Raw genomic sequence first — 72,089 nt, forward strand, 5'->3', positions numbered from 1 at the left:
GTTTTGTAGGTGGTCCCAGTATTGTCAGCAAAAATTATGTTAAAACAGGCGACAAGCAGGCATCACATCACCGCTACCCACCAACGGCCCACCTCTTAAGCTGCGATAGGCAGCTAATGGGGATGTTTACATTCCGTGACGATGAAGTTTCGCTCCCACAGCAATGTTCACCTGACATGTAACAATTGATGGGCGGTATGCCCGCTGAACGCTACACATTCAAATAAATAGGGAAATTACACGAACACCCCGCAAATATGTGCAAAGCTGTTCTTTTATTTTTTAAATACAGTTTGTCTCTTGTACAATATTTCAGTTGCAGAGACCAGAACTTCTCTTGTGATAACTGACAAAGAGAGAGAGAAAGAGAGGGAGAGAGGGGAAGGGAAAGAGAGAAGGGGAAAGAACAGGAGGAAAGAGAGGAAAAAAAGATGGAGAGAGAGAGAAAGCAAAGAGAGCGGTCCAACAGAGAGGGGGTAACCGAGAGAGTAATAAGAGTGGGGACAGGTGAGAGGAGACGGGGGAAAAATTATATGCGTGTGTATATATGTACCGCCGAGTACCCTGCAAATTCAGGTGTTCTATGAACTCCCGAATATGCGCTGTTCAGGGCTGAACTGATGCTTGGCCCTGACAGTTCGCCCATCTCTAGTGCTAAGCTTAAAAAGCTAAGTGTTTAATGCTACTTTAATGCAGCTGTTGTTATAGGCAGCAGCCTGTTGCTGGACCACTCTCCCTGGGAGAAGCCAAGGCAGCCAAGATCCAAATATTGATTTTTGGCTGCAAAAGGTCTCCCCTCAGAATACATTATTCATGGGAATGCTTGTATTGATGTGTGCCCTTATCGTCACCTGTGGCCTCAAACTGTCTACAATGACTAAAATGAGGAAGTCACAAGTGACAAAAGAGAAGTTTTTTTTTTTTTGCAGGATAGTTGAGCTTAATTACTGTGTTAGAGGCCCAGGGAAATACACTGAACATGCTAGGTACATTACATGTCCCAACTGCCAGAGGAATGCTTAGGAATTCCCCAGGAGCAACTTCCACGTATGGCCGGATAAAGAGAAGTTTGGGCTGGCCTGCTCAGGGTGCTACCCTTGTAAGCACACTGAGTGAGTGGTGGTAAAATACTGATATACACATAAAACGGTCTGTCTGCGCAAAGCCAACAATACCAGAGAGCTAAACTGCCTAGTGATTTTCTATATCTCCAGTGCAGTCCATTGGTTGAGGCAAATAAGTCTTCACACTTGCCATAACTTGCCTTTCAGTTGAGATTTACATTTTTCTAATAACACGGGGACTACAAGAATCAAAACACCAAGGTGGGCAGGAATAATAAAAGCCAGTGAGCCTTCAAGGCTGCCCCTTAAATTGAAGTATCACTTTTGGCTGGAGCGAACCTTAAGGCCTCTTAACTTGAAATATCACTTTTGGCTGGAGCGAGCCTTAAGGCCCCTTTTGACTTCAAAGTCGCTTGATTTTGCTGCGATTTTGCTGCCGCGATTTTGACAAAACAATCGTACGACTTTGGATCTGACTTTGCCCTGTGACTTGAATTCTGACTTCAATGAACAGGGATCCAACTTTGATTCCTGACAATGCCAGGCACTGTCTGGTATGAATCTTTAGGGGGAACTCCACGCACGATGTAAAAAAAAAACGGCATGGGTTCCCCCTCCAAGAACATACCAGGCCCTTCGGTCTGGCATGGATTTTAATGGGAACCCCCACGTCAAAAAAACGATCCATTCTGGACCCTTATCCGAGCACACAGCCCAGCAGGTCAGGAAAGGGGGTGGGGACGAGTAAGCTCCCCCCCCCTCCTGAACCGTACCAGACCGCATGCCCTCAATATGGGGGGGGGGTGAGTGCTTTGGAGCAGGGGGGGCTCTGTGCCCCCCAGCCCCAAAGCACGTTGTCCTCATGTTGATGAGGACAAGGGCCTCTTCCCGACAACCCTGGCCATTGGTTGTCGGGGTCTGCGGGCATGGGGCTTATCGGAATCTGGAAGCCCCCTTTTACAAGGGGGCCCCCAGATCTCGGCCCTCCACCCTATGTGAATGAGTATCGGGTACATTGTACCCCTACCCATTCACCTAAAAAAAGTGTCAAAAATAAAACACAGAACACATGTTTTTAAAGTAATTTATTAGGCAGCTCCAGGGTCTATTCTGACTTTTTCTCCAGCTCTTCTGGCGACGTCTTCTGCCTCCTCCACTGATGTCTTCTGCCTCTGCTGGTTATTCTCCCCTCTCCAGGTCTTCTCCTTCTACAGGGTGCTTTGGGGTGTCGTGCCCCAAAGCACCTACCCATAGCTCCCAACTGTCCCTGATTTCGAGGGACTGTCCCTCATTAGGAACAATGTCCCTCTGTCCCTCATTCCTCCTCATTTGTCCCTCATTTTGGTCTGATCTATATAGATGTATACAAAATGCACGTTTTATCTATCAAAAAGTGTTTTCCAGCGCTAAACCTTTCATCTGATTTCTAAATTGATGCATTTGTAAATTCCAAAAGCCAATATAAAGGAATAGTAGTGGTAAAAAAAGCACTTGTGGGTTTAACCAATCTTGTTTTTTTGTACAATTCTCCTTTAAGGGGGCGTGGCAAGGGGTGTGTCCTATCCCTGCAAACTTTTGCTGATAGGTGTCCCTCATTTCCATCTCAAAATGTTGGGAGGTATGCCCACCCCCCATGTTGAGGGCAAGCGTCCTGGTATGGTTCAGGGAGGGGCGGAATTTCTACAAGTTGTGGGTGGAATTAGATGGCCAGTGCAGCAAAAAAATAAAAACTTCATGATGGGCTGATTTTTACATTTCTTGTGGGCGGATCAGCTAATCATAAAGTTTTATTTTTTTGCTGCAATGGCCATCTAATTCTGCCCACAATCTACCCACAACGTGTAGAAATCTGGCCATCATGGACATGAACTCGCCACGGGTGTGCGGGGCACAATAAACATTCTGTCAACTATTGTGCGCCTCCGCCGTCTCGCCGTCACAACAGCCCAGGCACTATGCGATGGGGGGCACTTCTCGACAGAACACCGGGAAGGAGCTGTCATTCGGTCCCGCCACTATATTAAACAAAGGGCAGGGTCACCGGGTGATGTCACTGGGTGACCCCCACCCCTTCGTTTAACATAACTCCTTCCGGCGCTATGAAGTATAGAAGAAAAAGAGCAGACAATTACATTTAAAAGCTGACAGTGACAGTGTCAGCAAGGGAGGGAGCCTGTCTGTACAGACTGCTTCCTCACTGTGTATACTGCTCTTCACCTCTCCTGCCCCTTTCCTTGCACACACTGCCCCCCCCCCCCAAAGAGGATCTGTCACTTATCTGCTATCACATAGAGGACTATTGTGATAGCAATAAAATCATAAGTAAATCGCTTTTAAGGGGCTTTCGAAGGGCTGCCCATTCATTGCAATGAGCAGGACATTTTGGGAGCGCTAAATACAGGGCTCTCAACCCGCCCCAAAGATGCTGCTTGCAGGACTTTTGGCAACGTCCCGTAAGCGCACCGCCCGAGTGTGAAAAGTCACACTGCAGTGAATGGGAGGCGGTTTTCAGGCGCTTAGCAGAGGCTATTACTAGCGCTAAAGCGGCTGAAAACCGCCTCAGTGTGAAAGGGGTCTTAATGAGCTCAGTTTAACCACTTAAAGACTAAATCTTTTTCTGACACTTGCTGCTTCCAAGTTAAAATCTGTATTTTTTGCTAAAAAATTACTTAGAACCCACAAGTATATATATTTTCTTAGCAGAGACCCTAGAGAATAAAATGGTGATCGTTGCAATATTTTATGTCACACGGTATTTGCGCAGCGGTATTTCAAAATCAATTTTTTGGGAAAAAATACACTTCAATGAATTAAGAAAAACTAAACAGTAAAGTTAGCCCAATCTTTTTGTATAATGTGAAAGATGATGTTACACCGTGAGAATCGTGATTTTTATTCTAAGCAAAAAAGTTGTGATTCTCATTCTATTCAGAATCGTGCAGCTCTAATGTAAACCAAAAATTTGACTTAAGTGCAGTGGCGGCCCGTCCATTAGGGGCGCCCGGGCGCTGCCCCTTCTCTCCTCTCCACCCCCTGTATGCAGTGGATAGATTTATGCATAGCATGAATCTATCCACAGCTGCCTTGGCCACCCGCTATTCATGTGTCCGACCCCTTTCGGGTTACGGAGCACATGAATTACAGCGGCCAGATTTTTTTTAAGCACCTGATTAGAGCCATAGACTCTAATAGGCTTCAAAATAGGGTGGGCTCAGGTCGCAGAGCATACATCCTGAGCCCACCCAGGTGTGTTGAAAATTTGCATTTGCAACACTGATCCTCCTCCCGGCCAATCGGGAAGTGGGTCTGGTACCCGTCACCCAATTGGCTGACAGAACAGGTGATCCTATTGGACACCTTGCAAGGAGGAGAGAAGAGACACACGGCGTCTCTATGAGAGGAAACAGAGCCGCTCCCGGGACACATCTCGCTGGCCATGCGCGCGTGGGGGGGGGTTGGTTCATTGCCGCTGCCCCCTCCAAAAAAAGCCCATGGTCTGCCACTGCTTAACTGGTTAAGTGGATGTAAAAACTGACGAAAACCAATGTTAACTGAGCCGATTTTTCTATGAAAAAAGGTGACTTAACTAATGAAACAAACTGAGGGCATGTGTGAAGAAGGGGCCTTATTTCCACATTGCTGTTTCATATGTTTAGACCAAAACAGCATATTGCTTTGCATAACTTTTTAAAACCACAACAAACACAAAAAGAAAAAAAAAATAATAATCTAGTAGTACATCTGTTCAAGGTGTGGCTAAACAGACAGTTTAAACCTACAAACAGTAATTTTATGCTTTTCACAGTTGTAAACCTCTGGGTTCAGTTGTGAATAAAAAGATTGTCAGAAGACACCAGACATGATGCTAGCAAAGATTTCCATCTTTGATTTAGGTTAGTTTATTATAGGCAATCAGAGTGTTTAATTTGTAAGGAAAGCTGCACTTTCTAAATCTAAAATGGAGAGTCAAGTAATACAAAGGGTAATAATTGACGGATGAGCTGATGGAAAAAGTAAAAGTAGATAAAAGTGGAAAAAGAGTCAGAGATAGCTGGACAAATTGGGGTAGGGAGTTCCAGAGAATGGGAAAGGCTCTGGAGAAGTCCTGGAGTATGGAAGGAGGTGACAAGGGCGGTAGAGAGCCTGAGGACTTGGTAGGAGTGAAGACAATGGTTTGGGTGATATTTTCAGATGAAGTTTGTGGTGTAACTTGGGGCAGAGTTTCGGCTGTTTTAGTATTATGAATTGAATTTCATTCATTAGGCAAGCAGAAGCCAGTGGAGTTATTGCAGTGGACACACTGAACGGTTGATACGTTTGAGCAGGTGGCTGGTTTTCTTTTTTTGGGGGGGGGGTGGTGGCAGACAACCCCCCCGGTCGGCCGGCGGGGCACCCAGCCAACCCCCCCCAGGTCGGTCGGTCATCCAGCCTGGCGCTTACCCCATCTGGGTCGCGGACGGGCAGTGCTCTTACAGGCGGTGGGCAGCAGCTTCCATCACGTCTCCTCCTCCTCTGCATCACGGCGGCTTCCGCCGTGCATCTCCTCCCTCCTCCTCCTAGGCATCCAATAGGATCACCTGCAGTGGCGGCTGGTGATAAAAAATATTGGGGGGGTGCAAACAAACCTCTCCAGGTCCTTACCTGCAAACGGAGTCTCCAGCCTGGGCTGTCACTGCTCCCCTGTTACCCTGCTTTTTTGGGCACGTTTGTCGCATGATGTGTGATGATGTGATGGTGTGTCCCTGGAATGAAGTGGAGTGTCCCTGGAATGAAGTGGAGTGTCCCTGTGTGCCTGAAATGAAGTGGAGTGTCCCTGGAATGAAGTGGTGTGTCCCTGGAATGAAGTGGAGTGTCCCTGTGTCCCTGGAATGAAGTGGGGTGTCCCTGGAATGAAGTGGAGTGTCCCTGGAATGAAGTGGTGTGTCCCTGGAATGAAGTGGTGTGTCCCTTGGAATGAAGTGAAGTGTCCCTGGAATGAAGTGAAGTGTCCCTGGAATGAAGTGGAGTGTTCCTGGAATGAAGTGGAGTGTCCCTGGAATGAAGTGGTGCATCCCTGGCAGTGGCGACCTGTTCATAGGGGCTGCCCCCCCAAGCTATTCACAAAAGAAAAAAAAAGGGATTTGTTTTACCAAAAAACATGTAGCAGAATACATATTGGCCTAAATTTATGAAATTTTATTTTTTTTTCGATTTTTTTTATTGGATGTTTTATAGCAGAAAGTAAAAAATACAATTTTTTTTGTTTTTTTTTTTAAATTGTCGTTCTTTTTTCTTTATAGCGCATAAAATAAAAAACGCAAAGGTGATCAAATATTACCAAAAGAAAGCTCTATTTGTGCAAAAAAAAGGACATCAATTTTGTTTGGGTACAATGTTGCATGACTGTGCAATTGTCAGATAAAGCGGCACAGTGCTATATCGCAAAAAATGGCCTGGTCAGGAAGGGGGGGGGGGGTAAATCTTCTGAAGCTGAAGTGGTTAAACAGGGACGTGGACAATGCCATACACAGTAGTGGGTGAAGGAGAGGGACTGGTGTCCAGGTCAGGCACTGTGTACTGTGACATGCTGTGTATACAGTGGGGGAGGGGTCTCTCAGCATGCAGCCAGCGTTCTCCCATGTCTCAGTGTAGCACACACACAGGCAGTAGACATGTACAAACACACACACTGACTCTCATGGTCCCCTCACAACCAGGTGTGATTGTTCCAGCAAGGCCACAGCATTCCAAGCAGGCAGGTTAGGGAGAAGGGAAAGTGGAGAAAGTGAGTAAGAAAGTAAGAAGCTGCACACACACTACTGGCTTCATTATCTCACCTCTGTATAGACAGTGCACTTGTTCCCAGATGCCTCACCTGACAATCTTATCTGTCCTCTATGGAGAGGGCAGAGGCTGGCCATTCTCCCCTTCCAGACACTTACTGTGTGATCGATCGCTGCTGCCGGTGTCCTATCGATATGTGCCCTCCGTCGAAAAGTGCCCGCGCATGTGCAGGACGAAGCCGCACTCCAGCTGATTTGGCGATCAGCTGGAGTGACGTGACCATGGCGATCAGCTGGAGCGACATGACCATGGCGCATGCGCACATCATAGGAGGCATTTTTTGATGGGTGAGAGAATGTCACGGACACTATTAAAAGCTATTCACAGAGCGGAGGGACACCGTAGTTCTCATATTGTGCCTCGCTGTTGCGGGGCAGGGTCTCAGTCTGCTCAAGGTCGCCTATGTCAGTGTTGCACGGCGGCTTTAGTGTCTTGATCAGCGCCTGTTGCCTGTGTCTAAGGGTGGGTTGCAACACAGACAAAACCGGCCCTTCAACAAAGCCACAAGCCACCCTGCAACAGCAAGGCATAATGTAACAACTACGGTGTCTCCCTCCGCTCTGTGAATAGCTTTCAGTTGCGTCCGTGATATTCCATCTTCTATAGAAAAATGCCTCCTGTGATGTGCACATGCGTCATGGTCAGCTGATTGCAAGCTGGGAAGCTTCCCATCCATAGACTGCCGTGTGTCCGGCACCTGGTCACTCTTAAAGTGACTTTTATTTTTTTGTGAATAGCTTGGGGTGGGGGGTGGTGCCCGTGCGCCCCTTATGGACGGGTCGCCACTAACCACCTGTCCTTTCAGCCAATCGGGTGACGGGTCTCAAGACCCGCTTTCTGATTGGCCGGGAGGGGGATCAGTGTGACAATAGCGAATGTCACACAACTGGGTAGGCTCAGGGTGCAGTACTCTGCGCCCCGAGCCCACCCTTTTTTGAAGCCTATTAAAGCCTCTGGCTCTAATCATGTGCTTAAAAAAAAAAAACCCCATTGGAATCCAGAATTTCGGTGCCATGCATGTAGATTAGGGAGCTGGACTCATGGATGGGGTGGGCAGTGCCCGTGTGTCCCTAATGGATGGGCCACCACTGAGCGTGAGTCTGGCAGCAGCATTCATGATGGACTGAAGTTGGAATAGTCTATGTAAAGGTAGGCAAAGAGGAAGTGGTTTGAATAGGTTAGGCGAGATAGAAGGCCTGTTTCACACAGGCTTCAGCTTGTATAAGAGCAGTATGAGCAGCAAGCTTTGACAATGCATTTGCAGAGCATTCAGCAAACTTTGTTGAAGCTTTTAAAGGATGAGTTCACCTTTTTGCAACATGTTACAGATGCACTGGCCCCGATCCCCTATTCTGACAGCTAGCGAGGGATCCCCCCCTCTCTAGCTGTCACAATCTGCAACAAACGTTTAAATCTGTGAATGGGAAAACTACAAGGTTCGACAGCCTTTGCAGCTGTCGGTCTGTAGTTCTCAATGAACTACCACGGGCTATTGAGCGCTGTGGTAGATCATTAAGTATTACTGTCACAGTGTAACTGCCTGGCCTTATTGGAGGTTCGGGCAGATAGATACACAGACAGTCTGCAGGACTGTGGTATTACACCCACAATCTACTGATCATGGGTGCAATGCTTTACAGGTCCATTACCTGCAAAAAAATTGCATTTATTTTTTATTTTTTGTAAAGGTGAACTTATCCTTTAAAGCAGGGGTCTCAAACTGGCGGCCCTCCAGCTGTTGCGAGTCCCATTAAAGGGGTTGTAAAGGTAATTTTTTTTTTTTTTTTAAATAACAAACATATCATACTTACCTTCACTGTGCAGCTCGTTCTGCACAGAGTGGCCCCGAACCTGGTCTTCTGGGGTCCCTCGGCGGCTGTTTCAGCTCCTCCCCGCAAGCATTTACCACCTTAATGCGCGCTCCCTCGCATGGTGGTGAGTGCTTGCGGGCGCGCTCCCGTGATAAAGCCGGCGGCTATAGCCGCTCGCTGTATCACTCGGCCCCGCCCCCCGGCGCGCCGCGTCATCGGATGTGATTGACAGCAGCGCGAGCCAATGGCTGCGCTGCTTTCAATCCATCCACTGCAGCCAATCAGCGACCAGGCTGAGCTGCAATGAGGACGAGCAGCGAAGATTCGAGGCGTCAGGTAAGTAAAACGGGGGGGGGCTGGGGGCGGCGGTACTGTCAAAAGTTTTTTCACCTTAATGCATAGAATGCATTAAGGTGAAAAAATGTTTATCTTTACAACCCCTTTAAGTATTGCAAGTCTGACAGTTCCAAGCTTGACTCCCTCAGGCAGAACCATGATGGGACTTGAAGTTCCGCAACAGCTGGAGGGCCACCAGTTTGAGACCCCTGCTTTAAAGTACCATTCAACTCCAGTTTGTATATGTTGAGCACAGATCCTAATGGGAGTGCTGACAGTGGTGTATTTAGGTTTTGTGCTGCCCTAGGCCTGACTAAACTTGGGCACCCGCTAATTTAAATATGACCCACCCCTTTCCTGTCAAGGCCACACCCCTTCCTTTTTAAGACCCGCCCTGTCATCTTCATCTGAGGAAGACAGAGGGACGTCGGAGGAGGAAGACAGAGAGGGTTGTTGTGGTGGTCAATAAGGCCTAGAGAATAGCAGGTTAGGCACGGCTCAGTCCGTAGGAACAGTAATGGATAATGGCCAACAGGCCCTCTTACCAGACCCAGCGAAACCGCAACACTGATCCTGTGGCTCTCTTTCTGGTGGTGCGGGTACAACGTGGCTCTCTCTCTGGTGGTGCGGGTACAGCGTGGCTCCCTCTCTGGTGGTGCGGGTACAACGTGGCTCTCTCTCTGGTGGTGCGGGTACAACGTGGCTCCCTCTCTGGTGGTGCGGGTACAGCGTGTCTCTCTCTCTGGTGGTGCGGGTACAGCGTGGCTCTCTCTCTGGTGGTGCGGGTACAGTGTGGCTCCCTCTCTGGTGGTGTGGGTACAGTGTGGCTCTATCTGGTGGTGCGGGTACAGCATAGCTTTATCTGGTGGTGCGTGGCTCTATCTGGCCTCCCCCAGCACAGTTCTCTCTTTTTCTTCCTCTGTAGCACTCTGCTGTTTGCCGGGTTCCAGGTCCCCCCCAGTGCATGTATGTTGGGGGACTGTAGCCTGCTGTCTGTGGACATACTGGGGCCGTCAATCTTCTGGGACTATGTTTCCCATAATGCCCATCCCCCGTGTGTTCTGATTGGCTCTCTGCTATGACCAATGGGGAGGGAATCAGAGCGGGCAGAGAGGCGGGCGGCGCTTAGGGGAACACGATTAGAGCCGCTCTCTTCTCCTATTCAACTTCAGAAAGGAGGGGGCGAGCGGGGGAATTACACAGCCACTGTGAACACAGCTCTCCTCTTCCTGGCACAGCGCCGCTACCTAAGTGATCATCGCTTTGCCGATGGGGGCGACTGCACCCACTACAACTGCTTCCTGGTGTCACCCGGGTGCAGTCCGCCCCCCCCCCCGCACTCCAATAGCGATGTCATTCAGATGTACTCCTCGGATGGCGGCCCTGAATGCGTAAGTCGGGAGGAGGATGCAGGTGCTTCTTTTTTCGTGGTGGGGGGGTTGCCGCCCCCTGCAAAGTGCCACCCTAGGCCTAGGCCGACAAGGTACAAAATACAGCACTGAGAGCGGACAAGGACACAGTCCCGCTCTCCTCTATGGGGAAATTGGGTGGAAACGGATGCCTGGCTGTTTTCATACGTTCCAATCTGCCAGATGGATGGAAAATAGAACATTCATCCGTCTGGATCTTGCAGATAGGATCGGATTGTATAGCGGCAGGTGTTAGCGGACATGTGTCTGCTGACATCCGCCGCTCCATAGGGGAGACTGCAAGGTCCGATCAGGTCCACCTGAAAAAATGAAAAAAAGGGCCCTTACTGGTACGAAAGAAATGTGCTTGAGGCTGATACTTTGGAAACACACAAACTGTTTTTCTATGTAAAGCTGAGGAGGACCTGATTGGTTGCTATGAACCTTCCTTCAGATATTTTAAATCAAAATCAATTGTTTTTCAAAATTTAAAGAGACCCTGTACTCCATTTTGGAACTTACTACCTAAGAGCAGATACAACATAATGAGGGAAATCTACTAAAATGTGAGCAGACAAAATCTGGAGCAGCTGTGCACAGTAACCAATTAGCTTCTAGCCTCAGCATGTTCGTTTAAGACCCCTTTCACACGGGGCAGAATCCGTCCAAAGTGGATCGGCCTATTCAGCTGGGGATCTCTCCGCTGATCCCCGATGAGTAGGCGGATGATAGGTCCGTGTCTGCTCCGCTATGCAGAGCAGACAAAGCCCATTGTTCTCTATGGGGCGGTCAGATTGAAATGGACTGCCTATTTGTTTCCATCCAATTGTCAACCGATCCGCCTGATGGATTGCGAAAATATCCCCATCCGTCTGTTTTTAGCAGACTGGATCAGATCAGATGCCACAATGGCAGTAAGTTCATAGCTGGCAGGTAGGACTCTATAAGGTCTTCAGCCCCTTAGAGAACCCCGACTGGGCCCCCAGATGGGGGCACAGACCGACAGAGTAACAGCCTATATCTTGGCAGTGTTTCTCAGCAGCTCCCCTCAGGGCATTTCAGTGAGCCCCTTTTATGTGCATCTATTGAAAATTGGTGGGAAAATCTAGCCAATCAAAAACCAATAAATCTCTAGATTGGGACTTTCTTAAAGGCAACCAACATAACAGTTATATATTATAAAATATAATTTTATTGAAATGGAGCAAGTTTAAAAACAAAACTGTACATACAGAAATTGTTGCATAGAAAACATATGTAGAGTGGTGATACCCAAACTTGTGATTGGCTGAATGATTGTACTACAGCAATATCATAGAATGGGTAGTGTATCATCCAACAACGTTTCGATTATCTTCTTCGGGGATGTAAAACACCACTCTGAAATCAGAAAATTCTACTATAATACAAGTTCTTTTTATATATTAACAATGTATTGCCTTGCATCAATCTATATATATATATATATATATATATATATATATATATATACTCACAAACATTGGAAAATATGTCAGATTTCCTGCAGAGCTCCACTTCCCATTCAAGGGGGCGCATGAGAGGATTTTCAACAAGACCACACAAACCAGTATGTATCGGCAGGGGTGTAACTAGAAATCACGGGGCCCCATAGCAAAATGTTGTATGGGGTCCCCCCACACAAAAAAAATGAACTAATGCCATTGAACAACAGATTACCACACTCATGTGGCACAGTACCCAGGCAACAGCTTATATTAATTTTGAACAACAAAACAAAAATTTGCCAATAAAATCTACAGGTTACATTTAGTACATTATAGTGTAAAGTCAAAAAAGTTTTTTTCAAGTTTTGCACCCCCACACCTAATGCCCCAGGGCTTGTGGGGAAGAAGGCCCTTGTCCCCATCTGCACGGGGACAAGGTGCTTTTCCAGGCACTGTGCAAAACAGATGACAGTCTGTCTCCCACTCCCTTCCTACCTCCTGTCCAGACTCCAGAGCCTTCTCATGTGCCAAAAATGTCCCTTCACAGGCGCGCTCGAGCACTCTGCCCTGCCCAATTTGCTCTCTACTCCTGCCTCCTGCTGTATGTGGCTGCCTGTGTCGGGGCACGGCCGGACTTGCGGGCCCGGGAGGCTTAACAGTAAACTTACATTCCTCGGAGTGGAGTGCCTCCTTACATCTCAGGTGTCCCCAGCAGAGTGCCTCATTACATCTCAGGTGTCCCCAGCGGAGTGCCTCCTTACATCTCAGGTGTCCCCAGTGGAGTGCTTCCTTACATCTCAGGTGTTCCCAGCGGAGTGCTTCCTTACATCTCAGGTGTCCCCAGTAGAGTGCCTCCTTACATCTCAGGTGTCCCCACTGGAGTGCTTCCTTACATCTCAGGTGTCCCCAGCGGAGTGCCTCCTTACATCTCAGGTGTCCCCAGTGGAGTGCCCCCTTACATCTCAGGTGTCCCCAGTGGAGTGCCTCCTTACATCTCAGGTGTCCCCAGCGGAGTGTTTCCTTACATCTCAGGTGTCACTGTCCCCAGCCAGCGGAGTGCCTCCTTACATCTCAGGTGTCCCCAGCAGAGTGTTTCCTTACATCTCAGGTGTCACTGTCCTCAGCCAGCAGAGTGCTTCCTTACATCTCAGGTGTCCCCAGCGGAGTGTTTCCTTACATCTCAGGTGTCCCCAGCGGAGTATTTCCTTACATCTCAGGTGTCCCCACATTGGAGCCCTTCTATATCCCAGCAGCGGTGTCTCCGCCGCCATTACTGAAAGCCGAGGGGGAACAAAATAGAGATTGAGCTGCGGCACCGCCCACTCTCCTCCCCTTTCCACAACAGGTCGCTGATGACAGACATTAAAACAAATAAAACTGGCGCTTTAGAGGCTGTAAGGCAAATGAATGTAAGAGTTAATAAAATTAGAAAGTCTTTTGCTGGATCAATCACGGTGTGGTATGGATGGTGTTAGTGGTTTTAAACAGGAGCTGGGATGCAGTCTATAGTGCAGGAAAGGATCCCTGAGGGATGAGCCATATGTGAATAGCATCACTAGTGGATTTTTGTTATATGTAGACTCCTTCTTGCAACCCTTGGCTCAGGCCTTACAGTCCTACATACGTGACTCCACACACTTAATGGAACTTTTGTCTCCCCATACTTGGACTGATAACTATTCCTGGCTATCCCTTGACGTTAATTCGTTATATACGTCCATCCCACATGATGTGGGATTATTGGCTGTGCAGAATTTCCTACTAACAGACCCCATGCTCAACACTAGACAGGCCACCTTCATTCTGGATGCGACGTCATTCTGTCTCACTCACAATTATTTTCATTTCGAAGATCAGTTCTACCTACAGACCCATGCTACTGCCATGGGCACGAATTTTGCCCCATCTTATGTTAATTTGACCATGGGTCATTGGGAAAATGTATTCATTTGGAATAACAATTCTTTTGCCCAGCACATAGTCTTCTTTGGTCGTTACATTGACGACATCGTCATCATCTGGGATGGTTCTCCCTCCCGGATTGATGACTTTGTCGTCCATTGTAACACCAATGACCTGGGTCTTTCCTTCACAGCAGTCTGGAATAAGGACAGTTTAGCCTTCCTTGATTTAGAACTTAATCATGAGGGTGAAAAAATCTTTTCTCGCAATTACACCAAGGCCACTGCTAGAAACTATTACTTGCACTATGACAGCTGCCATCACCCACTATGGAAGAACAATATTCCAAAAGGACAGTTCTGCAGACTCAGACAAAACTTCACTAGAGCTTGCGATTATGTCACTCAGAGTACGCACCTCAAAAGCAAGTTTATAGATAAGGGTTATCACACACCATTGATAGAACATGCTTATAATCAGTATCTACCGTGCAAGAAACCCAAGACTACTAAACCCCTGGAAGAATCTGAGGTACGCTTTATTACGGGGTTTCATAGCCAATACAGCAAGATGGAACATATACTTCTCAAACATTGGAACATTCTAAAACAAGACCCCCACTTGAACACCGCCTTGTGCCAAAGACCTAAGGTCACCTACAGAAGGGCCCCTACATTGAAAAACAAAATAGCACCCAGTAAGCTAAAATGTAAAACTAAAGATAATCCCCTTTGCCTCATTCCTCTAGTAGGAATGTATAGGTGTAATAAACCACTGTGCTTGAACTATGGTTTTGTGAATCATGGCCAAAAGAGTTTTACCCATAAAGGCAGACTCTTTTCCTTTGACAAATTCCATAATTGCTCCAGTGATTATGTGGTGTATTGTCTCATATGCCCTTGTAAACTCTTGTATGTAGGCAGGACCATCTGCCCATTAAGACAGCGTTTTGGCAAGCACCGCCGTTTGGTTGACTTGGTTTGTGACAAACACAGCGTGCCACGCCATTTCTTAAAGCATCACGCTCGCTCCACTATGGGCCTTCGAGTTTGGGTCATTGAGTCCATACCAAAGGGTCTTTCTGAAGCTGAGCGTTTTTCGCGATTATGCGAACGTGAAACATTCTGGATTTATACCCTTGACACGCTTGTCCCTAATGGACTCAATGAGGAACTTGAAATTAACACTATCCTTTAAATATTCAGAATGGTTTCTGTTGTGCTTACCTTTGCTTATGTTGCCTGCTTATAATTGGCAATTTGGTATTAATTTTAACCACGTACCTTAGTCATACATCATCTGCATGCGATCATGGGTGCATCATAAGTCGCAATTCTCACACAATCAGCATATACCACATAATTTCTTTGCACCAATTTTTTTGCACCAATCATTTGTGATGCTGTTCAGGTGCGTGACATCCAGTATATTGTGCACATCTCGTATAGCAATATTCTTTTATATTTTACATTTTTTATTTATCATGTTTTTTATTTTTATTTGTATTATTATCGTTTTTTATTTATTATCCATTATTATTATTTTTCATTATTATCTTTATTATTATTTTTATTTTTACTTTTATTTTATTTTTCACTTTATTTATTTTTTACATTGTCATAAAATTTAATTTCATAACTTCCACACATAATAGGTTAATTATATATATATATATATATATATATATATATATATATATATTAACTATTCACTAATTTTATATGTACATTTCTTTAGTAGCCCCTCTCTCTCTTTTTTTCTTCATAGAAGTATTAGATATTTTAGCATAAATATATATGTATATATGTTTAGGTTTTTTAAAGAATTTAATTTTTGTATGCCATACACTGATATTTTTTATAGTCAGATTTCCGATTACATTTCATGATTTTAATCAGCTGCGAATGTCTCCCAATCGGCTGTGGCTTGCTACAAATAGCCTCTCACTTCTTCCTTACCTTACACTTGAAAAAGGAGCGCGCATGTGCCGTACAGACCTTGCGCATGCTCAGAAACGCGTTGTGTTTTCTTCCCACTGTTTACATCGCCAGCTGCTTCCTGGGCTGCCGCTCCGTTCCTCCGCAGAGACAGGCTTCGTCCCGTCCTGGCTTCCCCGTCAGATTGCGCTTGGTTTGGGGGCGTCCCTTAGGAATTGTTGATTGTCCTTCTCCCTCCCATTTTTGGATTATACCTTTCTGCTCAACATACTGCTCTTAAATGTAAGTTGATACTTTTATTGTTCATTGGTGAATAAATGATTTTACTTAGTGGCGCTCCTCTTCTTTTGTCTTTTACGCAGATGACAGACAGATCGGGGGCGGGCGGCGCCGCAGCTCTTTTTCTATTGTAGCCACTCGGCAGGCTACGCTTCTCATTTCTAACTCGTCTGGTCTTCTCGAAAATGGCGGCTGTCAGAGACATTATCTCCGCTGGCCGTGGACCTCTAGCAACTATGACCGGGCCCCACTTGGCTGCGGGCCCCATAGCGCCCGTGTGGGTCGCTATGGCGGTAGTTTCGCCACTGCGTATCGGGATTAAGCTGGTTTCCCCCATATATATATATATATATGTTGGGTTGTGTATTGGAACAAGCAAAAGGGGAAGGTAATTGCTCCAAAAAGACACTGTGAACTGAAGGCATGAGGAAAATCAATCAAAAATGCGAAAAAAATTCAAAAAGTTCAAGTTTCAAAAAAGTCAAATGGAGAAATGTTCAGGCCCAAGCCCTTTTTAAATTGAAATGCAAGGGGAGTTGTCTATTTGATTCAATGTGAATGTGGTTCCTTTTATGTAGGGAAGACCAAACAACATTGGTGGGAAAGAATGTCCAAACATGTGCAAAGTATGCAGGTAGGAAATCTACATTTGTTGGTAGGACGACACAAAGCATGGACACATAACTACAAAATGCCACAGGTGAAGTTTGTGGCGTTAGACAGAGTACACATACCACAAAGAGGAGGAGATTGGAACAAAAATTTGTTGCAGTTCGAAATGCGTTGGATTAATTGCTTAAAAGCAACCATTCCTCTTTCTGGAGAGCTTCAGCTTCAGCTAGATGAGGTCCTGGGATCTGTAGAGAATGACTGTAACTACAGGGGGATGTGGGCCATTTTTGCTTGTATATTCTCCCTCTACAATGACAGTCTTATATATCCTCCTCTGTTGGGATCAATTCCCCCTGATATAATATAGATGGGGTAGATTTGATCTAGATAAATGAGAGGTCAAACCTCCCTTTTTTGCTTTTTCTTGGTCAACAATCCTGTCTAAAATTGACTGATAACCTATGGGTGTCAGTCTTATGATGGGTAGGAATAATCAATAATACTTAGCCTTTCCTTTTTAAAGGTAGGGAAAATAATAGTTGACAAATTTGATTGGATTTACTATCATTTATCTGTATCAAAATAATGTATATTTTTTGACTGAATCTCACCTATTTGTAAGTCTTTTTTCCTGTGTGTAACCAGAATTTTCCACTAGCTGGTGCAGGGTGTTGTCAACCTCGGCACACAAAGCCCCACTCAGGTGGGGTTAATCCTTTTTAGGGTGGGCCCTAACTGGTTTACCTTTTCTGAATGGAGGATTTCCTCCAATGTCAGAGACATGGCATCCAATGGTTGTCGATCGGCAAATCCAGTGAGGCGTCTTTATAATCTTCCTATTGCTCTGTGCACTGAGGATTGTGAAGTACACTTCCGGGTGTATGTGTCCGGAGGTGACATCACTTCTGGGTGTACTGAGCGGAGGAAGTGACGTCAGCACGCAGTGCAGGCAGGTTTAGCGCATTCGCAATGAAAGGAGAACGCCTGGGACCACAGCCGGCTGAGACCATTGAAGTGCCTGCTACAGTGTGTTCGGGCGGCGCTAGCGGGTCTGGTGGAGGCGGTGCCTGAGTGTGTTGTGTGATGTCATGGTGCAAGGGAGCCGAGTAGAGCGGCCGGAGCCTCGTGCATGGGTCTGTGGGAAGGGAGCAAGGCAAGCCTGGAGCGGGACTGTCAGTGGTATTTGGACTGAAGGGACCACCTGGCATGGCGAGAGACTGTCACTGTGACTCAGAAGGGGACATGTCGTGTCAGTGATCTGTACTTCTGCACACTGCTATCACTGTGAGAGTCAACTTCATGTGTATGTGCTGCCCATTCTAATTTCTTGTCTTCCTGAGTCCTGTCCCTGAGCTACTTACTTACTATATCAAAAATAAAATAAGAAACATGTTTTTTGCCTTAATATCTACTTTAAATCACATTGCTAACTGCATAGTGTACTTGTTTGTAGCCTAAATACTGGAAATTGCACTTAAAACTGTCATTTTGTAACTTTTGGAAATGCCAGTAAAACCTTGGCTGTGCCAGTAAATTGTGGGTGTTGTGTCAGTAAATTTCAATCTGGTAGGTTGGCAACACTGGACAGGACACTAAGGAAGGATGGAAGGATAAGGCTTTAGAGTCCCCCCGAATATCCCCTTCTGGGTTGGGGTACTTTAGAGAGGGAAAGCTCTGCCATTCCCATTTCAAATGAGATTGCCTTTTTGCCTTTTTTGGCTACTGAGTCTTTTTCATCGGGCAGTGAAATCTCAGCCAGTGGGGCTTAGCTGTGATGTCAGTAAAATTTGGGCTCCAGTAACAAAGTGAAACTAAATAAGAAAGGGACGCAACCAAAGCTTTCTGGCTAATAAAGGCAATAGTAGGAATTTTGATGTATCTGCTCTGCAGGACTTTTAAACATGTAAAATGGAGTTCAGGTTTTAAAAGAATGCCCAGAGCAATAGCATTTTTTACATTTTCCTTACAATAAAAATAATTTAGCTTTTGTAGCAGTGACTGCAATTCCTACTGGTGTTAGCAAGTATTTTCAGATTCATTCAAAGCCCCCCACTGAGAGATTAAAGTGGAGCTCCACCCAAAAGAGAAAGCTCTGCTTGTTTGCCCCCCCCCCCCTTCCGCTGCTACATTTGGCACCTTTCTAGGGGGGGAGGGGGAGCGGGTACCTGTTTTTGACAGGTACCCGTCCCCACTCCTTGGGGACCTCGCCACGGTGAGGTCCCCTGAAATTTCGGAGTCCCTCCTCCTTCCCCTGCTGCCGGGCCAATCACAAAGCGCGCATGCGCAGTAGGGAACTGGCTTAACTGCCGGTCTCCCTTACAAGGAATGGTGGCGGCAGCACCCGGGAGCAGATTGAAAAAAATCGACTGGGGTACCGACACCGCGGGATCCCTGGACAGGTAATTGTCCTAATCTTAGAAGTCAGCAGCTACAGTATTTGTAAACTCATATTATTATCTTATCTTAATACCTTGTCATCCAGTCTTCCTCGGCTCTTTTCTACATTTAAGGGCTAATTCACAAAGTGTGCATTGACAAATGTTTTACTGCATTGTATAACGTCTGTCCCCACAAGGATAATTTACAAAGTGTGCATTGACAGATGTTTTACTGCATTGTATAACGTCTGTCCCCACAAGGATACAATTGTTTCCTGTGTGTCCCATTCACACTGCAATGCAGACATGCTGCATTTTATCGCAGCGCCCCGTGCCAAATCACATGCCAATGTACAGCAGCACAGCATATCCCGCTGCTGTACAGTGTCATGAATGAAGTGTACATTTTGTACAATTCAAATAAAGTTTGTACAAAAAAGGGAGCCGTGTAATGCGATGATTGTGCACCACATTGCCCCCTACCGCTAGGAACAGACAGCTGCTGGAGCAGTAAAGAGCTCTCCCTTGCTGTGTGAACCCAGCTTACCTCTCTGCTTTGTCCCCCATCCCCTCTACCCACTAAGAGCCCTTTCACACTGAGCCGCGGGCAGTGATAGCTGTAAAGCACGCTAGTGTTAGCGGCACTTTATCAATGTTTTAGCGGCGCTATTCGGACGCTAGTGGGGGGGCTTTTATTCCCCACTAGCGGGCGAAGAAAGGGTTAAATACGATCTTGTAGCGCCACTGCCGAAGCGCTTTGCAAGCGCTTCGGCAGCGGTGCCCATTCATTTCAATGGGCAGGGGCGATGGAGGAGCAGTGTATACACCGCTCCTCCACTCCCCCAAAGATGCTGCTGAACTTTTTTTAACGTCCTGCCAGCGCAGCGCCCTAGTGTGAAAGCACTCAGGCTTTCACATTGGGAAGGCAGGGGAGGTGTTTTTCAGGCGCTTTACAGGCGCTGTTTTTAGCCCTTTAGCGTCTGAAAAATGCCTCAGTGTGAAAGGGGTCTTACTCACTCGTTTTTGAAGAGATTGCCAATCGCTTCAAAAACAATCTTAATGCAATTCAGGAGGACACCTCTAATGTACAGATATCTTTCCCACTTAACATACGCTAATAGCACATTCAACACTTTCTTCTTTTGAACCAGCTACTACAAAAAAGGTTACCAAATTTTGCTCAGATGCCCACCTAACCAGTGTTGCCAACCGCCGTTAGATTTACGGGCAGCCCGTAAAAACAGCGCACTTTTTCAGTGCCCGTAAATGTCCGTAGGAGCCAAACAGTGCCAGTAAAAATGGCTACAATAGGCTCAGTTGAGAACTGCGCATGAGCAGCGTCAACTCCGGAAATCCCCGAGACAATCCGATCATGAGCCCGTCCCACGCCGTTTGGCTCGCCCCTGCGCCCGCTGATGATGTCATGCCGCAAGATGCCGCCAAACTAAAATGCTAGGAGCCGAGCAGGCAGGCGGAGTGGACATGGAAAGTGTAATAGAGCCGGAGGACTGGCGGTGGCACCAGCAGCACCGCGAGAGATGGACAGCACAGGGCGCTGCGGACCCGGCCAGGCTGACACCCTGGTTGGACACATAAGGCCCTTGACAAGTGCAACTGGCCAGCACTGAGCGCCACACCCTGCCCTGGCTGCAGCCCCCTGGTGAGTGAGTGGCGTGCAGCTGTGCATGCATAGTTACAAGCCAACTTCTCTTGAACTGAGTCCCACCATTGGACCCCTGATCTGGCTGCAACATCCATTGCTTGACTGGCTGCCACAGACAGGCACAGGCAGCAGTTTCCAGACAAAAATGGCAGTGGTGAGATTGTGCAAAATCATTGTATACAATCTCTGTCTGCTGTCTCTCTGATATCTCCTGTATCCTGTCTGCATGACCATCTCCTGTATCCTGTACGCATCACTGTATCCTGTTCGCATGACCATCTCCTGTATCCTGTCCGCATGACTGTATCCTGTCCGCATGACTATATCCTGTCCACATGACCATCTCCTGTATCCTGTCTGCAGCCTCTAACCATCTCCTGTATCCTGTCCACAGCCTCTAACCATCTCCTGTATCCTGTCCGCAGCCTCTAACCATCTCCTGTATCCTGCCGAAGCCTCTAACTACCTTCTGTATCCTGTCCATATCCTCTGACCATGTCCTGTGCCATGTCCATATCCTCTGACCATGTCCTGTGCCATGTCCGTATCCTCTGACCATGTACTGTGCCATGTCCATATCCCCTGACCATCTCCTGTACCATGTCCATATCCCCTGACCATCTCCTGTACCATGTCTGCAATCTCTGACCATCTCCTGTACCATGTCTGTGATCTCTGAGCATCTCTTGTCTTTTATCTTGTCTGCAATCTTTGGACAACTTTGATTTTATCATGTCTGCAGTCCCTGAGGGGCAGCCTGGGGAGGAGTCAAGAGTGGGAGCGCTGCCAGATTGGGGATCACAAGAGATGTCAGATGTGTGTGGACTGTGTAAAGGAGACTATAGGATAAAACCAGAGCCACCAAGCTGAGCCCTGCATGGTGCACCTGAGAGGAGGTCAGTCTGAGGAGGGGTCACTGATGTAAAGGGGAGGGGAGTGAAAACAATAATGTAAGGGGGCACTGAAATAAAGGCCCCCCCCCTTACCTTAGTGTATTCACTCTACGGAAGGTAATCTCTGGTCAGCAGAGTTAACCCTAATTGGGGGATGAAGGCCAATGCTGCAGCCCCTGATGTAAGTGGGGACTCTGATGTAAAGGGGAGCGCAGAGTGCCCCCCCTTACTTCAGAGTTCCCCCTTAGATCATGATCTGTGGCATTGTCATCAAGGTCTTTTGTTTAACTTAAACACATTGCTAATAGCACTAGTTACATACTTATAGTTTAAATACGAATAGTTGCACAGTTTAGCACCGAAAACAGACATTATAGTACTTTTTTGCAGTGGCAGTAAAAAATTGGTGCCGTTTGTAAATTTTTGGGGGTGGGGTGGGGGTGGGGGGTTGGCAACACTGCCCCTGGATCCTGTTCACTAGCAACTGCTACAGTCACCCTCTGCTCTCCTATGCTCTCACTCACATCTTCAATCCCACTCTATCTACCGGCATCTTTCCCTCCCCTCTAAAGCACAGATCACCTCATACTTAAAAAACCTTCATTGGACCCCACCAACCTGAACAACTTAAGACTGCTCTCCTTGCTCTCATTCACCTCTAAACTTTTAGAACACCTAGTCTACAACTTCTAAAAGAGGGGAGTCTGTGGGACTTTATATGAGGAGATGACGTTGTCTGTGTGAGCTCCTACCTCATTGAAAACAACCTTCTTGTCGTCTTCTTACAGTCTTTCTCAATAAACTCTACTCTCTTGGCCTCCAAGATTCTGCTTTTTTCCCTCACGCCAGGGTATTAGGTGTAATCCTAGACTCTGACCTGTCCTTTCAGTTCCAAATCCAATAGCTGTCAAAAGCTTGTAGACCTGTAGATAAAACGATAATTCTCCCACTCTACAAGGCTCTGGTCCGGCCGCACCTGGAGTATGCTGTCCAGTTCTGGGCACCAGTCCTCAGGAAGGATGTACTAGAAATGGAGCGAGTACAAAGAAGGGCAACAAAGCTAATGAAGGGTCTGGAGGATCTTAGTTATGAGGAAAGGTTGCAAGCACTGAACTTATTCTCTCTGGAGAAGAGACGCTTGAGAGGGGATATGATTTCAATTTACAAATACTGTACTGGTGACCCCACAATAGGGATAAAACTTTTTCGCAGAAGAGAGTTTAATAAGACTCGTGGCCACTCATTACAATTAGAAGAAAAGAGGTTTAACCTTAAACTACGTAGAGGGTTCTTTACTGTAAGAGCGGCAAGGATGTGGAATTCCCTTCCACAGGCGGTGGTCTCAGCGGGGAGCATTGATAGCTTCAAGAAACTATTAGATAATCACCTGAATGACCGCAACATACAGGGATATACAATGTAATACTGACACATAATCACACACATGGGTTGGACTTGATGGACTTGTGTCTTTTTTCAACCTCACCTACTATGTAACTATGTAACTATGTAACCTTCATAACATCTCAAAAACTCGTCCCTTTTTAACTGATACCACCAAGTTACTAATTCACTCCTTTGTTATCTCTCCTTTTTACTATTGCAACTCCTTTCTCATAGACCTATCTCTCCATAGTCTATCTCCTCTTCAGTCTATCATGAATGCTGCTGCCAGACTCATCTACTTTACCAACCACTCATTGTCTGCCACCCCCTCCCACTGGCTTCCGATTGCCCATCAAATTAGATTCAAAATACTAACAACAACATACAAAGCCATTCACAACTCTGCTTTGAGCTACATCACCAATCATGTCTCCAAATATCACTCAAACCATTCTCTCTACTTCTCCCAAGACCTCCTGCTCTCAAGCTCTCTTGTCTCCTCCTCTAATGCTCATCTCCAGGACTTCTCCAGAGCTTTCCGCAATCTGCCTGTCTATCTCCTACTCTGGCCACCTTTAGGGGATCCCTTAAAACTCATCTCTTCAGGGAAGCCTATTGGACCTCCAAATAACTGAACTTTTACCTATTTATCAGCTCATCCCCATACTAATCAATTTTTGTACCACTTGACCCACCCTATTGGAATGTGAGCTCTTATGAGCAGGACCTTCTTAATTATCTTGTATTTTATTATATTGTAACTGTACTGTCTCCGTTTGAATTGTAAAGTGCTGTGCAAACTGTTGGTGTTATATAAATCCTGTATAATAATTTGTAAATCAGACAAAGCAAGCCCCAAAACAAGGTTCTGAGTGATTTGGGAATCATTTGCCATCTATTAAATAGACTATAGTATAGAAATATTTTTTCTTTGCCATTTAACACTGCATGTTTTTACTCTTGAGTCCATTAGATCCCAACTGAGATCTTCCATTTGCTAGTAATCAATTAAAGACAGCGGCTAGTTTACCAGCCAGTGAAACACCAGTCAGGTGGTAACTCTACATATGAATGACAGACCCTGAATTTGTATAGTGGGTTCAGCTCATAAAACACTAAAAAAAAAAAATTTATTAATTTTTATTCAGAGGAAGAAAGGTATACACAAAGAATTCCTTTAGAACAGGGGAAAATTATCTACTCCACCCAGTCCTGTAACAAAACCAATTGGTATGCCTGTCACAACACCCTCTAGAAGTGTTGCCAATTTTCCTAGCTGGCTCTCTTCCTAGACGATATCGCCTGACTGAACAATGCTGGAAAGTGTTAATACTGGAAGACATCATTTACCGGTGCTCAGAACTCATAAAAATTGTCATAAAGGAATAAAGTCTCACCCATTTATCTGTTCATGGCCATTGTCTGTCTGGCTCTCAAATGTGCAATGCTGATCTCATAGTTTGTACTGCAAAAGGATATAATGCCAGAGCAGAAAGATTAGCTGCATAGCTTTTGAAGCGCTCTGGGTGAATTGAAATAATAATCCTGCTATCATGAGGATTAAACACACAGATAACATCTATTTTAAAAAGGCCTAGGGCAGTAACTCAAAGCAACCAATCAGCATCATACTTCATTGCCTTTTTCTAAACAACAGAAAGTGAAATCTGATTGCAACCATTATTCTGTAAAATCTTTTTAAAACTAAAACAAGCCTGTTTAACCATTTTTCAAGGGGGCAAATCCTTGGGCAACATTTTTTTGGGGGTCATTGGTGCTATCTATTTGATCCAAAAAAAAAAAAAAAAAACCACAGTGGTGAGATGTATCCCAACACCAAATGTCAGGCAGAGGTTAGCATGTGCACTGACCAATCCTTTTGAAAATGCTAACTATCTAGTTTTCATACTGATGTTTAGGCTCCTGAAATATTACAATCAGGCCACCAAGCAACTGACATTTTCTGAAGGACACCAACAGCTTCCTTTTTTTTTTTTTCAGGATCCCTACTTTAATAGTGTACCTCCACCCAAAATAGCTTTTCTGACTTTTTACTGCTCTCTCTGGCCCAGTTTCGAAGATTTCCCATCACTTTCTGTTCTGGAGACACTTCCAAAGTACACAATAATCTTTTATTATTGGATAAAGGTATTTTTAAAGGATTAAAGTGAAGGCAGACTGGCATAGTGTCACCGTCTAGCTTCTATTGAAGACTATATGTTGGTGGCTTTGGGAGGTTTTACAAACACTACAGCCGCTGGGTGTGTGTGTAAATCTGGCAACTCTCAAGCTTCCACCCACCCCCCTTGCTGCCCTCCTTGTGCTACACCACTGTTTCCCAGGCTCTGCACTACCATGGGCAGACCCAGGAGCATCATGGTGTGTGCCGTTAGGTAGAAGGGAGGGACATCAGTGAATGTCTATTTGCAGATTTCCTCTTCCTGTTAATTAACAGAAGCGACATGTAAAACTAAAATTAGACCCTAAAATTAACTTTAGTGTATTTTTTAGATTTTTACGCTTTGTAAACCATTGCGGTAATATTGTGTGACATTGCAATTGGAATTACTTCTATTTTATTTTCTAGGGTTTTCAGGCCTAAAATGTTTTTTTTTTAACCACTTGCCTACTGGGCACTTTCACCCCCTTCCTGCCCAGGTAATTTTCAGTTTCCGAATGAAATTTCTATCCATGTTTTTCAAGACAGAGCTTTCTTTTGGTAGTATTTAATTACCACTGTTTTTTTGGGGGTTTTTTTTATGAAAAAGACCACAAATTTTGAAAAACAAATATTTCTTATTTGCAAAATTGAAAAACAGAAACTGAGTAAATTTTTCTTCTTCACTGATGGGGCGGCACTGATGAGGCGGCACTGATGGGTGCTGATGAGGCGGCACTGGTGGACACTGATGAGGCGGCACTGATAATTGGGACAACTGATTATCAGTGTAAACTGTGTGCTGACAGGCTTGCTGGTTTTTAGGCACTTCTTTCCTCACACGTACACATCCCTTGAGGAAGGGACTGCTGATAACTGGCAAGTCTGTTTACATGTGATCAGCTGTAATTGGACACAGCTGATCACATGGTAAAGAGCCGCTGGGATTGACCCTTTACCCCGATCTGTGATCAGCTGTGTCCGAAGGACTGGCACCGTGCCTAAAATCAAGGCCACTAGAGGCTGATCTGCTGACAGCTTTAAGATTTAATATTGCTGAAGTGGGAAGAAAGCAACCAAAATGGCACAGACTGTGTTGAGGGAACACAGATTAGGGAGGGAGAAGAAAAGCAGGAGAGGTGTCAGGACAAACTCTGCTGCCAGGGAGACAGAAAAGCGTTAAAGCAATATGAAAGTCCTGTGTTTTTTTTGTTTTTCTTTTAAATAACAAACATCTTATACTTACCTGCTCTGTGCAGTGGTTTTGCATAGAGCAGAGCAGATCCTTCTCTTCTCGGGTCACCCGCCGGCGCTCCTGGCCCCCCGCCGGCGCTCCTGGCCCATCCCTCCTGCCGGGTGCCCGCACAGCAAACAGCTTGCTCTGGGGAAGCCGCTGGTCTGTGTGTCCATTCACACACGGAGCTGTAGCTCGGTGCCTGCCCCCTCCGTCTCCTGATTGCTCACTGGCTGTGATTGACATCAGCGGGAACCAATTGCTCAGCATGCCTCCCAACTGTCCCTGATTTGGAACAAAGTCCCTCTGTCCCTCTTTCCTTCTCATTTGTCCCTCATTTTGGTCTGATCTATATAGTTATAAAATGTACTTTTTATCTTTGAGAAAGTGTTTCCCAGTGTTAAATCTTTCATCCAAGTTCTAAATTGCTGCGTTTGTAAATTTCCAAAGCCAGTATAAAGGAATTGTAGTGGTAAAAAAAACACTTGGGGGTTTAAATAATAATTTTTTTGGTATAATTTTCCTTTAAGGGGGCAGGGCAGGGGTTGTGTCCAATTCTTATGTACGTTTGCTAATAAGTGTCCCTTGTTCTCATCTTAAAAAGTTGGGAGGTATGACTCAGGAGTGTGAGTCCCCGGAGAGGCAAGGCTCTCATTGACATTGCTGGATTGAGAGGGGGCTCAGGTAAGTATTGGGGGGGCTGCTGCACATAGAATGCATGAAGGTAAAAAACCTTGTGCCTTTACAACCACTTTAAACTTACAAGGATAGTGTCATATCTGCCTGATATTCTCTCCTTTTCCCCCTCACTGACAGCTGTGAACTTCACACTGTAAAGCTTCTGTCAGCCTTTTTATCTATCTGAGCCAAACATACAATCAAAGCTGGAAATATATACAGTACACGGATAGTGTCATACCTGCCTGATATTCTCTCCTTTTCCCCCTCACTGGCAGCCTGTGAACTTCACACTGTAAAGCTTATGTCAGCCTTCTTATCTATCTGAGCCACACATACAATCAAAGCTGGGATTAGATACAGTACATATTTTAATTAAAGAAAGTGACATAGTTTTTGAGACCAAGAAGAGGGGGAGGATTTCCAGTTATGATGTGACTGCTCTGGGCTTCAACAAAATGGCAGCATCCAGCAAGAAGGAGCAATGCTGAAGGCAATTTACAGCTTGCACTAATTTTGGTAGCATAATTATTAAAGTTGAATATTCTTTTGTTAAAGCGCGGGTCCACCTATCTATTGTTTTTTTTTTTTTTGAGTTCATTCACAAACTTTTCTTCTCAGCATTACATACTCACATATTGTGTGTAATATGTCCACCTGTGTCAGATTTCATCGGAAAGAATAACTTATATTATTCACTGAAGGCGGTTTCCATCTTCATTGTGGGCATTTGAAGCCCACAAGCATTTATTTCCTGGATGCGGTGAATGCTGTGCTCCCAGCATTCACCGCTCGTTCCCGCACATGCTCAGTGGTATCCTGGGAAGCCTGAGACTAGCTCCCAGCAGTCAGTGCGGAGTCTGGGAGAGGCTAGAAACACGCCTACTCCCACAGGAGGAGAACCAGGAAGTGCAAAGAAGAATAGAAAAATAAAAGGTAATTACGGCGATTTAAATTTTTTTAAACGGCATGTCAGCATCTAGGCAAGGAAGAGAATACATACAGATATTGTTCAAAATTTGGGTGGAACCCCGCTTTAAAGAACATTAACGGTTATCCAACTGTTATGGGTAACAACAGCTCCAGTTTGGGGTTGTTAAACACAAATCTGGAATTTCTTTTAAGGCCTCAAACAAAACTGATTCAAGTTTTCTGCATGCCTTACAAATGCTTGAGGGAAGCAATGGTCTTATGTAAGTTGAAGCCTGTGTGAACAAGGCAAAAAAAACAAGGAGTGGTTACAACTCTCATGTAAATTAAAGTTTGTCTGGAGTTGGGCTTCAACCACCTCTCCAAAAAAAGGACCTGTCACGGCCTATGCTATCACAAAGAATGTTGTTTATCCATTGTGATAGCAATAAAGTTGTTGCAAAAAAAATCAAAGCTACAGTGTAAAAGTAAATAAATAAAAATAATAAAATATAGATATATATTTTAGAGCACTCCAGTCCCCCCATGCTTGCGCACTAATGTAACAGACACACCTCTATCCCGTCATCTCCATCCTGCACACACACAATCACTTCCATACTGTCATCTCTATCCTGCACATACACATAGTCACCTCCATACTGTCATCTCTATCCTACACACACATAGTCACCTCCATACTGTCATCTCTATCCTACACACATACAATATCTCACAAAAGTAAGTACACCCCTCACATTTTTGTAAATATTTTATTATATCTTTTCATATGACAACACTGAAGAAATGACACTTTCCTACAATGTAAAGTAGTGAGTGTACAGCTTGTATAACAGTGTAAATTTGCTGTCCCCTCAAAATAACTCAACACACAGCCATTAATGTTTAAACCACTGGCCACAAAAGTGAGTACACCCCTAAGTTAAAATATCCAAATTGTGCCCAAAGTGTGAAAATTTTGTGTGGCCACCATTATATTCCAGCACTGCCTTAACCTTCTTGGGCATAGAGTTCTCCAGAGCTTCACAGGTTGCCACTGGAGTCTTCTAGCTAGTGGATGTTAGAGACCTTGCGCTCCTCCATCTTCCGTTTGAGGATGCCCCACAGATGCTCAATAGGGTTTAGGTCTGGAGACATGCTTGGCCAGTCCATCACCTTTACCCTCAGCTTCTTTAGCAATGCAGTGGTCATCTTGGAGGTGTGTTTGGGGTCATTATTATGCTGGAATACTGCCCTGCGGCGCAGTCTCCAAAGGGAAGGGATCATGCTCAGCTTCAGTACGTTACAGTATATGGTGGCATTCATGGTTCCCTCAATGGACTGTAGCTCCCCAGTGCCGGCAGCACTCATGTAGCCCCAGACCATGACACTCCCACCACCATGCTTGACTATAGGCAAGACACACTTGTCTTTGTACTCCTCACCTGGTTGCCACCACACACGCTTGACACCATTTGAACCAAATAAGTTTATCTTGGTCTCATCAGACCACAGGACATGGTTCCAGTAATCCATGTCCTTAGTCTGCTTGTCTTCAGCAAACTGCGGGCTTCTTGTGCATCATCTTTAGAAGAGGCTTCCTTCTGGGACGACAGCCTTGCAGACCAATTTGATGCAGCGTGTGGCGTATGGTCTGAGCACTGAGAGGCTGACCCCCCACCCCTTCAATCTCTGCAGCAATGCTGGCAGCACTCATACATCTATTGCTCAAAGACAACCTCTGGATGTGACGCTGAGCATGTGCACTCAACTTCTTTGGTCGACCACGGCGAGACCTGTTCTGAGTGGAACCTGTCCTGTTAAACCGCTGTATGGTCTTGGCCACCGTACTGCAGCTCAGTTTCAGGGTCTTGGCAATATTCATATAGCCTAGGCCATCTTTATGTAGAGTAACATTTTTTTTTTTTTTCAGATCCTCAGAGAGTTCTTTGCCATGAGGTGCCATGTTGAACCTCCAGTGACCAGTATGAGAGAGTGAGAGCGATAACACCAAATTTAACACACCTGCTCCCCATTCACACCTGAGACCTTGTAACACTAACGAGTCACATGACAACGGGGAGGGAAAATGGCTAATTGGGCCCAATTTGGACATTTTCACTTAAGGGTGTACTCACTTTTGTTGCCAGTGGTTTAGACATTAATGGCTGTGTGTTGAGTTATTTTGACATTGTAGCAAAGTGTAATTTCTTCAGTGTTATCACTGAATATATAATAAAATATAATAAAATATTTACAAAAATGTGAGGGATGTATTCACTTTTGTGAGATACTGTACATAGTCACCTCCAGCCTGCACACAGTCATCTCCATCCTTCCTCACTCTCTACTATACCTTTTCCTATTTAACATTCTACACTATGTGTCATCTCAGATGCTAATTGACCACACACCCTTTAAGGCACGCTCACTATTTAGTATTTGGTATCTTAAACCACACCCACTTTTTTTGCAGTGTTTTCTTATAGAGCCGCACTCACAAAAGATGATTGCCCTGCCCCTTGTAGCGCTGGTAGATTTGTGATCTACCATCTGATAGGTAAATTTAGTGAATTGCTCTTTATAGGAAGTTAGATTTGCCTCTGTTCCAGCTTGGCTGACGTTGCGTGTGGTTCCACATTGTGCCAGTGGGTGTCGTTGTCACCATCGGCGGGTGTTGGAAAAGCAACGTTTTAAAGCGGATGAGTGCTCCTCTGTCCCGGAGACAACTCGGTGGAGGTGGTCCTCCGAGTTGCATTCTGGGAGAGGGTATTTATGGGACAGACGCCATGTTTAGGGGTTCGTTTTCAGCCACCTGCTGGCCCTCCTGGCCGACAGGTATGTGTTAGAGTACCACCTCGTGGTCCTCCGTTCCGGAGGCCCACGTCGCTGCGGCACAAGGGTGGGCCCAGAAGCCTGTCTGGGGCCTACCACAGCAGCCGAGGAATGGTCCTGAGCTGTCTATCCAGAGTGTAGAAGCTGGACAACCGAGAAGATCCCAGGGGAGGACCCGTCATGGAAGGATCATGCAGAGTGCTGGTCTGGAGAAGGGCCTGGTGACTCGGTTGGAGGACGTATCCTAAAGTGATCCTACCGCATAGTACTGCCGGGTTGGCTTAAAGGTCCAAGTACTGTGTCTGACCTTCATCGTGAACCAATACATCCTGTGGCAGAGGATCGTACGGGTTTGTTTCAAGCAAGTCTGTGGCAGAGACTTTAGTTCGTGCTACGTACTGGCTGCTAGGCAAGTGAGAGAGGCCTATCCAGGCGATCAAAGATTGTGTCCCACAAAAAGGGTAATGCATTTAATTACAGTATTCCACTTTAAAGGATGTTCTAAAGAAACCTAAAGAAAGGTATTTGAGCTTCCCTGCAGTTTTCCTCCTGCCTCTTTCCTGCTACTTCCTCCGTTACTTGGTTCAATAAAGCATTGAAAAACGTACTCAAGTGTTGGTGCCTATATGGTCCAGAGGTAAATTCAACGGAACCCTAGACCCGGTGCTGGTGAAACAGAGGTATCGAGAGTGAAGGTAACAGCCCGCTTTAAACCAGCAGCTCCACCGAGAGTTAGTGCTACACCCTAATTACCGGTATGCTCCACACACATAGGCTTTCTCATCATGCAGAAATAGAAGTGCCCCTAAAAACGTTTTTCAAATGTTGGCAACTATGAGAGCCTGATTAACCAAGGGCCAAGATGATCGGGAGGGGGGGGGGGGGGGTTGGATGGAGACTTCCAATTTAGAAGTAATGCTTTTTTTTCTATAAAGAAACAATAATCGTAAAAGTATTTTCATCCCTGTAGGAAGAGTATTTTCTTCATTATACCCCAGTAAACATCATAAATGATTACAAATATTAGGGATTTTAAGAATTGATGCGGTCCTGTGCTGATGTTGCCTCCGGTCACTTGGTGGTGCTGCAGTGCATGGTGAAGTCTTCCTCCCATTGGGGGATGTTCATGGCACTCGGTCTCTCTCCTCGGCTGAGCTCACTGACATGATTGTCCTCTGGCCGACTGGGGGGGGGGCGGGAGCACCTGGTGTGTGTTCCAGTGTGTGGACAGACGGGCTGACCGGGTATGCGCACCAACGGCCAATCAGCATCTACATCCAGCATGATGTCAGACGCTTGGTGGGGTGGGAGAGCCATAAATGGTCTCTGGCTCCAGCAGCCATCTTGTCAGAGCCTAAGAGGTTGACACATGCATTATCAGCTCCAAACCAGTAAATGTATTCAAAAAACAGATGGAGATTTATTTGATTATTTGGTAGGGAATTTTGATCTCCTTTACAGTGCCTTGAAAAAGTATTCATACCGCTTGAAATGTTCTACATTTTGTCATGTTACAACCAAAAAAGTAAATCAATTTTATTGTGATTTTATGTGATAGACCAAACACGAAGTGACACATAATTGTGAAGTGGAAGTAAAATGATAAATGTTTTAAATTTTTTTTTTACAAATAAATATCTGAAAAGTGTGTTCATTTGTATTCAGCCCTCTTTGCTCTGATACCCCTAACTAAAATCTAGAGAAACCAATTGCCTTCAGAAGTCACCTAATTAGTAAATAGAATCCACCTGTGTGCAATTATAATCTCAGTATAAATACAGCTATTCTGTGAAGCCCTCGGAGGTTTGTTAAAGAACAAACAGCATCATGAAGGCCAAGGAACACACCAGACAAGTCAAGTATAAAGTTGTGGGGGAGTTTAAAGCAGGTTGTGGGGGAGTTTAAAGCAGGCTTTGAACATCTCACGGAGCACTGTTCAATCCATCATCCGAAAATGGAAAGAGTATGGCACAACTGCAAACCTACCAAGTAATGGCCATCCACCTAAACTGACAGACCGGGGAACAAGAGCATTAGTCAGAGAAGCAGCAAAGAGGCCCATGGTAACTCTGGAGGAGCTGCAGCAATCCACAGCTCAGAGGGAGAATCTGTCCACAGAAGAACTATTATTCGTGCACTCCTCAAATCTGGCCTTTATGGAGTGGCAAGAAGAAAGCTATTGTTGAAAGAAAGCCATAAGAAGTGCCATTTGCAGTTTGCGAGAAGCTATGTGGGGGACAAAGCAAACATGTGGAAGAAGGTGCCCTGGTCAGATGAGACCAAAATGTTACTTTTTGGCCTAAAAGCAAAATGCTATGTGTGGAGGAAAACTAACACTGCACATCACCCTGAACACACCATCCTCACTGCTGGGCCGAAACTAGGGGGGGACGCCTGCCCCAGGTGACGCATCTGGGGGGGCGCCGCCAGGGGTTCCACTCCCACTTGCACTGGGAACCGCTGCTCTCTGGGTGTGACTGCAGCTCGATCAAGTGTAATGGACAGGCAGGTCTCCCTAGAGACAGTGGAGGCTTCAAAGAAGGCCCTGGACTGGACGGGGGGTGTAGAGGAGGCCCTGGACTGGGGGGGGTGCAGATGAGGCCCTGGGCTGGGGGGGTGCAGATGAGGCCCTTGCCTGGGGCCCTTGCCTGGGGGGGGGTTAGAGGAGGCCCTGAACTGGAGGGTTCAGTGGAGGCCCTGGGCTGATGGGGGGGTGCGAAGGAGGCCTTGGGCTGGGGACTGCGGAGGAGGCCCTGGGCTGGGGGGTGCAGTAGAGACCCTGACCAGGGAGGGGATGCAGAGGAGGCCCTGGGCTGGGGGGGGGTGCTGAGGAGGCCCTGACCTGGGGGGGGGGGGGGCCGCAGAGGAAACCCTGGATTTGGGGGATGCAGAATAGGTCCTTGGCTGGGGGATGCAGAGGAGGCCTTAGACGGGGGGGGGGGGGGAGGGTGCAGAGGAGGCTCTGGACTAGGAGTAGACTGGGGGATGTAGAAGAGCCCCTGGCCTTGAAAAGTGGGGTTGATAAAGGACCTGGATTCGGAGAGCAGGGTGCCGAGGAGACTCTTAACTTTGGGTGGGCTGTAAAAGAGGGCTTAGACTAGGAGAGGAGTGCAAAGGTGACCCTGGACTAGGGGGGTGGGTACAGAGGAGGCCATTGACTAGGAAATGGTGGTTCATGTGGCAAAGGCCCCTGGATGGGGGAGGGGGGTACAAGGGAGATACTGGACTAGGTGATGGGTTGCCTGGAGGTCCCAGATTAAGAGAGGGGGTGTCTGGAGGCCCTGGACTAGGGCAGCAGGTGTTTGAAGGCCCTGGACTAGGGCAGCAGGTGTCTGAAGGTCCTGGACTATGAGAGGGAAATCGTGGAGGCCCTCTGGACTAGGAAAGAGGGTGTCTGAAGGACCTTCCAGCTTCAGGGAGACAGAGCCTGGATTTAAAGCCTGAGATGAGGAAGAGCCTGCCAGGGCCCTGGAGGGTGAGTTCACAACATAAACGGGGATATTTATCAATTGTCGCAAGTAATGCCAAACAAGAGCAGAGAGACTGTTTGTGTGATACATTTATTAAAGGAGAAGTACAGCCAAAGCCTGTTTGGTTGTACTTCTCCAGTTGATCACAGCAGTGCAGATTGTTTTGCACTCCTGTGACCCATTTTCAGCTGACAGCGGGCCGAAGCCTGCTGTTGGCTGATGTCATAGAGTCGGTCCAGGCTGGGAAAACATTGCAACCATATGGTTGGGATCCGCTCACATGCCTGGACCGGCACCTAGCTCAGGCTCTCAGCGAGCCGCTGAGAGCCTGAGCTGGCCACTCCTGTCCCTTAAACAGATCAATGTTTCAGTGAGCACCGGGGGGGGGAGCAGAGCAGAGACTGGCAGCCACCAGCTCTCTGCTCAAGGAGCACTGAGAACTGAGTGATCGGCTGAGTGATTACTCGTTTCTCAGCCTTAGAGCCAGCGGGGGATGCAGCATCTACCCAGGTAAATATGATTCATAAATAAAATTCTCATATTTCTCTTTTAATTACTCGACATCTTCTCTTTTCTGCTATTCGGTCCACATGACAATTAGGCCTCATTCACATGGAGCATATGCGTCCATGCCCAGTGTGATGGCCGTGTACTGCGTGAGGATGCATGGTGTTCTGTGCATCCCTGTGCAGGCAGTCTAGTCAAAGTCAATTGGGAAACAGAAGCTGCATGAATATAGTCAAATGTCAAAATTTGACATGCAGACAGGAAGGGATGCATGTATCCAAATGCACAGTGTTTGCATTCGGATCTTTGCACCCACTTCTATAGGTGAAGCTCTCTGGTGGATGCAGATGCAGCAAAAAGTGGCTCAGCATACAGGACCTGTCTCAGTGCCTGTCTGAATGAGCCCTGAGGGGAATTTATCAAAACTAGAATAGACAGAATTTGGAACAGCTGTGCATAGCAACCAATCAGCTCATAGTTTTCATTTTTAAAGCTGAACAAGCTGAAGATAGAAGCTGTTGGGTTGCCATGCACAGCTGTTCCAAATTCTGACTGCACCAGTTTTGATGAATTCCCCTCACTGTGTTTTACATTTCTTACTCCTGACTACTGCATTCTAAGTACAGCACATTCTTTGTTAAAGTGGTTGTAAAGGCACAAGCTTTTTAATCTTCATGCATTATATGCATGAAGGTAAAACTCCTTCTGTGTGCAGCAGCCCCACCTAAAACTTACCTGAGCCCCCCTCGATCCAGTGATGTCTACAAGAATCTTGGCTGTCTGGGGACTCACACTCCTGATTGGCTTTTGGCAGCAGCAGGAGCCATTGGCTCACACTGCTGTTAATCACAACCAGTGAGCCAATCAGAAGGGGGAGTGGAGTCGAGCCATGGCTACATGTGTGAATGGACACACAGAGCCGCAGCTCAGGAGCGTGCCTGCTTGGGTGCCCCCATAGCAAGCTGCTTGCTGTAGGGGCACCCAGAAAGAGGGAGGGGCCAGGAGTGCCGACGAGGGACCCAAGAAGAGGAGGATCCAAGCTGCTCTGTGCAAAACCATTACATACAGCAGGTAAGTATAACATGTTTATTATTTAGAAAAACAAAAACAAGACTTTAATATCACTTTAAGGTTAGCTGTATGTAGTAAAGGACATGCAATAGAACAGTTTTATTTTATTAAAATGAGTGTACTGAGGTTTGTACTGTCTGCTACATAGTGGCTTGTGGCAGTCATTAAAGCATATGGCCCTTTAAGCTCCTCCCACTGTTGATGCAATCTGACCACACCCACAGTGTGTTGGCATGGTGCCGCTATATTGCCACATACCATTTTTCTCGGGGGGGGGGGGGGGGGGGGGTGTGCAAAAGAATGTACAGCCCCGGGTGCCAGGTATGCTTGCTACGCTACTGCCCCACTGTGAAACATGGTAGTGGCAGCATCATGTTTTGGGGATGTTTTTCTTCAAAAGGGACAGGAAAGCTGGAGTTGAAGATGGATGGAGCCAAATACAGGGCAATCTTAGAAGAAAGCCTGTTATGCCATGTACGCACGACCAGACTTTTCGACCGGACTGGTCCGACGGAATGAATCACACGGACAATCTGGCCGTGTGTGGGCTTCATCGGACCTTCAGCGGACCTTTTCTGTGGAAAATCAGACGGACTTTAGATTGTAGTAAACTTGTAGTAAAGTAATAAGAGTTGTGTACAAGGAGTAACTGTGCATTTTTTCCCCCTTCATAAAACACACACATGCACCTGGTAAATTATTATCCAGCACAAAGATAATACTGTTTTATCATTTTCTGTGACTGAAGTCAATACACATTAGAAAAAAAATATTGTACATCTGCTTTACAGTGGCAGCTGGTGCTGTGGGGGGGGGGGCGGCAAACAACATTCCCCCCCCCCCCCCGTTCGTTCGGTCAAACCAGCAAAAAAAATGGTGAGGGGTTCCTCCTAATATCTCAAGCAGACCCTTATCTAAGCATTCTGCATAGGTGACCAGGAATAGGAGGAAAGTGAGCATGGGGACCCTCCCTTCCTGTACCATACTAGGCCAGATGTCTTAATTTTTGGGAGGTATCTTCAGGGAACGGCAGCACAGCCTACCTCCAGCCCCCCCCCCCCCCTCCAAAAAGGAGAATGGGGGGGCTGCGTGGGTTTCCTCCGGGTACTCCGGTTTCCTCCTACACTCCAAAGACATGCTGGTAGGTTAAATTGGCTTCTGTCCAAAATCGGCCCTAGTATATGAATGTGTGTTAGGGACCTTAGTTTGTAAGCTCCTTGAGGGTAGGGACTGATGTGAATGTACAATGTATATGTAAAGCGCTGCGTAAATTGACAGCGCTATATAAGTACCTTAATAATAATAATAATAATTATTGTGGAATCGGGAAGCTTCCTTTATAATGAGCTATCCACCCGCTTTTAGGGGAATGAGTAAAGTGTTACATCAGTTCCCCTTGCCCATTCCCATAAAGTGTTAAAAGTAAAAAAACGACTAACTCCAAATAAAATTCTTTATTAAAACATGCTTACTGGCTTTTAAAATAAAACATGTTATTTTTCCCAGAAGTAAATCCATTGGTCAGTCATGGTGTCCAGAGATGTATCTGTCAATGAAATAATCTAACAAAGAAAATCGATGTCACTCACAGTGACTGTCACCCAAATGCTGTTCTCTCATTGCTAAATGACAGATACCTGGCTGCAGTTATTTAGATTTACTGCTGGTAATTCTTTGTGACATTATTAAGCAAATTTGGTCAATGATGTCGCCTGGGATTCCCAGTGGTATTACTGCAGCCTGGAATCTGTACACACCACTGATTAAGTTAAACTAAAGACAAAACTTTTTTTATTTAGTTTTGGATAGGGTGGAGAGGTATTAGAACATTTGTCAGTTGTATTGCTATCTGTTTCCCTATTAGGGAGGTTCACCCTCCCTATTTGTCCTGTTTACCATTATCATTGAAAGTGAAAATGAAGAAAATCCTGAATTTTGGGTTGTCCCCAGAAAAGTAAGAGAGGGGACATCTTCAAATGGGGACACTAGTTCTGGAGACCTGGGGGTCCCCAAAGGAGTTCTCTTAATGTCCACTTCCTGTTTGGCTATGGGACAGGAAGTGAAGGGAAATCTCTGAAATGGGACTCAGATGGCAAAAAAAAACCTGACAGGGATTATAACCGTCCCTTATTCTAGCTAAAATTGAAAAAAAGCTGCAAATCTGTACATACTATGACAGATTCCTACCTGTGGTACTTTAAACTTTCTGTCGGGAATACTAGGTCAATTACATCACCCAGGTGTCTCTCAGCCCTTCCTTCTCTGAGCTGGCCGCTCAGCTGTCGGCTAATTGCAAGCTCCTATCTCTCCACAGGTACTCAGCTGTTGATGATATCCTGCTTGTCAGTCCTGCCTACTTAAGCAGTCCAGCCCAGAGAATCTCTGCCTTAGCCAACATCACAGAGATGCTCTCCTGCATTCCTGTTAAAAAACTTGCTTGGCTGACATCCCTTCTGGCTCCGGATCCTGCTTGCTGTTTTACTACGCTCATCTCTGGCTCCCTGACGTTTTGCCTTGTCTGACTATCCGTTGCGGTTCCTGAACTCTGGCTATGTTTTGACTATGTTTGTTCTATTTACTTTTTTTATTAAACAAGTGTGATTTAACTGTACTTCTTAACTAGCCTTGCAGGATAAATGTCATTTTTGTATGTGTGCGCTGTAATCTGTTTTGTACTGTTTTTGGTCTTATAGCAGCACCATCTTGAATGTAAAGCATTTTAGGGTGTGCCCCCAAGTATGTTTTTATATATTGTATGGACCCTGACCAGGTCTCTTGGGCTGGAACACCCCTCCCCCTCTTCATTACCTCTTATTAGTGGCCACCAGTGCATAGGAGGAATCCTTTCAGGTCTCCCACATAGAGGAGTTTATCTCCCATGGTTGAGACACAGGTTCTTTCATTCTGTTACTAGGGTAGGACCCACTAATTTGGGGTACTTTGTTGCAGTAAGTGGGCTTAGCACTAAATAACCATATAGTGTGACCAAATCCCTGTATTTTTTAATATGTTCAGGTGTTTTTAACTAGCTTTGCAGGATAAATGTCATTTTTGTATGTGTGCGCTGTAATCTGTTTTGTATTTTTAACTGTACTTCTGTCTCGGTCTGATTTCATGGTTTCTGACACCAGGATTCCCAGTGTTATTACTGCTGCTGGGAATTTATCATTTAGAGGCAGCAGTGCTTGCTGTCCTCCCTTTCTTGGCCACCAAGCAGGGGCGTCGGGAGGGGGGGCTAGGGGAGGCTGGAGCCCCAAATGGGTCCCTGAAAAGCCCAGTCTCAGGAAGGCATCTTCCAATTGTTAGCCCCGAGCACCACCGGCTGCCGCTGAGCGGGGACCAATCTGATCCACCGAGTGACATAGCAGGTCCTGCCTTCTGGAGCTATGATGGCTGTCCCACTGGCCCAATGCCGGGACCGCGGGACATGTGACGTCCATCATAAGTGCTGCAGGCTCCAGAAGGTGGGAATTGAAGTGAAGTGAAGAGCTCCAGATCTCGGTGTGTCCGATCATGGGCACTGGAGTGTGCAGCAGGAGGCAGAAGAGTCTTCTCCATACCGCCTTGTGCCTGCTGGCCGTGCTGGGACTGGGCGGCGGGCTCTACTTCGTATAACTACATGCAGGACAAAGCCCAGAGCTCCAAGGTCCAGGCGACAAAATTCAAGCAGTCTCCTCTCCTCCTCTGGCTGCCTGATGTGACACATGATGGGCGCGCTGCACACCGCACACTACAGCTGAGACTGAACTGCTGAACACCTGGACACATGAAGTCTGTCTCCTGGTCAGGTAGGTGAAGTCAGCGTATGTATGTTAGGTCAGTGTATGTATGTTAGGTAGGTGTATGTAGGTCAGTGTATGTAGGTCAGGTCAGTGTATGATGTAAGGGAGGTCAGTGTATGTATGTCAGGTAGGTGTATGTATGTCAGGTAGGTGTATGTATGTCAGGTAGGTCAGTGTTTGTAGGTCAGGTAGGTGAGGTCAGTGTATGTATGTCAGTGTAATGGTCAGTGTGTCAGGTAGCTGAGATTAGTGGTCAAAATTGATGTGCACTGATAAGCCCCTGGCAGCAACCAGCAGCCAAAAAACCCCGTGCCACGACCACCCTGAAGCCTCTGGTCTTTTTGCCACCTAGCAATGCCCCTCTCTACCACCAAGACTGCATGCCCTGGATAAGGGTCTGGTTGAAATGACTGCTCTGTTTTTTACTTTTTTACATTTATAAAAAAATAACAGGTTCAAGATCCTAAGCCTCCATCACCATCTATTGGACTTCCAATGTTATTGAAGCCCCCTGCTTAGCTCAATTCAAACCTTGGGCCTAGCTGCCATGATTAGAGTTTAGATAACCAATATAGTAGAAACGGGGCTGGTGACATTTTGGGACAGCAATGATCTCCGAATGTTGCATCCCAACATTAACTCAATTTAAAAAAAAAAAAAGAAAAAAAACAGGCACAAACACATGGTTGTTATGGCTCTCTGAACCCTCCATGAGCCAAATTTTCAAATGGGACGAAGGGGGCATAGACACCTGCACAGAATGATTTCCAATGCAGGTTGCCTAAAAGCTACTCTCCAATTGCAAGTAAAAAAGCTAAAACTGTTTTTCCAGGTCTATTCATGATTTCAAAGCCTTGCAAAATGATAGTTCCAACTTTCAATTAAAAATTCCTTTAAAGCACATGACACATTACAGATCTACAAGACAATACTGATAAATGTGCATCCCAGGACTATGCTTTGTTCATTGTGTGCTCTCACATCACTGCTGTGGATTTTGTATGCTGCACACACAGAAACCTATACATTTCATGCACTATTTCCCCTGTCATTTCTTTTTGCTTTGTATTATATTCCATGTGGTATGAAGTCTAGGGCTCTAGGCTGCTGTCCAAAGTTCTGTTAAGTTTCACTGACTTTTATTTGTATCTTCTGGCTTTAGAAGTGCAGTTAGTGGGCTGCATAATAAAAATATTCAGAGAACCCTTTGAAAAAAGCGTCCTTCCAGTCTGTGCATGAAGTTACGAGTGGTCTTATGATTCTGAGTTGTTATTTATAGTATGGTTTCTACTAACCAAGCTGCATTGTGTATGACCATAAAAGGAATATATACTCTTTTCATGGATTGTTTTAGATATATATGTAAAATACTGTATGCAACTTTAAAATAGTATTAAACCCTCAACGCCTTTACTTTAACACATTGGTAAACTATTTGTTAAAATTCTTACCCCAGTACTTAGTTTACAACTTTCAATGCTGATCACCTGATCTCTCAGTGCTGCTTCCCTGAATTTCTGGTCTTCACAGGAAATAGGTAAAGATTATGCAAGACAAAACCAGAGAAAATTCCCAGCTCTACCAACCAAATGAACCTGTCTAACAGTATGCATTAAAAACAGGGGTTTAGTTAGCACACATTTGCAATTGCATGCGTAAGCTGCAAGGCCCCTTCATGTTACCGTTTATTACCTGCAGTCCTAACCCTTGTAAATGTATAGGAGTCTCCAACAGTGGGAGCACATGCATTCTAATGGATAGATAAAGTACAGGTGGGCCTGGAGGTAGCCCAATCCTTCTTAAAGGCATAGGGGCACACTGGACACCCAGCACATAGTACAATGGCAGCAAAGGTGTCCAGTGCGTCCCCTCGTCAATATTGGACAGGTTAACGTTATTGGTAAGCAGACTGGTTGGTGAGCTGAGCTGGGAATTTTCCCTGGTTTTGTCTTTCTATGGGGACAAAACTACACAGAACAGCTGCCCTTAGGATAAAAGAAAGGTAAGGACTCCATCTTGTCTGCTGGGGGAATCAGAAGCCACGAGGCAAAGGAGAAGACCAGACCTGGGGAGAGGTGTTGCCTCCTGGGTTGGCGTACCGTTTCTGCCAGGCATCCATGGCCAGTCGGGGGACATCCTGCCTAAGAGGGGGATCCCAGGTGCAAATCCATGCACCAACAGCGTGAGGCATCCAGTTGTGAGGTAGCCAGTCGGGCTACCTGAAGAGCCTGCCTGTTCAAGGATGCTTTGTTTGGGCCTTGATCGCAGGATTGTTGAGTGGGCACTTGCCCGTTTGCAGGAAACAAAGACACTGCACACAGACAGCGTTGTTATTACCTTGCCCACACTTGCTACAACCTGGGTCACACAAATGCCCTGTTAAACAACCTCAGTGTCTGTCCTGTTATTCAGACACTGCCAACATACTGCTTTTAGACTCTGCTAATCGGGACACAAAGGGCACCAACGAAAGTGGCTAAAGGGACTGAAGTTATTGTGGCCATATGGACACACACACATACCCAGGGCTCAGTATACATTATGTGATGCATGACCGGGGTAGGCTGTCTTGGGAGTTAGGCCATTGACCACTAAACCAAGTGCAGTGTTTAGTTTGTGGGCCTATGGTGTCGGGGGACAGAAGGGAGAGGCCTGACATAAGAGAGGGTCATTCCTCTGCTCTCCTCCTGCCTGGACTCATAGAGACAAACCTAAGTGAAGAAGTGACCAATCCAGTATAAAGTTTGCCATTTGTGATATGTTGTTATTAAAAGGTTTTGCCTCTGCTCTCGAGGTTATTTACTATTGAGGAATCCCCTGAAAACAGCCCGACAGTACCACTGAGTATATTGCTCTTAATTCTCAGATATTGCTATACATTAATTTACTTGAGATATATTTGCCTATTGTTCAGATATACTGTCACAGTTTGTTACCATTTGAAGAAACTTCACAGTAAAGACAATTTCTGTGTTTTATCATAACGTGTGTCTTTCATTGGTGTTGTCGCACTAACATTCTTACTAGGTGTGCCAGAGGGGCTGGGACTGTTATTGGGGTTGAGAGGCAGAGTACAGAACCAGTTATACTTTGGTGGCTCCATCGGGGGTAGCGCTACATTTATACACAAATGTTTTACCTTCATTTCTATTTTAAACTGAATGGGTTGTTTTACAAGGCGATTGTTTTACAATCAGTTTAACAGTGTGTAAGCAGGTGCTTCCAAAGGGGTTCATGTTTTTTTTTCAATGCTGACACAAGGTCTGCAGTTGTCTGGGTCAAGTCTGTTGTTTTGCTGGTCAAGTTTTCTTTCCAAATACTTGAGATCCACTGCCCCCTGCAGGTCATTTCATATAAACTGGGGCTCTTTTGTTCCCCAGGGAGCTCTCTGCTGGGGTTCTGCTGCTGAAACACTGCCAAAATGTAGGCTGCTGCTGGACTGAGCCCCCAGCTGGGGGGCAGTCAGGGTTCCCTGAGGGGCTGAGAACCTGGGGACTTGCTGGACTCTTTGATACCTATTATGGACTTACCTCCTTTAAGGATTATTGCCAATCACGGACTCTATGGACTCTTTGCTACCTCCTGTGGATTATATGACTCTATGCACTCTTGGCTGTAATGGACTACTTCAAAGAATTTGCTGCTACTCAGGTATAATTACCCAGTGGGCACTAGAGCACCCTTGTACAATATTATGTGAGAAGTTACTTTGCCAGAACTGTATGATTGCATTACATCAATAAAGACTGCTTTTGTTCCTTTAAATGCCTGGTCTGATGTTTCTCTAAGTGGTGCATTGCATGATGTATCCAAAGAAGCAGGTTGTTTGCTGTCTAGAGCAGGCTATAATGCCATTGCTAGGGACACCCGTACATGTATCATTGCTTAACGCAGCCAGCCAGCCAGGAAATGGTTGACTTGGCATTGAGTGATGGTTACTCTGGTAGCAAAGGGGTGTTGTGCTTGTTCTCTTCACTAGTGGTTGGTTCCCCACATACTGGGACCAGACCCGGGGCACAGTATACCTAGGAACCTAGCCTGAGAGTTACTGGAGAGATGTAGCGGGGCCCCTGGGAGAGAGAGAGAAAGCAAGCATGTAGTTGGAGTGAGGTTCATTTCCTGTATCCTTTAGTAACAGTAGACATTTCACTAGGAGTAAGGTGACAGGAATTGCTGGATTGGTGGATGTTGATACAGGCTCTGCGGCAGGGGCGTTGCTGAGTCTACAAAAGATCTGGGGCTAGAGCCCATAGCAGCGAAGTAAAGAGAGTCATAGGCTTGGGCAGGCATACACATGTATATAATATACGTGTGTGTATATATAGAACATATTATATATTATTTCATAAGGTTCCCCAAAGCCCCCCTCATTACATCAGGGTCCCCAGAGAGCCCCCCCCACCTTACATCAGGGTCCCCTGAGAGCCTCCTCCCTACGTCAGAGTGCTCAGAGAGCCCCCCTTACATCAGGGTCCCCAGAGAGCCTCCCCCGTACCTCAGGGTCCCCAAAGAGCCTCCCCCATACCTCAGGGTCCCCAAAGAGCCTCCCGCTTACATCAGGGTCCCCAGAGAGCCTCCCGCTTACATCAGGGTCCCCAGAGAGCCCCCCCTTACATCAGAGTCCCCAGAGAGCCCCCCCTTACATAAGGGTCCCCAGAGAGCCCCCCACTTACATCAGAGTCCCCAGAGAGCCTCCCCCTTACATCAGGGGCCCCAGAGGGCCCCCCACTTACATCAGGGTCCCCAGAGAGCCCCCACTTACATCAGGGTCCCCAGAGAGCCCCTCCTTACCTCAAAGTCCCCAGAGAGCCACTGCTTACATCAGGGTCACCAGAGAGAGGGCGGCAGTGAGAGATGATGTAATCTCTCTGCTGCCTGTGGCTGCACAGTAAGGGTGGAGCAGCGGCGATGCAGGGCAGGTGGTGAGAGATGAAGTTGTCTCTCTGCTCTGTCACCCGCCCGGCTTTCCCTGCTGCCTGCCCTCTCTCCGGCTCTCCCGTGCTGCCCGCTGCATGGCTGCAGAGCCTGTGGTTGGGGACCCCTGGAGCTCTGGGCCCCAGATTCGGGGCTATAGCCCCAAAAGCCACCCCCTAGCGACGCCACTGCTCTGCGGTACTGGTTTCTAAATGCTGCACACCTGGAGTGGTGTCATCTACTGTAATAGTGTCTGGAGTGCTTAGTGTTAACAGTACAAGTTAGCCAAGGGTTGTTAGAGGGATAACTGTGTTCATTGTGGCTCACCTTTAAGTCTGGAGTTGTGCCTTTAGTGTAGTTCTTAGTGTCCCCTAATAGGGTGCTTAAGCCCAGCCCACGAGTGGACATTGCAGTCTTGAGTCAGTCTTTTCGGCTTGGAGAAAGACAGAGGCAGAGGAAGAGGGAGGAGCAGGGGTGTACCTTGCCATCCTCAGGCTGTGTATTTCTCTTGATGCACACAGTGCAATGAGACACAACTCTAGTCCCAGAATGTAAGGGAGGCTCCAGATGATTCTCCAAAAGAAAGGAGACACCCTGAAACGGGGAACCTGGGGCAGAGATCATAGCACCAACTTTAATTGGGACATAGACAAGGAATTAAAAGATGAAGCAGCATACTCTGGGGGTTATTTACTAAAGAAAAATCCACTTTGCAAGTGCACATGGAAGTAAAATCGCTGTAAATCCGAGGGGGACATGCAAGGAAAATAAAAAAACTGGATTTTAGCTTGCACATGATTGGATGATAAAATCAGCAGAGCTTCCACTCATTTTAGATCTACCCCTTAGATTGAGAGCGACTGCACTTCCAAGTGCACTTTCAGTGCACTTTCAAGTGCACTTGCAGTACAAAGTGGATTTGCCTTTCGTAAATAACCCCCTCTGTGTTTAAAGTGATTCTAAAGGTGTTTTTTTTTGTTATTTAATAACAAACCTGTTATACTTGCCTGCTCTGTGCAATGGGTTTGCACAGAGCAGTCCTGATCCTCTACTGTTTGGGTCCCCTGTTGGTGCTACTGGCTCCTGCCCCCCTGCTGAGTGCCCCCAAAAGCAGGTCTCTTGCTATGGGGGTCACTTTAGCAGGCACTCTCCTGAGCCACGCTCCTGTGAATGGACATTGTTCATTCACACACACAGTGTGGCTCAGCCCTGCCCCCCCCCCCTCCACATTGGTTCACTGGCTGTGATTGACAGCAGCAGGAGCCAATGGCTCCCACTGCTGTGTGAGCCAATGAGGAAAGAGACCAGAGATAGCTGCTGCTCTAATGTACATCACTGCATCAAGATGGGGCTCGGGATAGTATAAGAAGGGGGGCATAGCTACACCCAGAAGGTTTTTTTTACCTTATTGCAACAATGCCTCACTGTTAGTGCAGTTTAGCCACACTCACAATTTTATGCAGAGGCAATTATGTGCAGTAACCTCTAGCAACCAATCAGTGAACAGTAATGATCTGCTGTAATCTCTAGCAATCAATATGTGAGCAATAATGATGTGCAGTAACCTCTAGCAACCAATCAGCAATAATGATGTGCAGTAATCTCCAGAAGCCAATCAGTGAGTGGTAATGATGTGTAGTAACCTCTAGCAACCAGTCAGTTAGCTGCAATGATATGCTGCAACCTCTGGCAGCCAATCGCAATCGCTGCCTGATCTGCTGCAGTAAACTGATTTTGAGTCTAGTTGCTATTTAATGTATGTCTCAGATTTGGGAGGGGCCAAGAAAATGTTTGCCCAGGGTCCAATCAATATTAAAGACAGCCCTGGTCTGTGTATCAGCTTTAGGGACTGCACTCTCACACCTGTATTTTTAAGTAATCTTCTCTCAGCGTGGCTCCACCCTAGCCTCTAACTGGAAACACTATTTAACTCCGTGCACTCCAAGCCTGCCTTGCCTGAGCAATAGTGTGTTTAGGATCCCCAGTGTGTTTCTTGCCATGTGCTTTGTTTGTTTCCGTGTACCGACTTTGGCTTGTTTCCTGACTATCCCTGTCTGCTTGTAGCCCCGACCTTTGACGTGTTCTCCTGTCCATCCCTGTCTGCTTGTGACCCTGACCGCTGGCTTGTCCTTCTGACTATTCCTTGTTGCCCTGCACTGCTGCTTCCTCTCCATCCACCAGAGCCTGCCGTGAGCGTGAGCTATGAGACCCTGACAGCCGTGAACTGGAGTCAGCTGCAGCAAAGGTCATCCTCACCATCAGAGACCCTGGTGAAAACCTGCTGACTCTTAGACTCCACGCCCTGTGGAATCTTATGCTCGAGCTCCCTGTTTGATCCGTGTGGGTGCTCACGTGGAGCTGCTTTCCTGAACCACCCAGAGCTCCATCTGCAACACTCAGCCGAAGGGTCCACAAGCTTAGGGGTGCGCTCCTGACCCCAACGGTGTGCATCTGTCACCTGGACCCATGTGACCTGACAAGTAGACTGCAACTGCCTACAGGCTTTTCTTTAGACTGTATCTACTGTACCTAATAGAAAATCCCTGTTTTTATCTGTGCGGAGCTGTCAGAACAAGGAAAGATGATTTCTGAAGGATTACTAGGGACTGTGAAAAAGTTCTGCACTCCAGGTTAAGCTAGACCCAATACTGTATAGCTGTATAACTACATACTTAGTTCTCACTACTAAAATTCAAATCAGTCATTCAATTAGAACACACATACACTGTCTCCAGTTGTGACTTCTTACTTCTGTGCAAAATATTTTGTCATTCTTTTCAAATAACTAGCAAGCCATCTAACAGGGCTTTATTCGTTTCTTCGCCGCGTTCCAGTATATTTCCACATGTCACATTTGGCCTAAACATCGTTAAGCAAATAATATGCAAGGTCTTGCTAGTAGAGAGATGTGAGTCAGCATGGAAAGCTGTGCAATATTTGCCAGGAGCCCCACCAGAGTAATGACAAGCCCAAGCTGGCCTCACCTGTCAGGGGAAGGATGTGTCTTATCTCTAGGACATGTCTGCATGCTGAATCTCACTGGAAAGTATGACTCCTCATACTTCTGCTTACATTCCTTCCTGTTCTCTATTTCCCCAAAAAAATTAGACACGTGGGTGAAATAATTTATACTCCTACAACCGCATCTGTCCCTTGTAAAAACTAGCTTATTACCCTGAGAAGCAAAATACATGTAGCACCCTGATGTTTAGGCAGAGCTGCTGTCAACTTTAGTTGCCAGGCAATAGTTGCCTTGGCCAATTGTTAGGAGATTAATTGATTTCCCCCAATTCTGTAATTCCTGCACTTCTCTCTTCTGTCACTAGGTGGCATTATAGCTGGTGATATTGGATAAGTGAAGGGCATAGCAAGAACAGATTATGAATGAATGGGGTGTCTCAGCCAAGGGGCAGGGATTTTCTTTGGTCCCTTGGCCTGCTGGGAGCTCCTATTTATTTGGGTGGAGTCAGGTGATTGGGGTTCTGTGCCACCTGGACGGCTGTCTGGGTGGACGTGTGTTATATTGCCCGGGGCTACTAGGCCGGAAGCCTGAGGCCTATCCCTGGGACATCTGGCTGCTAGGCTGTCTGAGGCCTATCCAGAAGCAGGAGAGCAGGGTAGGGTTGGCACTGCAGGCTTGTTGTCCAACCAGAAGTAGCGGTTTCGCCGGCTGGGGAACCAGTTGTGTTCGGAGGTAGAGGGGAAACTGTCGCCACTAAGGGACCATTCACCTTGTTACCGGAGACCACTGTGAGTAAGTTGAGGACAGTACCAGAGCAGACTTCCTACCAGCTAGGGATGGTGAAGAAGTGGGAAAATCTCAGCGAGTTCCAAGTCAGGGACCCAGCGGGACAGCAGAGGTGACGTTTGTGGAGCATCAGTGAGTGCCAAGCCAGGGACCTAGTGTGTCCGCGGGGGTGACGCTTGAAGAGTATCTGTGAGTGCCAAGCCAGGGACCCAGCAGGGAAGCGGGGGTGATGCTTGAGGAAGATACTGAGTACTAAAAGTGGAAGAGCTCAAGGCATTCAGTGGCTAGTGGACCCAAAGTCTAGTGAAAGACTGGGAGTTCGTTGAGTAAAGATCCATAGTGAGTGACTGTGGAGTAAAGAAAACTGTTTGTGTTGCCAATAGTTACAACCACCGTTAGTAACTGCTACAAGATTATTGCCATAGGAGACAGCGGTCCTACCTATATAGAAGTGGTGTCCAGGTGGAGGCCTTCACCTGCATAGCTGTCTGCCTATATATGTCTCAGAGTCTGCCAATTAACATTGCATCTACCTGTGATGTCAGCTGTCCCTAACTCTGGAGTTCACCATTAGGCCTAAGGGGATCCGGGATTTTGCTACATACAGTATTTGAAAAAAACTTTACCGCAAGCCATTCTATCCTGCAGATTGTGCACAAATCGTTTTTTTCTGCTTGTGCCACACTGATAGGAATAATTGATCAACGGTCAACAACCTAATCTATCAATATGCCTCACACGCAGAAGTGGATTTTGATATTTGAAAGATTTGATAATAAGTTATCAATCATATATCTATTTCCACCATGCAAATTTATAATCTGATCAGTTGAAATACAATCAAGTTCATGGCCAAATAATCTCTGTGCTGCCAATGGATGCAAAATGATCAATACATTTCTGTCCTGGCTGGACCCAGTTTGACTGAATCAGACTGAACACAAGTCTAAATCAACTGAAAGGGAAATTCTGATTAACTGTTTGCCAATCCAACTGTTTTGAGTGAAGCACACATCAATCTGGTAATAAAATTGAATTGTGTATGGGCTACCTTAAAGCGGAACTAAAGTCACAAATACTCACCTAGGTGCCAATGGCCCAATGCCCACAAGGTCTTCCCCTGCTCTGGCATCTTCTCCGGGTGCTGGCAGGTTCTTCCACATGCCAGTCTTTGGCCAGTTTGATTGGCCAGAGCAGGATCTCACTTCCACGCATGCATGAGAGTACACATCATCTCTGCACACTGGTCAGTTCCAGTGCGTTCCAGAAAAAAAGTAGAACTTGCTGCATTTTTTCTGCACTGAACTGTACTGGAACACTATAAAACGCATCAAAAATGCACTGGAATGCACCGGAAACACACATGTCCCAATTTAGGTGGAGAAGAAAAGAGGGATGAAAGCATAGAAAGCATAAAAAAAAATTGCATGCAGAAATACATCCGGAACGCATCTGGACTGCGTTTCTATGGTGTGAACCAACCCTAAAGTGCCTATACTGTTTTAAATTCCATAATACACTGTCTCAACCTCCTCTGCACATGCTCAGTTTCTCTCTATTTTTAGGCACTGTGCCGAATTTGTAGAGGCCAATCTGCTGACAGCCTAAAGATTTACTGCTAGTCAGGGGCTCTGGGCTTCAGAAAAATGGCAGCCTCAAGCAAGAAGAAACAGTACCTATCCTGGAGGCCATTTTTCAGCACACAATCATTTGGTAGCATAATTATTAATGTGGAATGTATTTTCCTTGCTACAGAACATTATTTTTATCAAGTTGTTATGGGTAAAGTTCCACTTTAAGTTTTTTTTTGTTTTTAGCACTGAATACTGACTTCATTGTGCCCTTTTAACCACTTAAACCCTAGACCAGAGCACTTTTTGCGATTCGGCACTACGTCGCTTTAACTGACAATTGCGCGGTCGTGCGATGTTGCACCCAAACAAAATTGACGTCCTTTTTTTCCCACAAATAGAGCTTTCTTTTGGTGGTATTTCATCGCCTCTGCGGTTTTTATTTTTTGAGCTATAAACAAAAAAAGAGCGACAATTTTGAAAAAAACACAATATTTTTTACTTTTAATAAATATCCCAAAGAAAAAATATATTTTTAGTAAAAAAAAAACGCAATAAGCATATATTGATTGGTTTGCGCAAAAGTTATAGCGTCTACAAAATAGGGGATAGTTTCATGGCTTTTTTATTATTAATTTTTTTTTTTTACTAGTAATGGCGGCGATCTGCGATTTTTATCGGGACTGCGACATTATGGCGGACACGTTGGACAATTTTGACACTTTTTGGGACCATTGGCATTTTTACAGCGATCAATGCTATAAAATTACATTGATTACTATAAAAATTTCCCTGGCAGCGAAGGGGTTACCCACTAGGGGGCAGTGAAGGGGTTAGGTGTATCCTAGTACGTGTTCTAACTGAAGGGGGGAGGGGACTGTGCAGGGGAGATGACAGATCGTCTGTTCATACTCTGTATGAACAGACGATCTGTCTGTTCTCCCCTCAGAGAACCGGAAACTTTGTGTTTACACACACAGAGCCCGGTTCTCGGTGTGCCCCGAGCGACCGCGGGAGCCCGGCGGTGATCGCGCTGGGCACTCGCATAGGCTCCTTTGGCGAGCAGGGGGCGCGCAACATATCATGACAGCGATTCGCGCAGACGAGCCATGTTGCCGCAGTACAACTGCGTCGGCTGGTCGGCATGCGGTTAAATTGCGAGTAAACTCCCATGTACTGTATGATTTCTACCTATAGGTAAGCCTATAATAAGGCTTACCTATAGGTACTGTCAGGGGCGGACTGACAACTCATGGGGCCCCCGGGCAATAGGAGATTATGGGCCCACACAGTAAACACACACACACAGTATACAGACACACACAGTATACAATCACAGTATACACACACACACAGTATACACATACATATAGCCACAGTATACACACACACACACACACAGTATACTCATACATATACACACAGTATGTACATACATACAAACAGTACACACACACAGTATACACATATATATATACAGTATACACGTACAGTATACATAGGGTTGCCACCTTTTCTTCGAGCCAAACCCGAACACTTCAGCGGGGATTGGCATTTTTTTTGTAGCATACACTATGAGATTGTAAAATACCTGGGACACCTCTGTGTGACCATGTTGCATTTTTACTGGAGAGTCTTGAGTTTTGTTTGTTAAACAGTTACTTTTGGTTCAATGGGGAGTACTTTCTGCAGATACGTGGTGTAGCCATGGGAGCTCGTTTTGCTCCCAGTGTGGCCAATTTGTTCATGGCCTACTGGGAGGATGATGTCGTATTCCATGATCCTCCACCACAATTATCATGCTACAAGAGGTACATTGATGATCTGATTATGGTGTGGGAGGGTGATTTGACCAGTCTTCAAGTTTTTATGGACAAGCTGAATGATAATAATAAAAACATTCAGCTCACTTGGACGATCGATCAGCAACAGATCACTTTTCTAGATCTTGACATTTTCAAGAGTGAGGTTGGTTTTCAAACCAGGAATCATTTTAAGGCAACGGATAGGAATGCTTACATTCCATTGACTAGTTGTCATCACAAGTCATGGCTGCGTAACATTCCAAGAGGCTAATTCATCTGTTTGAGACGCAACTGTACGTCAGAAGGTGATTTCTTATCACAATCAGATTTTAGCAGCCAGGTTTAAGGAGAAAGGCTATACACAGTCTATGATTGACTCTGAGATTGCGAAAGTAATGTGTACAGACAGAAGTACTATTGTGGCTGATAAGGTTAAAACCACTGAAGTGGAAGACAATATGACTGGCTATCGAGTTATACTGGATTATAATATCCAGTATAAGAAATTTGAGCGAATTATAGCCAGACACTGGCCAATTCTAAAATGTGATCGGACTTTAGGATCGGTCCTCCCCCAGCACCCCCGGTTTATTTACCAGAAAGCCCCCTCTTTACGTGACCGTTTGGTACCTGGGGTCATTGACCCCCCTAAGATTGCGGACAATAGGCTTTTTAGCTTTTTGTCCGGGTTTTATGCGTGTGGCAAATGTGCCACCTGTAAGAAAGCCAGTAGAAACATTAAGAAGCGTAAAGAATTTGTTTCTAATGTTACCCACAAAAGTTACCAGATTGAAGGCCTTATTACATGTTCATCTGTGGGGGTGGTTTATATGCTGGAGTGTGATTGTGGCCTACAGTATGTAGGCCGCACCTCCAGAACATTTCACATACGAGTGGGAGAACACATCAGCAACATCAAATGGGGGGTTAAGACTCATAGTGTGTCTAGGCACTTCCGACTATGTCATCAAAGGGATCCCAAATGCCTTAAGTTTTGGGGGATAGAAAAGGTTCCCCGTCATTGGAGAGGAGGCCACTATATTAGACAGCTGAGTCGTAGAGAATCCTTCTGGATCTACGAAACCAAGGTTTTGTCACCAGAAGGAATGAATGTAGATTTTGATTTGAATTGTTTTATTTCTAATAGATAAATCCCCTTTTGTTTTGATTTTTTATATAATGATTTTTTATATAATGTATTTTATGGTAATTTTGTTGTGACATTTCTGTACATGATTGTGTCAGTAAGATTGCCGTGGCTTGACGTCTGCGATTTTTATGCGATTTAGTATTTTTAATAAGTTTTAATTTTCTTATTTCTATTCCCTAATTTGAAATGAGCAATATGCTGGCCAATTATGAATAAAGGAGATTAATTTGTCCTGGACACGTTATGGAGAGATCCTTGTCTCTCCAGTGTTTTGCCACTTTTGTCATTCTTATATTAGAGGAAAGACTTTTTTTGCCATTATTATTTAATTAATCTGCTCTGTGTCATTTCCATAAGCACGTCAATACTGCAGATGCATTCATTCTTTGCAGCCTATGGGGTTCTCAGAGATTAATCGGTCCTTCGACCGTTGTATTCAGCTCCCTGATTGGCACATTGCTGTTACCATGACAATCTGTTTAAGCAACGCGGGCCGTCTGTGTGTATCCAGCCCCACGCTCAGGAAGTCCCGCCTTTGGACGTAATGTGTACGGGGGTTAGGAACGCATGATGTCACCCGCGGTCAACTGTCTCTGATACGATCACACGCTGTTTCGCCGGCACTCGGATCTGAGTGCGGCTGCATGTAAGTGAGCTTATCTTCGTTTTTATGGCAATAAACTTTTATACAGAGAGCACTAGATTTGTCATTATCTCTTTGCATATGTGGCATCTTTTTACCCTAATGAGAGCTGAATCCGTGGAATCCACTACTAGGACTGCCTTACCTGCTATATGTTCTCTGCTTTGTGACCTGTTTCAGGTCGAATCGTTAAGGTGAGAGGCCATCCATTTGTGGTGGAGGGATCACAGTCACTGGATCAGAGATCCTTGTCTTCTTGAGTGTGTATACCACCGGTCTTGCCTTCACAGTTCTATTTGTTATTTCACACATATCCACTATTTATGGACATTTAGTAATTGCGCAGCACTTTTTTGATATTCACACCCTGTGTGCCCTAGGGGAGTAGTAATGCGGGACGCGCAGCGGTGAACAGTGGGTGTAGCCAATTGCATATAGTGCAGGTGTGTGTGGCGTACAATATAGTGTATATAGTGCAGATGTGTGTAATGTACAATATAGTGTATATAGTGCAGGCGTGTGTAATGTACAATATACTGTATATTTAGTGTGTAATGTACAATATAGTGTGTATAGTGCAGGCGTGTGTAATGTACAATATAGTGTATATAGTCCAGGCTTGTGTAATGTACAATATAGTGTATATTGTACACTATATTGTGTATAGTGCAGGCGTGTGTAATGTACAATATAGTATATATGTAGTGTATATTGTACAATATAGCGTATATAGTACAGGCGTGTGTAATGTACAATGTAGTGCAGGTGTGTGTAATGTACAATATAGTGCAGGCGTGTGTCATGTACAATACAGTGTATATTTAGTGTGTAATGTACAATATAGTGTATATAGTGCAGGCGTGTGTAACGTACAATATAGTGTATATGTAGTGTGTAATGTTTGGTGGGGAGCCTCCCAGTGTAATTTTAGGGGGTGGGGGGAGGTCTCCTGGTGTAGTATGGGGGGGGGGGACAAGGGAGAGGAGGGGGACTGATAAAGAGGAAGTGGGGCTGACAGAGAGGAGGGGGGAGCTGACAGAGAGGAGGGGGGGCTGACAGAGAGGAGGGGGGGGTCGACAGAGAGGAGGGGGGCTGACAGAGATGAAGGGGTCTGACAGAGAGGAGGGGGCTGACAGAGATGAGGGGGATGACAGAGAGGAAGGGGGGGCTGACAGAGAGAAGGGAGCTGACAGAGAGGAGAGGGGGCCTGACAGAGAGGCGGGGGGCCTGACAGAGAGGAGGGGGGCTGACAGAGAGGAAGGGGGGCTGACAGAGAGGAAGGGGAGGTTGACAGATCATACCTCGCTGTGACTATACTTTTGGGTTCCTGCTGTGCGGAGGAGGTCTCGGGCTCCCCGGGTCACCTCAATGTCTTGTCCCCCCAGCTGTGGTGGAGCAGAAAGAGGGCGAGGCTCCATGAGGTGAGGAGGCGCTCTTACACAGACAAGTGTAGGAGAGGAGCAGATAGGAGCACAGCCGCCGGTGCCACCTGTCACATAGTAAAACACAGAGTTACGGGGCGGAGGATGGGACAAACCGGGACACAGAGGAGCTGGATATATGTTGTGCGTTGCCAAAACCGTACTGTCCGGGTCAATCCTCTATGGGTGGCAACCCTAAGTATACACATACATAAACACACAGTACACATGCACAGTATACACACACACGCACAGTATACACGGACATGCACACAGTATATATACACACACAGTATACACACACACACAGTATACACACACACACCAGCACTTTCCATTTAGAAATCATCCTGATGGAACACACTGCTGCTGCCCCCATCTCCTGGCATGCTGGTACTTGTAGTGCCCCAGCAGCTCACAAACACATTAGGTGGTAATACAGGAGAGGAGGAGACTGTGCCTGTGTACTGGTGGGCAGGTAATCAGTAGAGAGATGTAGCAGAGATTGGGGGAGATATTCAGAAAGTCCTTCCTACAGGAGCAGTGCACCTATTACACAGAAAAACAATCTAATAGCCTCAGAGACAGGAGGAGCCATGGTAGAGGAAACACATCCTCCCCCCTGCTCACCAGGGTAAGCCACTGACAAGAATACATTTAGCTGGGGCCAGTTAGCTTACCTTCTATCAGGCAGCAGTGTCCCCTACTCCCCTCCAGCAGTCGGCATCTCCTCTGCTACAGACAAATAAGCCGCGCTGGAGAAGGGGGCATGTACAGCGTATTTTTATTGGCTGATGAGGTACTAGAGAGGCGGGGCAGCTATAATCTCTGCATTTTTGGACCAAAATGATTTCAGTAAGGGACATTTCAGGGGCAGATGTAAAAAACACTGATTTTTACATACTGTCCCTGGTTTTACTGAGACTGGCAACCCTGATGGGGCCCCCTAGTGGCCTGGGGGCCCTCGGGCAGTGCCCGAGTACCCGAATGGTCAGTCCACCCCTGGATACAAGTCAGGTGATTGGCTGGGCCATTCTAGCAGCTTTATTTTCTTTCTCCTTGGCTTTGTGGTTGGGATTATTGTCTTGCTGGGATGTCCGCCCTCATTTCATCTTCATCATCCTGGTAGATGGCAGCAGATTTTTATCACCATTCATCCTTCCTTCAATGATATGAAGTTTGCCAGTACCATATGCTGAAAAACAGCCCCTCCCACACCATGATGTTCCCACCTCCAAACCTTGGTATGGGGGTGAACCAAGCTTCACCATGCTTTTTCTTCAGCAATGGAGTGTTGTGTGGTGAGCGTGCATACAGGCCATGGCGGGTGAGTGCATTACTTATTGTGTACCTGCTAATTCCAGGTCTTTCTGAAGCTCTCCACAAGTGGTCCTTGGCTCTTGGACAACTCTTCTGATAATTCTGTTCACTCCTATGTCAGAAATCTTACGAGGAGCAACTGGTCGTGACCGGTTTATGGTGAAATGATGTTCTTTCCACTTCCGGATTTTGGCTTCAACAGTGTTCACTGGAACATTCAGAAGTTTAGAAATCCTTCTGTAACCAATGCCATCAGTATCTTTTGCAACAATAAGGTCGCCAAGGTCTTGAGAGAGCTCTTTGCTTTTACCCATAATGAGATGTTTGTTGTGTGACACCTTGGTAATGAGACACCTTTTTACAGGCCATCAGGTGAGACTGAACCAGCTGATATTAAAGGAGAAGTCCAGCCAAAGCTCGTTTGGCTGGATTTCTCCTATGGATCACAGGAGTGCAATTCGTTTTGCACTCCTGTGACCCGTTTTCAGCAGAGAGCGGCATTAAGTCACCGCATCATCCCGACAATGGAAGTCTGGATCTGCCAGTTGCCTGCACTGACACCTATCTCAGCCTTTAAGCGAGCCGTTGAGAGCCTGAGATGGCCCGCTCTGCCCCCTCCACAGCTCAGCGCTCCAATGAGAACGGAGGGAGATGAGCAGAGAGTTGTGGCTGACAGTCTGCAGCGCTCTGCTCACGAAGCTGTGAAAACCGAGTGATCTGCTATGTTTGATCACTTGGTTTTCAGTGTAGAGGCACTGGGGGACAGATACAGCATCCACCTAGGTAAGTATGATTCTGAAAAAAAAAAAAAAAAAAAAAAAAAAAGAACCTTTACTTCTCTTTTAATTTGCACAGACAAGGGGCAGGATTGCTTTCAAATTACTGATAGATTTCAGCTGGTGTCTTGGCTTTCCAAGCCTTTTTCCACCTCCCTTTCTTCATGTGTTCAATACTTTTTCTGTGTCCTTCCATTTTATTACACAGAACTTCATTTCTGAACGGATTTGTTTTGGTGTCTTTGTATGTATGGTTAGCATGGGTTGTTACCGACATGTGGGGAACATTTCATGTCAATATCACCTTTACCAATAGATTTACCTAGAAAAATGGTGACGCGTTCAATACTTATTTTACCCACTGTATATGCACTATATTACCAAAAGTATTAGGACACCTGCCTTTACACACACATGAACTTTAATGGCCTCCCAGTCTTAGTCCGTAGGGTTCAAGAATGCGTTGGCCCACCCTTTGTAGCTATAACAGCTTCAACTCTTCTGGGAAGGCTCAAACAGTCAAAACATTCCCATAGAAACACTCCTTAACCTTGCGGACAGCCTTCCCAGAAGAGTTAAAGCTGTTATAGCGGCAAAGGGTGGGCCAACACAATACTGAACCCTACGGACTTAGACTGGGATGCCATTAAAGTTTAAGTGTGTGTAAAGGCAGGAGTCCCAATACTTTTGGGAATATAGTGTGTATACTTTCCTATTTTCAGCCCACTCCAAACTGAAAAAAAGCCCAAATGATTGTTAATTTTCTGTGTGTAGCACTAACTCACGATGGAGCTGCTGGTTTAAGCGGGTTTGTTACCTTCACTCTGCTTCCCTCTGTTTCACCGGCACCGGGTCTAGGGTTCCGTTGAGTTTACTTCTGGACGACACAAGCACCAACACTGGAGTACGTTTACAATGCTTTATTAAACAAACGACTTAGGAAGTAGCAGGAGAGAGGTAGAAAGGAAACTCGCAGAAGAAACTCAAACATTCTCTGATAGGGTTCTCTTGACAAAAAGGTCCTGGTATAATTCAAACACTATTTGAAATGCGCTCCCCTCATGGGACACAATCCTTGCTCGTCTGGATAGGCCTCTCTCACCGGTCTAGCAGCCAGTACGCAGCACGAATCAAAGTCTTTGCCACAGACTTGTTTGGGTATAAAATCCATACGATCCTCTTGCGACATGGTTTCAAATAAGTCATCATCACCGGAAAGATCCGACATGGATTCTATTTCCGAGTCTCTCAATTCTTCAGCTGGCAAATATTTATTTACAGTCCCCAACAGTGGCTTACCCGTTCCGGACGTAGACTCTGGTAGCTCCGGTTCAGGCATCCTCTGGGGTAGGCCTCGGCCACGGCCGCGGGAAGCCTTTACATAGCCCACCTTCTTCTGAGTAGGCACCACAGGAGCAGGCGTAATGGACTCAGGAACCAAAGTAATTTCTCCAGGCGAGACAACAGCAACAATGTCTTTTTCTGGAACATTGTCTGTAGCAACAGGCAAAGTGGCAGCCCGTCGCTCCCTCTCTGTAGCAATAGCAGCTTCCACTGTAGCTATACCTGTCACCCAATCCATCCGATAGGCACGGGGCGACATGGTAGGCTGCTCCACCACAAACAGGTATTCTCCACACTGTGGACATCGGCCGAATGGACGAAGATGCACGGCCAATCCTTTGCATCGATGGCAGGTCATGCCCAGTCCCTCAACATCTCCCGAGGTATATAGGACAAACCTCCCCTGCGGCTTCAATCGAACTCCAGTATACGTGAGCAAAGTCCCAGATTGCACAGTATTCATCACGGTGCTTGCAGGGAACACTCTGGATCCCACAACCGATTGCAACGCCGAAAAAGACATGGCCACACTCTGATCTTCTCAACACGATCACGAGGCCTCTCTTTCCCTCTGGCGCCAAACACATACACGCGTCCCACGCGGTAGCAAGTAGGGTAGCTCCTCCCACTTGTTCTTCCAGTCACGTAACTCCCGGGCCTTTCTCTGGCGCCCAGCGTCTATGCACTTAGAAGCAAAGTCCTGCAGTGTAACCTTTCCTCTTCCTGAAAAGATTTTTCTTTCAAAGTCCAGCTCTCAGTAAAACACTCCACTGGGTTACAGTAACTGACGGTCAACAAATCCCGGACGAGCACAAATCCCGGACATGTAGCACTAACTCACGATGGAGCTGCTGGTTTAAGCAGGTCTGTTACCTTCACTCTGCTTCCCTCTGTTTCACCGGCACCGGGTCTAGGGTTCCGTTGAGTTTACTTCTGGACGACACGTGCACCAACACTGGAGTACGTTTTCAATGCTTTATTAAACAAACGACTTAGGAAGTAGCAGGAGAGAGGTAGAAAGGAAACTCGCAGAAGAAACTCAAACATTCTCTGATAGGGTTCTCTTGACAAAAAGGTCCTGGTATAATTCAAACACTATTTGAAATGCGCTCCCCTCATGGGACACACTCCTTGCTCGTCTGAATAGGCCTCTCTCACCGGTCTAGCAGCCAGTACGCAGCACGAATCAAAGTCTCTGCCACAGACTTGTTTGGGTATAAAATCCGTACGATCCTCTGCCACAGGATGTATAGATTTGCTGTAGTGAAAGTCAGTCACAGTGCTTGAACCTTTAAGCCGAGCCGGCAACACTATGCTGTATAGTTACTTTTGGATACGTCCTCCAACCGAGTCACCAGGCCCCTCTACAGACCAGCACGCTGTGTAATCTCTCCAAGACGGGTCCTCCCCTGGGATCTCCTCGGTTGTCCAGCTTCGTCACACAGGACCGACAGCTCAGGACCATTCCTCGGCCACAGTGGCAGGCTCCGGACAAGCCTCCGGACCCACCCCTGCGCCGCTGTATCGTGGGCCTCCCGAACAGAGGACCACGCGGTAGCTCCTTAACGCATACCTGTCGGCCAGGAGGGCCAGCAGGTGGCTGTAAAACAAACCCCAAAATATGGCGTCTGTCCCATAAATACCCAGAATGCAACTCGGAGGACCACCTCCACCAAGTGTGCCTCCGGGACAGAGGAGCATCCATACGCTTCAACACGTTGCCTTTCCAATCCTGACCAGTGGTAACAGTGACACCCACCAGTCAGCACGGAAACTTTTAACCTTCCTAACACACAATTTACTAAATTTACCTAACATGCGGTAGATTGCAAATCTACCAGCGCTACATGTGTCTCTTACCTGCTGCTCTGCACTCTGTGCATCTGGATTATTAGACTCCGGTGTTAGGACTATGGGCTCGGTGGACTGTTGCTCCAGCATGGGCTGAAGGACTTGAGCCAGATCTTGCACCTCGTACACCTCGGTATGCAGCGCCTCAGCTTCCACCTTCTCTCCACTCTGCACCACTATGGCCTACACAATGCTGCCATCCTCCGTCTGCATTGGAATGCTGTGCAGCGCCGTCACAGAGCTTGGCTCCTCCCCCTCCTGAGTTTAGGAACAGCGGCGTCTCGCCTGTGGTCGTACGATGTTCCAGGACATTCTGTCTTCAGTGGTGGGGATCGCGGTCTTCAGTGGTGGGGATCGCGGTCTTCAGTGGTGGGGATCTCCATCTTCAGTGGTGGTGATCTCTGCTTCCTTCTCCTCCAACTAAGAAGTCTGAAATGAAGCAAAATACATTCAAGTGATTCTAAATATATATATATATATATTATATAACAAACATTTTATACTTCCCTGTTCTGTGCAATGGGTTTGCACAGAGCAGCCCCATTCCTTCACTTCTCCTTCCCCCCGCTGACGCTCCTGGGGGCTCCCCCCCCCTTGCCCCCATAGCAAGTCGCTAGCTATGGAGCTGCATACTGAAGGTTTTGTACCTTCATGCAGGTAATACATTAGGTTAGCACACCTTCAGGATTTAGAACCACTTTAACATCTTGCGGACAGCCCATCCACAATGTACTGCAGACAGGCGGCCCATGCAGGCAAATCGACTTCCCGGTACATAGCTGAGTGCCTTCAGGTTTAGGGCGCGTGCACGCGCACCCCCTCACCGACACCTGCTGCGATTGTACACAGTGTAAGTCTGTTAGCAAGTCCCGACCGATGATTCGTGGCTGGGACCCGCTGATAAGCTGTGTCCAATCATATCCCTGAGCCCTGTGCTGACAAGCAACACAGGGCCCTGTACAGCAGAGAGGGAACAATCTCTCTCTTTCTCATTTCTGCAAAGCAAAAAACAGAGATCTGTTAGTAAAAGCATTTTAAAGCGGGGTTCCACCCAAATTTTGAACAATATCTGTATGTATTCTCTTCCTTGCCTAGATGCTGACATGCCGTTTAAAAAAATTTAAATCGCCGTAATTACCTTTTATTTTTCTATTCTTCTTTGCACTTCCTGGTTCTCCTCCCGTGGGAGTAGCCGTGTTTCTAGCCTCTCCCAGACTCCTGGGAGCTAGTCTCAGGCTTCCCAGGATGCCACTGAGCATGTGCGGGAACGAGCGGTGAATGCTGGGAGCACAGCATTCACCACATCCAGGAAATAAATGCTTGTGGGCTTCAAATGCCCACAATGAAGATGGAAACCGCCTGCAGTGAATAATATTTTATTCTTTCCGACAAAATCTGACACAGGCGGACATATTACACACAATATGTGAGTATGTAATGCTGAGAAGAAAAGTTTGTGAATGAACTCAAAAATAAAAAAAACGATAGATAGGTGGACCCCCGCTTTAAGTCACTGATAAGTCACATTATAAGTCACTGATCACAGCTATTACTAGTATAAAAATCAAAAGCTCCAACATATATCCCATGATATGTAGACGCTATAACTTTCACACACCAATCAATATACACTTACTGGGATTTGTTTTACCAAAGACATGGAGCAGAATATATTTTGGCCAAAATTTACGAGGAAACGTATTAATTGTTTATTGGATATTTTTTTATATCAGCCAGTTGTGATCAAATACCACCAAAAGAAATCTCTATTTGTGTGAAAGAAAATGACATTTGGGTACAGTGTTGTATGACCGCGCAATTACCAGTTAAAGTATCACAGCGCTGAATAGCTAGCTAAAAATGGCCTGATCATAAAGGGCGGTAAAACCTTCTGGAGGTGAAGTAGTTACACTCATTTATTCAAAGTGTATGTCCGGCCAAAACATTTTTATTGATTAGTGTGGGAAAGCGTAGGAAAAGTTTTTCCTGCTAACTGGGGCTCTGTTACTGAGATTTTCCCTAATTTCCTGTCCTGCTGACAACATTCTTTCAGACAGGGAGTGAGGGGAACCCTCCAACAGCAAGAAAATTACTTTTCTTAAGTAGAGAAGGGGAAGTCTGGAACCCCAGCCAGATTTGTATTTCTGTCTGTGTCCTTGTAGTGTATATGTTGTCACCAGGACAGGAAGTGAGGGAGTATATTACCAACAGAGACCCCACATAGCCGTCCAAACCAGAGGAATGTTTTACATTTCTGGGCCCTGCAAGACAGCAATACCTGTCACTATAATACCATTGTCTGGGGGGAAACAAGGCGCACACACATTCTAAAGACACGGGTGGGGGGGGGGGGGGTGTGGATTTACAGTGCCTTGAAAAAGTATTTATACCCCTTGAAATTTTCCAAATTTTTGAAGTATTGGCAGCTCTGCACATGCTCAGTTCTCAGTGAGTTTCTATGCTGAGCATTTCCTTCCTATCACATCTGAGCAGCCCACGTGAGTCACACATGTGGGCGTATACACAATGACAGCCCACTCCCTCCCTCCTCCTCCTTCACTCCCACTAACCAGCTAAACACAATGGGGGGGGATATTACATGTAGATTAATGGAGGCTTCACCTCCCTCTTATTCTAAGACAGGCTAGAGGGGTGTGACGCAACCTGTGACTGGCAGAAATCCACCCACACCATATTGTTGCCAAAAAACTAATAAAGATTTAATTTTAACTATACAGAATATTTGTATGATGATGTAAAACAGTTTATTGATATTATTTATTTTTACTACTAAAAAAAGGCTGTTTTTTTATGTTGAACATCTGACCAGCAGCAGAGGACTAGAAGCTTCTCCCACCTCTTTTTCCCTGCAGACAGTCATGTGACAGCTGGATATGGGAGAGAGCCGGGTCATGTGACAGCTGGATATGGGAGAGAGCCGGGTCATGTGACAGTTGGATATGGGAGAGAGTCAGGTCGTGTGACAGCTGGATATGGGAGAGAGCCGGGTCGTGTGACAGCTGGATATGGGAGAGAGCCGGGTCATGTGACAGCTGTATATGAGAGAGAGCTGGGTCGTGTGACAGCCGTATATGGGAGAGAGCCGGGTCGTGTGACAGCTGTATATGGGAGAGAGCCAGGTCATGTGACAGCTGGATATAGGAGAGAGCCGGGTCCTGTGACAGCTGTATATGGGAGAGAGCCGGGTCGTGTGACAGCTGTATATGGGAGAGAGCTGGGTCGTGTGACAGCTGTATATGGGAGAGAGCTGGGTCATGTGACAGCTGTATATGGGAGAGAGCCGGGTCGTGTGACAGCTGTATATGGGAGAGAGCCGGGTCATGTGACAGCTGTATATGGGAGAGAGCTGGGTCATGTGACAGCTGTATATGGGAGAGAGCCAGGTTGTGTGACAGCTGGATATGGCAGAGAGCCGGGTCATGTGACAACTGTATATGGGAGAGCCAGGTCATGTGACAGCTGGAGATAACGAGGAGCTTTTGTGCTAGAATTATTCTTCTCACTCTGAAGCGGCGATATGCCACATGCGTGTGGTGCGACTGCGGTGTACATGCGTGAGAACCCTGGGCTTGTGTTTGCACAGGAGTGCGGGGGTTACAGCAATTTCGTTTTTTTTATAAATAATAAATAAATAATAATAATTTTATTTTTTAAATGATTGCTATCACAAGGGGTTAATAAACCGCAGGTGACAGGGAACTCTTTATGGAGAAATTAGACCTCAATGTCTTCCCTGCCCTTCACCCCATCTAACCAATCACAGATTGGCTTGGTTAGATGTGTCTCCTGGCTGTACTGTCCAGGAAATGGTGGATCTGAACCCGGTAGTGACATCACTTCCGGGTTCATTGTTTGCATGTGAGGTGGAGGTGTGGATTTGCCTCGGTCTCACAGCGCTCTCCCATCCCTAACCAGCGGTTGTGTTCCCGGGCTCTGGTAAGAGCGAGAGAACCCGGGAACCACAAGAGGAGGAGGGAGGGGGCACCGCGCTGCCAGCTCTGTGGACTGATCGGCAGATATGGAGCCAACCCATCAACCTAACTTTGAAGTCGGTCGCCGACTAAACAAAATCTACTACTGCAGCCATCAGCTTAGGATTAAAGGGGGACTCTTTGGACTGGTCATACAGAAGTGACAATCAACATCTCTCCTGCAAAGAAGGATCCTTCCTCTGCAAACTTCTTAAAGGAGAATTTCACCTTTTCATAGTGTTCCATCCATATTCAGGGTGTAAGATGTTACAGATGCAGTGGCTCCCACACCCCTCCCATCCCCTGTTGTGACAGTGGCCCTCGCACCCCTCCCATCCCCTGTTGTGACAGTGCGGAGATCCCCCTTCACTTTCTGTCCCATAACCAAACAGGAAGTGAGAGGAAATCCCTGCAAATTAAGAGAAGCCCCTGGGGGCCCCCAGGTCACCACAACTAGTGCCCCCATTGTAAGATTTCCCCTCTATTACTTTTCTGAAGACAACTAGGAATGGGCGAACGGTTCGGCCCGAGCATAAGTTCTGGCCGAACTTTCGTTGTTCGGACGTTCGGCTGTTTGCCGAACAAGCGGGTCATTCGACCGTTTGTTTGGCCCCCCAAACCGACCACACTGCATTGTGGCGTTGAACAGTACATTGCAAGCCCTGATTGGCTGAAGCAGTGAAAGCTTCAGCCAATCAGGGCACAGAGCACTGTCAGAGTCATGATTGGACACTGTCATCATGACTTTATCCAATCATGGCTCATTCCCGCCCCACAGTATAAAAGTATTCTTTTCAATACTCACCAGTGTGATTTTGGTGTGGAGAGAGATAGAACAGGGCTCTGTTCAGTGCTATTAGTTAGTGTGCTATACTGTGCTATTTTGCATCAAATGTCAGTGTAGAATATTAGTTTAGTGTTAGTCTAGGGATAGTGTGAGTGTAGTGAGGAGGACCATCATTCAGCTTTTCATAGTGTGCAGCTAGAGTAGGGACAGCTCAGATAGTTTCAGATAGTGTAGTGTAGTGAGACCGTGTCAGTAATCTTTACATTAGTATATAGCTAGAGTAGGGACAGTTCAGATAGCTTCAGTGTAGTGACGGTTGAACACCGTCTATTTGATTGCGTTACTGCTAGGGGTGTGGAATTTAATCGCTGCATCAATGCATCGCGATTCGGGGGTCCCCGATGCGGCATCGATGCAAGAGACCCCAAAAATCAATGTCTGGTGACGTCATCCCGACTTGCCCCGCCCCTCCCGGAAGAGTGCTCCGCACGTTATTTTTGTCAAAATGGCTTTTGTTAATAAATTGCAATTGCAATCCATTAAATGGCCACCGCTGTATGTGTTTTTTTAAATATATGCAGCTTCATACCTCGTTTTGTAGTCTGTGTACATAACTGTATATCCCGCTCATGTGACTACTTGGTTCGACCTACCTCTCTCCTCTCACGTACCTCCTGACGTCAGCCCCGCCCGCCTCTCTTCTGATCTGATAGCTACAGTCGGTGGGCGGGGCTGAGAATTCCCACTGACGTTAGGAGAGACGAGAGACGTGAGACTGAGAGGAGAGAGGTGGGCCGGACCGAGCAGTCACATGAGCGGCTTATACAGTTATATACACACACTAAGAAATGAGGTATGAAGCTGCGCTGCATATATTTTAAAATGCACATACAGCGGTGGGCACTTAATGGATTATAACTGCATTTTTTACCACACAGGTATTTTAACAGCAGTATGTAGAGTACAAATGTGTTTGTACTCTACTTACACTGGCTCCTACACGTGCTCTGTGCTTCCCAGCTATTTCGGTGTATTGTTAAGGCCCCTTTCACACGGGACAGATCCGTGATGATCCACCCTGTGAACATCCGCTTGCTCAGCGGGGATTGCTCCGTTGATCCCCGCTGAGCCGGTGGATGACATGGCGGTCCCTGCACACTGTGCACTTGTGCAGGGACTGCCCTGTCAGATCTCCGCTCTCCCCTATGGGGGGAAAGAATGAACACAGACCATCTGTCCATTTTCATCCCATCCGCAGACGGATAGAAAAATAGGATTTTCGTCCGTCTGCAGAATCGGGCCATAGCGGGGACAGATGATATCGGGTGTCAGTGGATGTTCATCCGCCGACACCCGCTATCCCATAGGGATGCATGTATGTCCATATTTCATCCGGAAAGAATGGATGAGATACGGACATACGGTCCGCACGTGTGAAAGGGGCCTAACTCCTAGAGTGCTGGAAGGTGCAAACGGGGGGGCCCCAGGGCTGTTTGTCAGATTTGGATTCTAATCCTTCCTGACCTCCCAGCAGCCGTGTGTGTGAATTCCTGTACCCTGTAGTGCACCAGATTAGTGCACTTTTTAAAGTGGAGTTCCACCTGTTTTTTAGTTTATTAAAAGTCGGCAGCTACAAAAAGTGTAGCTGCTGACTTTTAATATTCAGACATTCACCTGTCCTACGGTCCATCGATGTGGCCGCACGGAGCCTCGCTCCTCTCCTCGGCGCCGTCATATCTACTGTGGGCAGTGACACCCGCCTGTGACAACTTATGGCTTCACAGCTGGGCACGCACTGCGCTCTGCCATTAGCCAGCCAATCTTCTGGGACCTGTGTTGTGTCCCAGAAGATCGCTGGCAGGGAGGGGCCGCCTAGTATATTTTTTGTTTATTAAAAGTCAGCAGCTACAAAAAAAGTGTATCTTCTGACTTTTAATAAAAAGATACTCACCTGTCCCACAATCCAGCGACGTGGCCACCCAAACCCTCCATTCTCCCATATTCGTGCAAAGTATTAAAGATAAAAACAATGTGTCTGCGCTAGAAGAAATCGCTACACTCAAAGTGCAGTATTAATAAACATAAACAACATAGGTGTTGATATAAATGTGCATGCGTGAAAATACCCCTAGGTGCTAAAGTATAAAGTGCACAGTGCTATGTAAAACACAGAATGTGAGTGATCAAACAAAACAACATATCAATTAAAATATCAAATAAAATGCAAGAGGATATAACAAATAGTGAATAAATGAAGTCCAAAACCGTGTATATCCAATGATATAAAAGTGCCCAAATAAATTAGTCCAAAGATTTGGTGAATTTCACATATCCTATCTTCCAAAGTGTGCCACCAAGAAACATGCTGTGGTGTCTTCCAGCCGCCCCCACAGGTGTATATGCTCACCTTCCTGTGTGTGACACAGCGATTAAACTATGTCAAACAAAGCCTTGGAGCCACTCCTGTGCTCATTAGGAACCAGCTGTGCAAACTTCCAATGTTCTCAAATGGAGATGGTTTATGCAAGAGAAAAAAACTCCATAGCGCAATATGTAGGTATAAAGGATTTTAATCAAATAATTAACTCCCCTAGCTGGGGTACTCACATATTGTGGGTGCGTGAGTGCACCATCCTTAACAAGCATAAAACGGTCAATCTCTCGGTGTGGCGTGCGGTGTGGCGTATGTAACGAAAATCTCCTTCTCTCTCTCTGCTGACAGCTCCGTCCAGGCCCCTCCCCACTCTCCACTGTTCACTTATCATTCTGTAGGCATTTATCCGTAAGTGGCTCGCAGGGTTTTGCATATAATTTTGCCTCCATTCTCCCACCTGCCTGTCCACGGCGCTGGCAATACTACTGTGGGCATCTGGCTGTGACAGCTTGCAGCTTCACAGCCTGGTGCGCATGTCTCACTGCGCTGTCCTGCATATCTTGTGATGTGTCCCAGAAAATTGCAGGGAGGAAGGGCCGCATAGGCGGCCCAAGCGGAAGTGGGAGCGTGTCAGTAATCGTGATTCATCGTGATACATTGCGGAATCGAATCAAATCGTTGACCAGATAATCGTAATCGAATTGAATCGTGAGACCAGTGAAGATGCGCACCCATAGTTACTGCCAGTTTAAAGCCATATCGTATTGCGTGCATTACTGTCAGTTTAACGCCATATCGTTTTGCGTGCATTACTGCCAGTTTAACCACTTCCCGACCGGCGCACGAGGATGTACGTGGGCAGAATGGTACGGACAGGCAAATGGGTGTACAGGTACGTCCCTTTAAATTTGCCGGCATGCCATCACGTGTGCGCCAGCCGGGACCTCCGTGAATCGGATCGCGGGTTCCGCAGACTCGATCACCGCAGGGATACCCGCGATCGTCTCACGGAGAGGAAGAACGGGGAGATGCTAATGTAAACAAGCATCTCCCCATTCTGCCTAGTGACAGTGTCACTGATCTCAGCCATATAGTTCTGTGTGCGTTACTACAAGTTTAACGCCATATAGTTTTGTGCGTTACTGCCAGTTTAACGCCATTTACTTCTGTGTGTGTTACTGCCAGTTTAACGCAATATAGTTCTGTGCATTACTGTACGTTTCGCGCATTATATTGCAGTATATTATATTGTATCCATGGAATGTGTCTGTGTAGTGTGAGTACTCAAATTAAAGGGCACCAAACACCTCTTTACATTAATTAAAGTGCATCTACGTACAGATTTCAACTTCTCCTTTACATTTGCTTATAAGCACCGCCCCCTCCCTCCCAATAATGTCTGGGAGAACAACAAGGAGAGGCAGACATTCCCTTGGCACTGTAAGGGGGCCAGCAACAAATGTGTCCACAGGCAAAGGTGGACATGGTGGTCAGTCCTCAGACATGGCATCATTTCCTCTGTTTAGTGAGTTTGCCTGTGCTATCCAGCCACAGCAGGCAGAGGAGGTGGTGGACTGGCTTACTAAACATTCCTCATCCTCCTCATCCTCTGTCACACAAGCAGAGACAAGTGTGCAGTCCCCTGCAGTTGCCAGAGTGGATAAACCTGCTTCCTTGTCCACATCTATTCCTGCCATAGCCCTAACATCAGCCATTGAGGAGTCAGCTGAGTTATTTGACCACAGAGTCAGCCACTTGCTCCTTGATGATGCCCAGCCATTACTGGATTCAGATGCTGGTTCTGAGGTTGAGGATGACAGGAACATAAGCCTAGAGAGGGGGAGGAACACTGGTAGACAAATTGGCATTCATGTTCCCCAAGCCGCAGCGTATTGCCAAGTTGTCTCCAGTGGTAATGATGAAGATGGAGGAGATGGAGATGATGATGATGATGAGGTCACTGATGTGACTTGGGTGCCAGATAGAGTAGAGGAGGAAACTGAACGTGAGGCGGCACAACCCCAAGGAGGTCGGCATCAAGAAAGAGTAGAGAGCAGCCACCCTATTCCATCACATTCTGCAGCTGTTATCTCCCAGCCCACTCCCCACAGCTCAGCTGTCTGGGCCTTTTTCAGCACATCTGCAGCAGCTCGCACTGTTGCTATCTGCAAACCGTGTCACAGGCACATCAAATGTGGCAAAAACACCAACCATTTGGGTACCACATGCCTAACAAGGCATTTAACGTCCAACCACTCAGCCTGTTGGCAAGAGCACCTAAAAGCCACACAAAAGGGGCAAAAATCTGTCCCTCCTCCTCCTCCTCCTTACACACTTCAGTCTGCCCCTGCGATACCGAGTCATTACCTTTCAGCAGCCTCCACTGACAGGGATGATGGTATAGCACAGGGTGTCCAAGGTCCTAGCAGCTCATCTACCAGCAGCAGACCACCAGCTGTAGACTGTAGACCAATTTTTCTGTACCTGTTTGACCATAGTTGCCAACATTGCAAAAAAAATATGTGGGACACTTTTTTGACTGTAGGCGGAGCCTTATAATAATTAGGGGGTGAGCATTCGATTGTAGGCGTGGCTTCACAAAAAAAATTGCGTTGTGGTGAAAAATGGGCGTGGCTTACGTGAGGTAGTGGCCGTGGCTTAAATGGGCATGGCTTGGGAGGGTGTGGTTAGAGTCTGAGATGAATGAGGGGGGGGGGAAGGGGGAGAGGGGAATGACGGGACAGCAGCCCCAGATCCTGCACAATAAAAATATGTGAATTCTAGAAAGTTTAACAATCAGCAGATAAAGATACTCCAAACACCTGGTGTTAACGCTTCAATCATCCCGGCACCATGGTTGTTATGGTGTCAGGATGATTGAAGCGCATTATTTCTATTATTACATTGTAATATAAAATTAAATCATTCAACTCACCATAATGCTGAATCAGTGGGATCCCTGAGCGTGTTACTAGCCACGTCGCCTGCCACCAGCAGAGTCTGTCCTTGCATCAGGTGCCCCCGGCAGAGTCTGTCCTTGCATCAGGTGTCCCCAGCAGAGTCAGTATAGACCCCCTCAGTGCCGACCCCCCTCCATCAGTGCAGACCCCCTCCATCAGTGCAGACCCCCTCCATCAGTGCAGACCCCCTCCATCAGTGCAGACCCCCTCAGTGCAGACCCCCTCCATCAGTGCAGACCCCCTCCATCAGTGCAGACCCCCTCAGTGCAGACCCCCTCCATCAGTGCAGACCCCCTCCATCAGTGCAGACCCCCTCAGTGCAGACCCCCTCCATCAGTGCAGACCCCCTCCATCAGTGCAGACCCCCTCAGTGCAGACTCCCTCCGTGCAGATCCCCTCCATCAGTGCAGACCCCCTCCGTGCAGACCCCCTCCATCAGTGCAGACCCCCTCAGTGCAGACCCCCTCCATCAGTGCAGCCCCCCTCTATTAGTGCAGACCCCCCCTCAGTGCAGCCCCCTCTATTAGTGCAGCCCCCCTCAGTGCAGCCCCCCTCTATTAGTGCAGACCCCCCTCAGTGCAGACCCCCCTCAGTGCAGCCCCCCTCTATTAGTGCAGACCCCCCCTCAATTAGTGCAGCCCCCCTCTATTAGTGCAGACCCCCCCTTCAATGCAGCCCCCTCTCAGTGCAGACCCTCCCCTCGTCCAGGAGCAGCCGGTGTCGTGTTCTGCCGAGAAAGTTCCCCTCGGCAAGTAAGGACCCCCTGTACTGCGCAGGCGCTGCGCCTGCGCAGTACGAGCCGGTGGAAATAGCCGAGCTGGGGAACTTTTCGGCAAGACATGGCGGTGCCGTGTGTTCAGTGGAGAGGGGAGGGGCCGTGCAGCTAAAGAAGCCGATTCATTGGCTGCACGGATCGAGCCCCCTTCCTCTCTCCACTGAGCACTAGGGGGAAGATCGAGCGGCGGCGCCGGCCGCTATTTTGCTGGAGCCAGCTGCTCCAAAAATTTAAAAAAAACAACATTCCCAATATTCCTGATGGAAAGCCTGATTCAGGACAGCCTCCAATCGGGACGAGGGTCCCAAAATCGGGATTGTCCCGGGAAAATCGGGACTGTTGGCAACTATGGTTTGACAGGTGCATATCACTGCAATTTTTTACAGCAAGGCAAATTCTTGCTTACATCAAGAGTACCTCTATAGGGTTACGATGGGAAGGCACCACCGACACCCAAAGACCAATTTTTCTACACCTGTTTGACAGGTGCATATCACTGCAATTTTTTACAGCAAGGCAAATTCTTGCTTACATCAAGAGTACCTCTATAGGGATACTGTGGGAAGGCGCCACCAACACCCAAAGACCAATTTTAACGCACCCGTTACTTCTATCCACAGTCACACCAGAATAGAGATTTTTTGGATACAATCTTGTTCCCAGTGCACTACATTGTGGCCTCATCATACACACTTGATCCCCAGCTGTTGCTGAGCAAAATAAAGGCAGCTTGCAAGAAAAAATTTCATTTTTTTTGGCTTTATAAATTCAATTATTGCTACAGCAGATTCTAGACATGGTACAGATCTGCCACTTTACAGTTAGACTAAGGAGACCCCCCTGGCACTATATTGGAAGGAATTTTTAATTTTTAGGCTTTCAATTTAAAAATCAAAAAAATCACTGCTCATTTACAAATGTCGTTTTTCACAAACTTTTTTTTTATTGATCCAAGTCCCCCAGGGCAGGACCCAGACCCCTATAACCATTGTTTGCCTAATTACTTGCATTTAAGCATTCAAAATGGGCACTTTTGATATTTGACGTTCGGGTCC

Source organism: Aquarana catesbeiana, linkage group LG02 (assembly GCF_042186555.1).
Source record: "Aquarana catesbeiana isolate 2022-GZ linkage group LG02, ASM4218655v1, whole genome shotgun sequence".
Classification (NCBI taxonomy): Eukaryota; Metazoa; Chordata; class Amphibia; order Anura; family Ranidae; genus Aquarana; species Aquarana catesbeiana.